Source organism: Brachyistius frenatus, unplaced genomic scaffold, assembly GCF_029030835.1.
Source record: "Brachyistius frenatus isolate BFR_SWC_R1_liver_20210118 unplaced genomic scaffold, ASM2903083v1 Contig_6, whole genome shotgun sequence".
Classification (NCBI taxonomy): Eukaryota; Metazoa; Chordata; class Actinopteri; family Embiotocidae; genus Brachyistius; species Brachyistius frenatus.
The window spans coordinates 697896-767195 of record NW_027210605.1 but is presented as its reverse complement, the minus strand read 5'-3'; the positions used below and the strand labels follow the sequence as shown (position 1 = coordinate 767195).

General features: G+C 39.4%; 7 protein-coding genes across 11 annotated transcripts in view; 4 read left to right on the top strand and 3 right to left on the bottom strand.

Annotated features, from left to right (window-relative positions):
* The window catches only part of LOC138635640 (dysbindin-like), a 12502-nt gene extending 3401 nt beyond the window's left edge, over nucleotides 1–9101 (top strand). The window contains exons 2-4 of the mRNA XM_069723232.1: nucleotides 4467–4616; nucleotides 4870–5019; nucleotides 6311–9101. Of these exons, the coding sequence (XP_069579333.1) occupies nucleotides 4467–4616; nucleotides 4870–5019; nucleotides 6311–6615 (605 nt within the window). The 3' untranslated portion in view covers nucleotides 6616–9101. The remainder of the gene's footprint in view (nucleotides 1–4466; nucleotides 4617–4869; nucleotides 5020–6310) is intronic.
* A 4554-nt stretch (nucleotides 9102–13655) lies between these two features.
* Nucleotides 13656–23271, top strand: cdh26.1 (cadherin 26, tandem duplicate 1). Of its 2 annotated transcripts, none has more exons than XM_069723217.1 (19): nucleotides 13656–13710; nucleotides 15471–15530; nucleotides 15632–15724; nucleotides 15819–15965; nucleotides 16066–16213; nucleotides 16454–16623; nucleotides 16732–16860; nucleotides 16945–17130; nucleotides 17271–17527; nucleotides 17936–18081; nucleotides 18191–18418; nucleotides 18529–18750; nucleotides 19394–19512; nucleotides 20295–20360; nucleotides 21020–21085; nucleotides 21320–21391; nucleotides 21942–21980; nucleotides 22122–22193; nucleotides 22486–23271. In XM_069723217.1, the coding sequence occupies exons 1-19, from the start codon at nucleotides 13684–13686 to the stop codon at nucleotides 22702–22704; spliced, it is 2466 nt and encodes an 821-aa protein (XP_069579318.1). In that variant the 5' UTR covers nucleotides 13656–13683; the 3' UTR covers nucleotides 22705–23271. The 2 variants fall into 2 exon arrangements, with proteins under 2 accessions (XP_069579318.1, XP_069579310.1); XM_069723209.1 differs by having other exon boundaries at nucleotides 22119–22193.
* A 4258-nt stretch (nucleotides 23272–27529) lies between these two features.
* cdh26.2 (cadherin 26, tandem duplicate 2) lies at nucleotides 27530–36217 on the top strand. Of its 2 annotated transcripts, none has more exons than XM_069723188.1 (17): nucleotides 27530–27639; nucleotides 28123–28242; nucleotides 28341–28487; nucleotides 28920–29064; nucleotides 29189–29370; nucleotides 29520–29651; nucleotides 29733–29918; nucleotides 30878–31212; nucleotides 31299–31441; nucleotides 31536–31760; nucleotides 32013–32240; nucleotides 32481–32599; nucleotides 32925–33002; nucleotides 33104–33241; nucleotides 34119–34178; nucleotides 34353–34400; nucleotides 34499–36217. In XM_069723188.1, exons 1-17 carry the CDS (start codon nucleotides 27604–27606, stop codon nucleotides 34703–34705), a joined length of 2529 nt encoding a protein of 842 aa, XP_069579289.1. In that variant the 5' UTR covers nucleotides 27530–27603; the 3' UTR covers nucleotides 34706–36217. The 2 variants fall into 2 exon arrangements, with proteins under 2 accessions (XP_069579289.1, XP_069579298.1); XM_069723197.1 differs by having other exon boundaries at nucleotides 34353–34410; nucleotides 34499–34660.
* Nucleotides 36218–40159: 3942 nt separating this feature from the next.
* On the bottom strand, nucleotides 40160–43191 carry mtg2 (mitochondrial ribosome-associated GTPase 2). The gene is made up of 6 exons (XM_069723291.1): nucleotides 42216–43191; nucleotides 41648–41795; nucleotides 41329–41444; nucleotides 41008–41226; nucleotides 40773–40911; nucleotides 40160–40652 (listed from the first exon to the last, which is right to left on the bottom strand). The coding sequence occupies exons 1-6, from the start codon at nucleotides 42480–42482 to the stop codon at nucleotides 40264–40266; spliced, it is 1278 nt and encodes a 425-aa protein (XP_069579392.1). The 5' UTR covers nucleotides 42483–43191; the 3' UTR covers nucleotides 40160–40263.
* A 752-nt stretch (nucleotides 43192–43943) lies between these two features.
* On the bottom strand, nucleotides 43944–51484 carry LOC138635703 (calcium-responsive transactivator-like). 3 transcript variants are annotated; one of them, XM_069723324.1, is made up of 11 exons: nucleotides 51352–51484; nucleotides 50431–50507; nucleotides 50251–50335; nucleotides 49902–50034; nucleotides 49200–49448; nucleotides 48314–48478; nucleotides 46518–46610; nucleotides 46216–46335; nucleotides 45985–46112; nucleotides 45484–45527; nucleotides 43944–45324 (listed from the first exon to the last, which is right to left on the bottom strand). In XM_069723324.1, exons 1-10 carry the CDS (start codon nucleotides 51418–51420, stop codon nucleotides 45501–45503), a joined length of 1146 nt encoding a protein of 381 aa, XP_069579425.1. In that variant the 5' UTR covers nucleotides 51421–51484; the 3' UTR covers nucleotides 43944–45324; nucleotides 45484–45500. The 3 variants fall into 3 exon arrangements, with proteins under 3 accessions (XP_069579425.1, XP_069579418.1, XP_069579430.1); XM_069723317.1 differs by having other exon boundaries at nucleotides 43944–45527; XM_069723329.1 differs by lacking the exon at nucleotides 45484–45527.
* A 1035-nt stretch (nucleotides 51485–52519) lies between these two features.
* On the bottom strand, nucleotides 52520–56141 carry lsm14b (LSM family member 14B). Its single transcript, XM_069723178.1, has 8 exons — nucleotides 54931–56141; nucleotides 54624–54787; nucleotides 54402–54525; nucleotides 54064–54273; nucleotides 53804–53881; nucleotides 53558–53719; nucleotides 52958–53093; nucleotides 52520–52861 (listed from the first exon to the last, which is right to left on the bottom strand). Exons 1-8 carry the CDS (start codon nucleotides 55049–55051, stop codon nucleotides 52696–52698), a joined length of 1161 nt encoding a protein of 386 aa, XP_069579279.1. The 5' UTR covers nucleotides 55052–56141; the 3' UTR covers nucleotides 52520–52695.
* A 160-nt stretch (nucleotides 56142–56301) lies between these two features.
* Nucleotides 56302–67930, top strand: LOC138635602 (transcription initiation factor TFIID subunit 4-like). The gene is made up of 15 exons (XM_069723164.1): nucleotides 56302–57136; nucleotides 58349–58503; nucleotides 59042–59161; nucleotides 60655–60810; nucleotides 60978–61100; nucleotides 61210–61299; nucleotides 61907–62134; nucleotides 62296–62431; nucleotides 63007–63124; nucleotides 64607–64776; nucleotides 64870–65000; nucleotides 65123–65248; nucleotides 65495–65551; nucleotides 65644–65763; nucleotides 66500–67930. Exons 1-15 carry the CDS (start codon nucleotides 56362–56364, stop codon nucleotides 66665–66667), a joined length of 2673 nt encoding a protein of 890 aa, XP_069579265.1. The 5' UTR covers nucleotides 56302–56361; the 3' UTR covers nucleotides 66668–67930.
* Nucleotides 67931–69300: the final 1370 nt, after the last annotated feature.

The following is a 69300-nucleotide window of genomic DNA, read 5'->3' as shown; positions in this document are numbered from 1 at the left end:
GCAGCTGAAGGATTGTACACGTATTATATAACAATAAGACCTAAGTAATTGTGGTGCAGTGTGGGCTGAGATGGAGCATGGATTTCTGGGTAGGGGGCATAGGTCCTGCCACCGATCACAATTTCAAAAGGGAGCTGTTAAAATATTAAGTTAGTTAGTGGTACAACATTTGTCTTTCTGTCTCCACAAAGAGTGAATTCGTCACTCTTATATTTGTCCAAATCGTGGCATTAGATGAAAAAAGTGAGTATTTATGTTGAGGGAGACACACAATAAACTGCGTTCCAGTACAATGGCCTCCATCATTTTTTAGGTTTCTTTGTCAAAAATGTCCAAACGGGTAAACAAAGCTGTCCTTTCCAAAGGCTCCTCTGATGGCAGCTGAGAAATGAGCTGGAATCTGCCTGGACGTTACCCTAGATTTGTCACTGTTACCAATGAACTCCTTGGAACTTGGAATCGTTCAAACTTTGGAAATATTTAAGTTGTGGTGTCTCTGAGGCTGAAGGTCCCGTAATATTATACATATACATAACACCAAAAGTAAGAGTGCAAAAGTGTAAGGAAAGTGTTAAACTGTGTGTTTATCTGCTTAAATGTAAGATACAAATAACTTCTCTGGCTAACTAGGTAACTACCTACCTACATAAGTGAGAGTCACTTTATGGATCCGAGGAGATGGGAGACACTGTCTGAGCCACTTTTTGCATGCAGGAGTAAAACAAAAAACAAAACAAAACAAAAAAATCTGAATTTGCTCTCAATCAGTGTTGTTTTTACTGCCCTTCAGTGGCTGTAACTGTGCCGTGATGTGGTTAAGTGCTGTGTCAGCAGTCAGACATACAATAAGCCTTTGTGTAACCAGCATATTTGAAGCCCGGTACCTCTCCTTTCATCTGCTGTCCTGGTTTTTATTTTCTTCTTTATCTTTTATAAGACATGTCTCTTAATAGCCTGAGGCCAACACATTCATAACAAAGCAAAAGTCAGCCATTACAGCTGTTCTCTGTTCATTCACCCACCTAAAGTAAATCTTTTCCATATGACCTGTATTTTGTAGCCTTGATAAGGGTAAAGCAGCAGCCTGAGAACTGAATAGTTAGCCTAGTTTAACACCATGATTATTTCAATCAGACTTTGTGACCCTTGCACAAAATCTTCTTGAATGTCAGTGGGCACTGGATTGAAAGTGGGACAAAAGACTTGATGTGCCAACAGCCATGTGAGCAGGATCCTTCGGAGTTAATAACCCCTGTCAAAAAGCAAAAAATTCCCCTGTGGAGGCAATGAACACCATCTGAGTCTCACACAGAGCATGCTAGTAATGTACGCTCAGCCAATTTGCATGGAAACCTCCTACACGTCTTCCACAGCACGGTGGTAGGAAACTCAGAAGTTATCTGGATGAGTCAGCCTTTTTACATACATGATTTTCTCCCACACAGGAGCAGACAGGTGGGGACATGCAGCTGAGTCTGTGCGTGGGTTGGACATGTCCACTGGCCATCTCCACTTGAGAAATGAAATATGATTTTTAGATGAGAAAAGGAAGGCATGAGAGAGTCACAGAGAATGGGAGAGAGAGAGAGACAGAGACCTCTATAAGGCCAACAGGCAGAACTGAGGTTTACATAAGCTGTGTAGTTTCATCATCATCATCAAGCCTCATCATTGCTGTAACAGCCTTTAGTAACTGGTTTATCCGTCTCAAACTTCCCGCTGCTGCCGAATGATGACTGCTGAATGATCATGGACACTAGGAGGTGGCAATGGGGGGAGGGGGGGGAGAGGGGGGCAGAGGGTTTGGGCAGGTTATTATGTTGAGGCCATTTGACTCCTTAAAGAGCACATCCCTTATTAAATTTCTGCCTTTGCAAGACCAAATACCACACCAAGACTCAGCCCTGCTGTTCCTCTCCCAATGTGCTGTCTTTCTGGACAAAAAGGACAAGGCTGGGACAACGAGGGGACTTGCACAGTGGCATGTCAATATTTATTGAGGTGTGGGCTAATGGAGCCAGAGGTAAATCTACTCTATCCACTATTTTGGACTATTTTAGGGATAGGAATGGTATAAAGATATGAACACACATGGCTGACAGGAGTACACCTTCAATTGGGGTTTTAATGATGATGCTGAAAAGTTGCATTCAGCCACATTGTAGCCCCTCCATAAAACAAACTAATTAAAACAAACACACACACACACACATACAAAAAAAACCTGCAGACGTCTCATTCATTTGACTCAGGCCTGTCAAGTAACGCAACGGGGGTGAGAATTCAGAGAGCTCTGGCAATACAATGTAGAGACACCCCACAAAAAAAAGTTAAAGGTGGCTCAGCCTCTGCCACAGTGCCATCTGGGAAAATGCTGTAGTGGCCAGTCATATACATGTAAGCGCATTTGTGTTTGATGCATTAAAAGGCAAAACAACTGCTGATATGCACATTTTCAAGACAAAGTGCTGTACAGTGTTCTGGCATCTGATAAGCCAGCAGCTGCATATCAAGCAGTTGTGTAAAACACTGGAATATGGCAATTGAATACACGCTGAAGTGGGGTCGAAATTATAATTAAATTATAATTAATTATCAGTTATATCTGATGCCATTAATGCTGGTACCCAGAGCAATAGCATAAACAACTCAGCATGTTCAAATATATTTAGTTCCTCCATCTGGATACATTCATGTCTGGGCACTGCGTTATATTTAACAACACTGTAAGCTTTATGTCATCGACTGTGTGTCAACAACTGCTGAAATATGGGCCAGAGAGACAGTGAACAACAGAGTGGTTTCCTGCCTCCACAGACAGCTTGAATGACAGCAGAAAGGATTGTCATTAGTGGATGACAGTGGACACTCACCACTGCAGGGCGGTGGCGGAGTGACTGACAGTTTGACTAGCTGGGCCTTCAGAGATGGAGCCAGCTAAAGAGGGATGCTGACACAAATGTGCAGCAGTGTTTGTTTTTAAACAGGAGAAAAGGGTTGCTCAAAAGGTATGAATGTAGCTGTAGTAAAGTAAATGTCATTGCTGTGCTTGCTGGAGCCATCTGCTGGCATCATGTAAACACATTAGTCACGGAGGGTTGTTGTGCATGTAATACGCACTGGGTGACAAAATGAGCATAAACTAAACAATGATGGCATAAGAACGCATTCTGTCTATGTGAACATGCTCACACTAACCCGATTTATACAAACACACATGTACTACACCACCCAAAACCACTGGTGACATGAGTCAAAGTGTCAGCTCATGGCACCCAGGGGGAAGAGGCTCTATGTGTGCCGAGAAGGATGTACTACAATTACACAACCACAGCCTGTCGGGCTGGCAAAGGTCAATGTGACAAAAAAGAATGCTGGCAATTTCAAACACTGAAATAAAAAAGAAAAGGCCCAGCTTCTCAAAAAGGATCACTTCAAAGTCTAAGTGCCGCAGGTATTCAAGCAAATACTTCGTCGTCCACATAGTTATTTTGATGCACTTTTAAAATTCTTCATTTGTCGTCAGATTGATTTTCAAACTGCATGCGAGTCTCATCATGAACACTGGAGGTCAGACTAACATCATGAGAACAATTTACCTCAGGAAAAGTCATAAAAAGAGCTGACTGGAAGGCATATGGGAGGACTAATTGTGGGATTAAAAGTATTATGGCCGCGGAGTTACTCATATAAACATGATCATTTATTGTATGAAAGGCTCTACATTAGAGCTTATCTGATCTTACAAAGTTGTAGAAATGTTATTTATTGAAGGTTGAGTTTTTATGTTTACATATTGATTTGTATTCACTGAACGACATTTTTCTTTTAACATCATCTTATTGAAATGACAATGTCTAAACAACTGTTTAAGTGCTATATAAATCAGGTTACTTTATTAGCTGTCATTGCACAATCGTCTTGGCACTGTGGAATCGTGTATGTACTGCATCAATCTCCATACCTGCAGCATGCCTCTAGCATCTTACGTTTATGTATAGTGTAGTTAAAGGCACATTTTGATCGTGGTTATTTAATTGTCTGTCGTATTAAGCCAGTGGATGCCTTAATTTCAAGGAAGTAACTATTGATCGTTCTGTCATGTCATTAATTTACAGAGCTGTAGCATAAAGAGAACAGGCTGCGTGAGGCAAAAGCATTTTTGGCTCAATAAACCTAATCTAATTCAAGTATTAAATCTTACACTTTTCCTCAAAGTGACTGTAGACAGGCGCGAGATGAGGGGGAACGAGAGGGAATGACTCGCAACAAAAAACCCTGGTTGTACGCGAACCAGAGATAATATATGTCATGGTCTCTGCCTCCCTCTTTGGGAACATGGCGAACCATGTTTTCCTTGAACAAGAGAGTAGCGCATTACAATTAAGCAACAGTTCCTCCACCTTAGGCAGAAGAACATTCCGTTCTAAGTGAATGTTTCGATGTGTTTTGTGTTTTTGTTTCAGCTGACACAGACAACTCTCAGAGGCTGCTAGACAATGATTCTGCTCAGCACCTGAAGCTCAGAGAGAGACAGCGCTTTTTCGAAGAGGTCTACCAGCATGATGTGGACAACTACTTGCCCTCTGCACACTTGCAGATCGACAGCAGGAAACGTGAGTGACCGTCTACTCTACCTCCCAGGGGCCATTGATTGTGAAACATTTTAAAAGTTAGTAGCTGATGACTCACAGTTTTACAGCTGCTTGTTATGAATGATTTATATGAAGCTACTATCATATTCTACATACATAGTTTCTACGCATTTAAAAGCCACTATATGTTGTATGATATCGCATCAATATTCAAATGGTTTATACAGTTTTTGTTTCAGTGTGTATTTATGTTGTATATGCTGTTGTGCTGCAGCCCCCATAGGTAGCATCTCATCTATGGAGGTGAACGTGGACGTTCTGGAACAGATGGACCTGATGGACATATCTGACCAAGAAGCCCTCGATGTGTTCCTTAACTCAGGCTCAGGAACAGATGAAGGAGCGCTGACATCTCCACCACCAGGTGCTCTGTTTGCCTCCGTGCTACAAACAAACTACTGCCACTGTAGTGTCCGACAGCCGCTCGTATAATCCATTTTCCAATGCAGATTTTCTTAAAAACTACTGTAGGACGAGTACCACTAACCCAGAATTGTCAAGATTCTTGACGCTCTGAAAACATTATAATGATCTGTAAATATATGTTAATTTCAGTTGTTCATTCATAAAAACATTCTATATATACATACATATATATCGAAATATATATATCTAAATAGTGAACACGAGTGCAATCCTGTTGTTTTTGTTTCAGAAGTTGCATCCCTTTATAAAATAATACATATATAATATGATATAATATATTCATAAAAACGATTTATTTAATTTATACATATAATTATTTATTTATATATATATATACAAAATAAAGTGAACAAAATAAACCTTTCAACTGTAATATTAACACAGAAGTGAGGTCGACAAAGTGGCACTCGATGAAGAAAAACAGAGCGTGATAGGTTTAACGGTTTATATATATAAATAAATAAATATATAAATAAATATATATATATAAATTAAATAAATAACATAATATATTCATAAAAATGCTTTATTTAATTTATATATTTATTTATATATATTATATGTATATATATTTATATATATTATATATGTATTTATTTATATATATATATATATATATATTATTATTAGGATATATTATAATATATATATATATAAATAAATAAATATATATATCAATTAAATAAATCATTTTTATGAGTATATAATGTCATATTATATATGTATTATTTTATAAAGGGATGCAACTTCTGAAACAAAAACCACAGGATTGCACTAGTGTTCACAGACAGCATGTGCACAATTTTGTATAAAAACTGCTTCAGAGCCAAATGGCACAATGCTATGCTGTATTGAATTCGTGTCTTTGATTTTTATTTTTTATTTTAAGTATACAGGTATGTTGACATTTTAGGCCACTTTTGTTAACTTTCCATATTTAAAGACACTTTGGGAAAGATTGGATAAAAAGGCATTGTAAGCTCTTTATGACATTTTGGGTAAAATTGATCAACCACACATTCTAAAGCCACTGTTTAGACTGAAACTCATATGGGTGATCTATACATCCTGCTTATGTCGAAACATCTAAAAAAAGGCAAAAATAAAAGATGATATGAGAGTTTTCGGTGATTTGAATTTTCAGTTTTGGCCATTCAGATGTGAAAATTACCCATTGTCAATGACTGCAGAACAGGTTCCAACTGTGTTCTAACAGCTTCTACTTGCAGAGGGTGAGGAGGATGATGATGAAGATGAGGAGGATGAAGATGCAGAAGTTGTTTACAGGGAGCGTGCACCTTTGAAACGGCAGAATGAAGTTTACCGCAGCTCACAGTCTCGCATTTCCTCGACATCGTCCGGTTCCAGTGATACCAGCGCAGGTGGAGCCGACACACCTGTGATCCAGTCGGACGATGAGGAAGTCCATGCAGACACTCTGCTGCTGACCTCTGTCCCCCAAACTAGGGATGAAGAAACAGAAGAGGAAGACGAGGAGGAAAGACGCCTTCAAACTAATCATCATAAAGACTGAATTTTATTCCCTCCAGAGTCTGAAATCTCTATCTCTCTCTGTCATACCTTTGTAATGGGGTAAAAACCCTAGCATGGCTGACCCGGCTGTGATTTGCTGTGTCTTTTGAATGTTTTCTTGGTTACCATTGAACTTTCTTTCCAACTGGAGACAACTCTATCAAATTGTTGGCTGCCATTTTTGGAAGTGGTGCCATAAGACATTTATGCAAATTATACAAGTCATTCCACTCTCCTGCAACAACATGTTCTGGATGGGTTCAAATGACAAAAGTTTTAGTGCTCTCATTGCTGGAGGGAAACTTCCCTCCTCTGGATTTTCTCTCAAAATTACAGGTTCCCAACAGCCACGCCAAGAAAAATGGAAGAATGTCATATTGGATTAACACACACACTTCTACAAAGAAAACAAGTGAAATCTAAAGTAACTGTATAAAACAAATAATACTTTCTAACTTTTATTAAGCTATACCTGAATTCTGAGTACATTTTGCCTCACGTTTTGTATTGGCAATTAGATTACCGTGGATAATATCGCCCTTCATAAGATTGAGGCGTGCCTCACTTAAAACTGTTGCGAGCTATTCAGTCTGTTGTTCTGGAATTTCTTTGTGTGAAAATGCCTTTGCGGTGAGTGTTAAAAACATCAAAACTCCAAACTGACAGCTCTTAGTTTAAAGGAGTAGTGTGGAGGATTTGACCGGATCTACTGGCAGAAATGCAATATAGTATTCTTTACTATGTTTCGTTATAGCATCATGACTTGAAACGAAGAATCATTGGGTTTTTGTTTGGAATGAGACCTTTGTATCAATATAGTGAGCGGGTCCTCGTAGCCAATGTAGAAGTAGTGAGTTGTATTTAGTTGGTTGCGATCTTTAATCTCAGAGCGAGATGCCCTTAACTTCTACACACTGCTCCCCGAAAGGGAGATCTGACTGTAAAGAGTTTTAAAGTGCAAAGATCCAGTTTAAGTTCTGGCCTCATGTATCTTTATTTCACGATTTTAAAAGATCAGTATATGACAAAAATGACACAGAGTTAGCAAAACCCACAAAAAGTTGCAATTTCTTTGAATTAAAAAAAAAAAAAATCTATTGCTGTGTGCATGTGTAAACTATTTTCAGCATCATGAATGGAACTGTACTTGTAAATGCATGCCATTTTGTTAAAGTTAGTGACTACTTCAAATGTTTTAAATGCTGTACAACGTGTTGCATTACTGAACTATGCAGGTGATACCTGAACTTAATACAAACGTACTCCAGTGTTCCATGTGAGGGTTGGATAATTATGATCACATGGAGAATGAATGGCAAACCTGTTTGTGTATAGAGTATAATATATGTGTGTGTGTGCGTGCGTGCGTGCGTGCGTGTGTGTATATGTGTGTGTATATATATGTGAAGTTTTGAGTGAGGGTGTGGATTTTCAACAATATAGGTATTTCCCAGGTCAATTCTACAGCAGCTTTCAAAACAACCTTTTACAGTGTTAATTATTGTGTGTATCTGTTCCCCATTTGAACGTCTTCCAACAAATTTAAAGAAGTAAAAATAAAGCAGAGGGTAAACCTGTTGAATGTACTGTGTGTTTGCTCAAGTTTCCTGTGTTTTACGAGTGGCTTTTGGTTTCTCTTTTCTCATACTTCTGTAGTGGTTGTACTGCCCTTGTAAAGTTTAAATCTGTCCTTTTAATTTGAGCGATGACAAGCTCACTGTGCTCCGAATATCACATAATAAGTGTTGTCTACAAAGCGCAGTGCTGTATTCACATTCATGCAAGGGAGAAAAATGTGAATGTAAAATTACAAGGATACACTGTGCCAACACAATCTGTGTGTTGTTGTGCTGTACACTTTTCCTGTTCTACTCGATTTATATGTTCGCCTTCAGCTTACTCTCAATTGTCATCTACTACATTTTATTTGACGCCATTGTGGTCTGTGGCTGGTTTGTTTGCCCTTCATCACACCAAGGACTGCTATTTGCTTTTTGCTTGCACTGTGCCCGAAGGAGTTTGTTTTGTGACACGCTCTGTCCGTTGGGCAGGCCAAAATGAATGAACCATAGTCCCAGACCACTGTCAGTGATTGTATCCATTAGTCCTATATATGGAGTGCCCGGCAGTGAAATCCTTGCTACCTACTACATCACTAGTCTTTTTGGGTGATGACTTCCAAACTTTCATTCTTGAATCAAGCTCATTCAGAGCCATTTCCACCACTCTTTAGACTTCAGGGAAATTAAATCCAGGCATGTTTTCTCACCCAGGTAAATCTGTTGCTCTTTTAAGTTCCTATGGGTGTACAGAAGGAAATAAAACTACTGGATCAGTTTTCTTTCCCCTTCCCCAAACTGTCAGTTTACCAAATTATTTGGGCTCCACTTTCCTGAATCAAAGCGCAGATAAAACATTAAGGAAGGTTTCCATGCTGTGCCGCAGTGTTTGTTCAGCGTGCAGTGTGGAGAGTTGTAGGTGTTATCCTCTGCCATTCACTTAGTTAGAAATGAAGGAAGAATAAATCCATGAAGGGTGCTTTGTTTATATTTTTCATTTCTCTATTACCTCTTGCCTTTGTGCACACTGGAAGTAACCAGGGCTTGTATATAATTGTGGGCCACGTCTGACAGCTGTAACAGTAACAAATAACTGTGTTGTGTTGAGCTTTGTCCATGCAGGGTTAGGTGGATTTTTAATCACAGGAGCAGAGGTCTGCTATATTGTAAATACATTAATTAATACATGATTGATTAAATAGACAGAAGCCACAAACATGAATATTTCTTTTGCACCTCTTTTTGCAAGGGGTAAAAATGGAAAACTCACTGCAATAATCCTCTCAATAAGGCATATACATATATTGCAAGTTGTTTTTATTAGATTTACAAACAAAATACATTTAATAATTAAGACTAAGACTGCTTCTGATAAAAAAAAAAACCTAGTGAGAGTTGTTTGAGGTCAGGGCTTTTTGTGAAGATAGCTGCTCTACTGTTGAACCTGCAATCTTTGAGAAATAGCTTACTAATTAAAAAAAACCACGTATTTACAGTTTAATCATGATTGATCCTGTCTTTGAGTCATATTTAAATTATTAATCAAGTTTTTTACAAGCTAACCCCATGGAAAATGCACAAGATTCTACAAGTTGTTGTTGGCAGCTCACTCATGAAACACTCCTCATTGGGTAACACCTCTTTTATATGTCGTAAATTATAGCAAGACATCTGGCTCAGTCACATTGAAAAATCCACTTTGCTTCAGATATAAATCTTCAGTTGCAGCAGATGAAGGAGGAAACAGAAAGGTGTTCTGTGATTTTGGAGAAATCGAAAACCCCCCAAAATTGGTGACTGCTTTAAGACTCAGTCAGAGCAGGTTTTAACACGTACACAATTTTGTACCTAACTAAGCACACACATTGGTGCCAGGACACAGCGTACAGTTGCAGACGCAACAAAATTCTGCTTAAAGCTGCATTTCTGTTTAGCAGGCTTTACACCTACAGGAAAATAGAGCCCTTCACACCTGAAAACATGATTGCGTCGACCAACTTTACTCTGCTGTCTCATCTAAATAATGTCAAAAAACACATTCAGCCATCAGTTTAATTCTGTTAGCTTAAAGCATCTATTCTCTCAATACCCCGATTCCTTAGAGCCCAATCATGCTCTGTAATCAAAGCAACTGATCACCAGTATATTAAATTAAGAGTTCGTTCAACCTGTGTCAACAATAGTAAATCACCCCACAGCTTGTTTTACAACCATAGGTATCGCCAGATAGATAATTTGAGGTCATCAAAGATGATATTGAAGATGTTATGCGCTTGATGAAACAGTCCTCTTATGGCTTTGATCATAAACAAATAGCCAAACTAAGAGCACCCCCAACCTTTCAAAAGTTTGAGATCATGGAAAGAAATGGTGGTTCCTACACAGGAAGACCACAGCAGCGTCAAATCTCAAAGAACTTGTCCTCAAGCCCTCCTTCCACACAATCCCTTTTGTTAGATGGTGTAAAGCAGGGGTGGCCAACCAGTCAGAGACTAAGAGCCACATTTTTTACTGTGTTACCGCAAAGAGCCACATCATACACATGGGCACACATGAACATCACCCCATCCCTTCCTCACACACACACACACACACACACACACACACACACACACACACACACACACACACACACACACACACACACACACACACACACACACACACCTGCACCTTGTGTTAACAGTCGTATACTCTACTCTAGCACTCTCACCCACGCTGAGTGTATGCTCTCAAACAGTCACCCAGATGAGTGAGAGGGAAAGACAGAGGAAGACCGAGAGTGGGTGGGGTGGGGAGACTGAAAGACACAGAAAGGGAAATCAGCCAGATTTATTGTAAATGTCACACACCAACATGATAATGACAGAAATTGACTCCTACAGTACTAAGACCACAGGCCAGTCATTTTCAACAATGAACATTGTGTGCACTGTCTCACACACACAAACTCTCAGTTCAACCAAGTCCACAAACAAAAATATAATAATTTACAATAGCGTTTTTCTTTTACTATGCATGTTGCTTAGTGGGACTTCTGGCATTCCTTGCCTTGAACAATCCTCTTCAAATCTGGCTTGTATTCCGTTGTTGCCACTCAAAGCAATTCTTTCACATGGGTGTCAGTCAGAACAGATCGATGCTTTGATTTCACGTGTTTCAGGATAGAAAACACAGACTCGTTCACAGATCCGATCATGGCTGGCGCTCCATCCGTGGCTATTGCAGTTAGTTTCGGTGTGGGCAGATTTGCTTTCGCAAATGCAGCCATCATTGTTTCTTTCACATCTATGCCACGGGTTCTGTCTTTTAATGGCACAATATCAAGGCATTTTTTTTTAACGAACTCCCCTTCATTGTATGGCTTTTTAGCCCGTGCAATGTTCCAAGCCAGTTGATACGATGCAAGCGTTACGGTCTCTGAGCGCTTCGTAAATTTTTGGAAAAACTGTATCTGCTTTTCTGCCTGACTTTTCAAAGTGACCAACTTGTGCTTGCGAAGTTCAGTCCCTTTTGGAAATTCCTGGTCAACGTTAGCGTGGAGTGAGCTGTAGTGGCGCTGAAGATTTGAAGCTTTGAAATGCGCTAATGACGCCTGACATATAAGGCAGAATGGCTCGCCATTACGTTCAACAACAAAAAATATAAACTCTCCCACTCTGTTAAAAACGTCCTGTGTTCATCTTCATATTTTCGTTTTGCTGTGCATTTTTTCCCTGCCATTTTGAGAGCGAACTGGACACAAATTGTTTACTCAAATGATCTTGCCCCTACTGGGAAACTTTGCGGTATTTTCATCTCACGCGTATTGAACTCAAGCGAAGCGAACACGCACATAAAAAAAACAAAAAAACACAAACACTCCAAGAGACTTACAACTGAATGTACTATTCTGTATATCCCAAATTTTTGGAGGGGTAATCCTGTCCTACCTCTCTGTCTAAAGTATTTGCAAAATCAATAAAAAGATTTTAAAAGAAAAAAGAAAACACAAACACAAACTTTGATATGAACGTATGAAACCAGGCAAAGAGCCGCATGCGGCTCGGGAGCCACAGGTTGGCCAGGCCTGGTGTAAAGTAAAGAAAAACATACCAGAGACAGGGAAATTTGTAGTGTATTAGACAGCACAATCATCTTATGATATGTACCAGACATAATGTGAACTCAAAACGTTGTCCAAATTCCCACATACCAGACCTGTGGCTCATTACAAAAAGAAAGCACAACCGATTCACATGAAGAACTACCATCATAGCGTGACAAACAAAATACCCGTAGGTGTCCTGGGGCTATATCAATAGGGAGGAGCTCTCCTGTTTATTGTCATGGCAACACTTTAACTTCAGTTACTAGTAAACAGCTTTTGAGTTAATATATGAACCTTCCCACCCTTTTGAGACACTGACTGGCAGAGCAGGTCTTCTTTTTCTGAGAACTAGAATTGTGAAATATTCATGTATGTTGTCGTTATGAATGCTGGGTTTCCAAAAGCACACCCATGATACTGTCCAACAAACCATAGAGACGACCAGTATGTTTAACATCTGACAGTAGAAGAATAACATAATATCTAATAATAATCCCTTTTACATTGACTCTAACCTTCTTGAATGAATAATGAATCACTAATGACATTTATTTATCATCTGGGTTTTAGCCACTTCAAGGTGTGGTCTTTTATTAACCACTCTTAATTAATGGTAATTTTCTACCTCAAGCTTCGCGGAAGTATCTTTGATGGCATCCATGCAAAGATGAAAAAAACAGATACAGAGCCTCCAACCCCTGTGAATTAGTGTGGCTTTTGGTGAGGTGGAGACAATTATCCTAATATAGGATATATAGTGGTGGATTACAAAATAGTTATGTGGCACTATTTATTTTCAGTGATGTGTCATTGAGCCGGCGCTAGAACAATAGAATAACTCTAGAGCCAAATGGCATCAACAATCAGTGCTTGTGTGGGAGGATGCATGAAAAGGACAGAATATATCAAATGTAAGTGACTGACAGCTTTATGTGAGAGTGAAGAATACAGTAGAAGTCTGGTTAAAGGGTGATTTCAGCTGCTTTGTGTAATATGTACAGGACCTATGAATTTGAGCTCCATTTGCATGTGATGTAAGCCAGATATAAATAACACATGGTAACCTGAGCTACAGAGCTGGAGGGAGGTACACCTGAGCTGAGCCTTGCTTCCAAGCACACCCAGACGAAAAGTTCTTGTTATCGTATCAACTAAACACTCTCACAAAACATATATATAAGCATAGTATGTATAAAAGTATGTATAAAACACAGCTAGTTTTGTCCAACACAAAAAACTGAATGTTCAAAAATGACATTTAACATATCACATTGCACATAACAAACAGCCCTTTGTTGTTGCATAGGCAGCCAATCTGCTGCCTGCAGATATTGTGGGCTTGTCCTCACAGCACTCTTATTCAAGGTACCTTTGAGTTCCTTTGCACTCCGACAGAGGATATCAAGCAGTGTGGACCAAGATGAGGATCATTTCCCTTTTTCTCTTGGTAGGCATTGAATTTTGAATTATCTCAAGTTTTAACAATGCATCATACTGTTTAAACAACGATTTGTATAATATCGCACATGAAAATCACTTTGAATATCTGATTTGTCTTTTAAAAATATATGTTGAGACATTTGCATTGCTTGCGATAACTTGTACATTTTAAGAATAATAGTAGAGAATGTCTACATGGAGAGAGCATTGGTGCCTGTTAACACTGGAGGTTAAAATGGCTGCAGGCATTGAATTAACAATTCAAGCAAAACCAGTTTTATGCATTACATAAGGGGAAAACAGGTCGTGGACTGAGAACTTAACTATAACATGAAATACAATACCAGAAGCATACATTTTTTAACAATTATAGGATTAGGTTGAGTTATAATGCGTATGTCTTCATTTTATGAACTTTGTTGCGCTGGTGTTTTTAAATTGCATAATTTTCAGTGAGTCACCAACTATTTCTGCTGTGGCGATATTTATTGTGATATGGCTGAGTTTTTTTTTTGGGGTCACTTACTGCCAGTGTCTCAGTGAGTAAGCCTTTAGGTGTGTAGAGGTTTCACTTCAGTTTCCAGTCAATATGGGTTCTATTGCGCCAAACAAATGGTACTCCCAAAGGTAATTGTAAATGCACAACTTGACGCGCGCTCTCAGGTAGACATCAAGTAAAGCAGGGGACAGCCATGTTGTTGTTGATTAGCCTGGTTAAAGAGTTTTTAATTGCTGTCGACAACTCCAATATTTTCAGCAATTTAAGTCCATGTGATTTGAAACACCTGTCCTCTCTACCAGTCTAAAAACATAAAAAGACATAAAAATCTCAGTTTTAGGCGCCGTAGTGGCCTCGGAGTTTAGATGGACACCATAAAGTTCGCGATGGGTTGGGATTCTTTGAGCATGTTGTTCCTCATCTTTTTTTTCTCCTCGTTTCTTCCACATCTACGGTCAGTGTTTGTAAAAGCATTAAATTCTTCACAACGAAAAGTTCTAAACTTAAGGTTCACTTGCAACATTATTTGGAACTTTTGACTGCAGGCCATTGCACAAAAAAAGCACTAAAAACAAAAAAACATCTAACATCATCATTGCTGAAATGATCGATTCAGAATGTGGTGACCCTGTGTCCTGGAAATGAAGATGTCAGCTGGGGACTTTTGTTGCATTTCTCTCTCACATAGTTCCTGTCATATCTCCACTATTGCTATCTAATACAAGCATTACGTTACCTGCAAATCATCAAAAACAGAAATTGCGCGCCTGACACTAGATGTATTACTAATTGTCAAAATAGGGGTTCATATCTTTCCACTATTTGTAAGATTAATTTTGGATAATTTTATGTTAATTTCTCAGTGCTGTAAATGACTGTAAAAGGCATTATGTGCTGTCCTCAAAACACTTGTGTTTAAAGGCAAATAAAAAAAATTCAATGAGATTTGTGCGCTCAACCTCTCCCCCAATTTAAACTAGAATTTTCTCAAGTTCCCAAAAACCCTGCGAGGGACAAGAACGGATCCATAGAGGTATCGGCATTTGTTATCTTGCAAGTAAAATAAAATAAAATGGAGAGAAAACGAGACAAACGCACAAACAAAAAGATTAGATCAATAAATTGAATCCTGTAAATGAGCAGTGAATAAAGTGTGATAAGAGGCAGCTATCAAGTATTTTGAAGTTATGTTGGATTAAAAGCACTTTCAAATTTATCTGTGATGACACAAGTTCACTATTACTACCTTGTCTTCCTGATGTGTGTAGGTTGCGCTCGCAGCCCTGGTGGAGTCTCGTGGTCGCGCGTACAACAGACGTGTCAGACGGGTAAATGTTTCATTTTTGGAATCGCAAAGCCTGTTAAAATGTCTTCCTTTTGACATAAATTATAACAATTGTATGATTGCCCTACATTCTGGCTTGATCAGGACCTTTTGGTGCGTTCCAAAAGAAGATGGGTCTTGTCTACGATTGAACTAGAAGAGGAATTTAAAGGCCCATACCCGACGAAGATTTCGCAGGTAAAGACATCATTTTGGAAATGAAATGCGAAATCAATGACAGCTCTGCATTCTGGCCAAAAACTAACAGCCCAGTTGTCTGTGTTTTGTCTAGATGTTCAATGACAAGACTGAAGGAAAAGAATATATGTTCAGGATAAGTGGAGACGGTGTGGCAGAGGGAGTGTTCACTATTAATGAAACTAGTGGAGACGTCTTTGCACACAAACCTATCGACAGAGAGAAACAGCAAAACTTCCACGTGAGCGAATAATAAATTACCAATTCCTCTGATAATAAATAGACCTAATATTGATGTTTGACTAATAAAAAATGTTTTACATGACTGCTTTTATCCACAGATCAAGTTTGATGTCTTGGACAAAGCGAGCAGGAAGCCAATAGACAATGTACTGGCTTTTGATGTAGAAATTAAGGATTTAAATGACAACGCGCCTGTGTTTCACAAAGCTAAACAAACAGAAAGTGTACAGGAAAATCTGGCAGCAGGTGAGCATACACATTTTCTGCCTGCATTCTTGAGTATTAACCATCATTGAAATAAAAGGCTATTATACAATTGTCATGAAGTCTAAATGGGTTAAACCAGGATGTGAAAAAAAAAAAAATCATTTTAAACCCGGGTTTCATCTTTCATCTCGTCTCCTGCTGTCATACGAACAGTACTTCTCCCATTCCTATTCCTAACACATTTGCTCTTCTTGGCCTCATTCCCTCATATTCTTAAAGGGTACTTGCCTGTGCTGCTGCAGGCCTGGGACAATGATCAGAACAACACAGACAACTCCAGAATCGCCTTCAGTGTGTTTTCACAGGAACCAAAAGAGCCCAAGATTGAGCTGCATCAGCTTGATGACAGATCGGCCCGACTCACATTCACCGGATGTTTTGACTACGATGTGAGCCTGAGTGACTTAGTGTATCTAAATCAGTGGATAGCTGCATGTACAAGCACACACATTCTGATTTAGTAATATATCTCCAATAATCTTTTCTATATGTTTCAGAAAGCAAAGAGGTATCAAATTGTTGTTCGAGCAACAGATCATGGAGCAAAGCCGCTTTTCTCTGATGCAGAGGTTTTTCTCAATATTATTGACAGAAACACTCATCGACCAATATTCAAGCAGAGGAAGGCAAGAATTATTATTGTCATAATCATTAAGTTGCTTTTTAGAGTGATGTATGACGGTAATTTGAAACTTTTCTGCTTTTTGTAGTTCGTAGGCGAGGCAATGGAAATGGCCACCAATGACAGTGTTTTGAGAGTGTCGGTAGATGACAAAGACACTCGAGATACTGATGGCTGGCGTGCCAAGTATTACTTCATTGATGAAAAACACAACAAGGACTTCAAAATTGAAACTGACCCAGAATCAAATGATGGTATTTTGAGCATCATCAAGGTAATTTAGCTTTTCTCACTGACAAAAACTTAGTTCATTTCCTGTGGGCCAAGCTAAAAGTCCAACAATCTTTTATCATAAACATCCTAAACAGCATCTGCACTATTACTGACCTAAATTTGTGTTTTTTTTTCTTCCAGGAGATGAATTTTGAACGGACAACTTTACTCGATCTGCAGATAGGAGTAAAAAACGTTGAAGACTTATTTGTTTGTAACAATAAATCATCTAAGCCTCCAGCTCCAGATTCAGTCAGCATCTCATTGACAATGATTGACTCCAATGACCCACCAGAGTTTGAGAAAAAGACAGTCGATGTGTACCAGAAGGAAGAAGAGGAGCCAGGAAAGGAGCTGTTCACACCAAAAGTTCATGATATCGACTCTGATGGCTTCAGGTAGGGCAACTACGTAATGGACGCCTGCTGAGCTTATTATGAAAACATTTTCAAAACACTATTTAAAACTAACTTTTTTAAGCAGCTGTTCAAGTAGTTTATAGTATTGGCTACCAAATAACCACGACCTAATGTTGATACATCTGCAATAACTAAGCTTCCAAAGCAATGGTTGGCTTCTAACTTCACACATTTCTTCCAGAAATCCCCTGATAACCTGGCATACTGTATTGTAACATAGTACTTATAGTGTGACTGCCTTTGTGTGCTAATACCTTTACTGGCACCCACATTAAGTTGGAAATTGCCACTGTCCATTTGATTGTAGCACAAAATAGATCTAAAACTTTGGTTTCCAGAAGGTGCAATTCAAAATGTGTACTGAATGATTTCTCCTTGTATGACCAGGTTTGAGTTGTTAAGTGATCCAGCCGACTGGGTGAAAATTGATGAGAAAACCGGAAAAGTCACATCAACTAAGAAGATGGACAGAGAGTCACCTTTTGTGGATGACGCTAATGTTTATAAAGTCATCATTGGGGCAATAGATAATGGTATAAAGAAACTCCATTATATATTGTAATGATAAACAAACAGGATGTCTGGTTAAGTAAATGCTTTGGTTAATGAAGCAATGTTTTTTCCTTTGCCGTGGTTTCCAAGGTGTACCTCCAGGCACAGGTACATGCACCATAAACATCCACCTTGGGGATATCAATGACAACGTGCCTAAGCTGGTCAACAATAGTGTCATCATGTGCGTAAACAAGGTAAACAAACTCATAGTGCCTGCCAAGGACAAAGATAACCATCCTTTCAGTGGGCCCTTCGCCTTCTCCCTGGGGGGTGATGAAACTCTGAAGCAGCGATGGACACTAGACCCGGCCTTTGGTTAGTATCTGTAAATTGTTATTAGTTAAAAAAAACTAAAATTAGATAAATTTTAAAAAACCTTTCCAGTCAAACGGCTACTACACACCTCTCTTTAAATCCTCCACCAGGTATGGAAACCGGCCTCATTAGCGTCAAGTCGCTGCCTTATGGTAACTACTCGGTGCCCCTGAAAATTCAGGACCAACAGAGCATAATTGGAGATGATACTCTGCAAATTATGGTATGTGACTGTGGAAATGGTGATGTTTGCCGCAGCAAACATCCGCTCTCATCCGGTATTGGAGGTGCTGCCATTGGACTGATAATTGCGGGATTGCTTTTATTTTTGAGTGAGTATGGGAATCAGTGACTGCATATATGATTTGAACACAAAACAATCAAACAGCTTAATGTAACCATTACAAAGTCTGCTAATGCCTAGATATCCATCAGATCAAAATAATTCAGTTTTCAGGACTTTGTCTCGGTGTGAACGGAAGTTAATATTCCGACATAAAAATTACAACTTACTGTCTGCTGGCCTTGCTCCTGTTAGTAATCCTCCATGTTAGTAATCCTGTTACTACACTCCTGTATATGGCCTACGATTCCACTGCAATAACTATTATTTTTCAACTTTATAACACTTTCTGTTCAGGAGGGTTTTACAGAATAAAATGTGTTTTTAAAGGAATACCTTGACCATTGTCGCACAGTTACACTGATTAAAACTGGAAGCTCCCAGTAAGAACCACAGTCTGATCTGTGGACCACTGAGCAACTTAACTGTAGCAGCTCATGGGCACCTCAATGGTGGTAATGATGGAGGGGCAAATGCTGCTCTTTTGCTTTCCAACCCAGCTTGATCTTACAACTAGGGAAACCTTCTCTAATTCAGGGTAATGGTACCCATGGCAATTATACAGTTTTGTCAGTTTGTTGAAAATGGAACATGTACACTGTTCTTAGTGTTATTTTGATGTGTGTCTGCAGTACTGCTTCTCATATTTGTTTGTGATCGGGGAGAGAAGCCGTTTAAGTACTTGGAACCAGATGAAGGCGAACAGACTCTTATCATGTACAACCAAGAAGGAGGGAGCGCCGCATGCAAGGTGCGCTAGTTGTGTTGTGTTGTGTTGTGTGAGCAAATTAGAGAGAGGGGGTAACACAATGACTGCATCCTCAGTAGAAGCTCTGCTGAGGCATTAAGACACAAAGTAAGCCTTTCCAAACAAAACATCAAGAAAAGCAACTCTTCCTTTAGTGAGGCTTTTCAACCTGTCATTACATTAAAAACAATGCATGCCAGTTAATCGGGGGGGAAAAAAGCAAACCAGAAGGGCCGGGGTTTATGGGAAATGTGGTCTTGCAATGAGAATTAGGCTACCAATCGTCGCATTTTTTCTGCATCAGTCCAATACAGGATACAGCACTGTCGGTGTTAAATTACAATTCCTAGTTGTACATAGGAGATTGCACTTTGTATTTTTTTGCCAATAATATGTGTCAAATTAATATTATTTAAAAGCATTTAAAGCACTTATTTTTACAGAAGATGTAGCCAATGCATTTCTCTGTTTTGTAGAGCTACATCACTTATGACTTTGAGTCATGTTTAACTTTGAACCCATGGTTCTTTCAGTTCAGAAAACAAAAATTTGCTAAATACAATATAATATACCAAAATGCTTGATATTACAAGAAGTGCAAGAAACAAAATAGATTTTCCTCAACTAGCGATTCTGGCAATTTTGCAAAAAACAATAACAATCACCCATAAAACTACTAAAACTGCATCGCAATTTTTGAAAGAAAAAAAAAGAAAAAAAGGAAGCATTTAAAAAAAAAAAAAAAAATTTAATGTGATTTTCTTTACATTTTATCTCTTTGTCAGGCTGAGCCCACCCTGCCCCAGAGTCCTACACATGTGACGGATGGTAGCAAGCGGTCCACCATGCAGGTACTACTCCTCTCAACCTTTAAACCTTATTCCTCATTTAGTGTTTGGATTTTTCCCAGACACACATTGTGAGCAGTGGGTCTAAAGGCAAGAGTTTAAAGACATCAGCTGGGAAATATAAAAAGTTACTTAAAGAAAATCAGTGGTTTAGAAAATGTGTCTGTTTAAATAATTACAGCTCTAATCAACATTTGGCTACTTTGATGCCAGATTGGTATGGAATACAATATGGTAGTTAAATTGTATTCTGGATAGTCATTTATGGAAAAAAGGAGGGTTTGCACAGTATTGTGTAACGAGTAGCACAGAGAATGAACTTTAACAGTAGCATGACAGGATACAAAGAAGACACGGAGGAACTGTCCTTTACAGATGTATTGACCACATTTACTGCAGTTAGCCGTGAAGCGCTTCAGTAGCCTTCGAATGTGAGACAATGATGTGCGGCAGATGTACCAGATAGATTACAAATGTAATTAATGTACCAATGAAGCTATAATTGAAATGAATTACTGCGTGCACTTCCAAGAACCTACAAGTATTAGAATCCAGAAGTTAACCTTGTGGCTGCATTTTCCTTTTCAGACTTGTTAAAATGCTTTGTTGTTAGGTACTGTATAGTCTACTGCATGCTTTATTAATTTGTTCTGCTCAACTAGGTGTCTGAGACGGCCCAAGTAATGAGCCACAACGTAGAAAGGTTCAACAGCTCAAAGTCCAGCACGGTGAGTAACAGGTCTTTAAATATTCTCTTTTGTGTGTTTCAGTGCCTAAAGGGATTATGGAATTATGATTTGATATAATGTAATACAGGAGCAGGACTTGAAATGATGATCTCACAAACAAATTCCCTTTTAGTGTTGAACTGCACATGCAGATTGACAAAGAAATGAGGACTGGTTGTCCTCTACTACTTATACTCTTGAACCCTTATTTAGTCTGACTGTGTCCCCATACAGATGCACACTTACATGCAATCGATGGGTATGACTCCAAGAGAGTCTCTCAGAGGCCCTGATGGGCAGAACATGGTGAGTGAATATGACTGTAATGACAATACTTTAGCTCCCTCTGTTGTTTCCTGAGGACATGGAATCTGAGCTCCATTACTGTGTTGAAACTGCACACTGCCTACTTTAATCCACAGGACGGTGCTGGAACCTAAAACACATAATAGCAGCAGGAGGTTTTCCCCCTTTGGTTCATGGGGTTATCTTTCGGTTTGGCAATTATTCGGCACAATATCTCAAAACTATGTCAATTTATTAGTTTAAATAATTAGCTTTTACAAATGAACAAATCTTCTCCTAAAATACTTTACAGACAGAGAGGTACACAGTAATTTAAATGTTATAAACACCTATTAGTATAGTATTTAGTCTACTCTCAGTGACATAAGTGGAATGGATCCTGATAAAGATAAAAATATATATATATTTCCTGTATTAAAACAAATCTACCATACTGTGCTATGACTAAAGTAAGGACAATTCTGCAAATACCTTTACTATCAGATGGTCAAGTGAAGGAAGAGGACCAAATTAACAGGTTTTTGTTGTTGTTTTGGGGGTGGGGATTTAGTTCGCTACATGGAATACATCCAGGATGAACAGCTACCGGGTGAGTAGTGCTTAATATTTATTAATAAATAGGTACAACATTATAAACTTGAAGAAACAGTATGTTAATTAAGCAGTGGAAAGTCCATGCATTTACATTATATCAAGGCAATAAATTCACAATCCTCCTCTCTGTCAGCAGAACAATGCATCAAATTACCGACGATCTGTCAGCCTGCGGTCGCATCAGCGTGTTGAAGAACAAATTGACCGGGTAAGAGAAGTTAATCTCATGTCACACAGAGCTAATCACCAGGGACTCTTCTTGAATGTCTTGCAAGGCACTTAACTTTATTGATGATCAAATTCCATAAAGTACACTATTTACACTGCAATGATGGGCAGACAGTAAACAATCATGGCGAATGGGATTAAATATCACATTAAACCTATATAAAGGCCATATACAAAAATAACGACTAAACCACTCAATTTACTAAGGTTGCCTACCTGTTGTACCTAAATCATTTGTTTTCTTTCTTTCTTTATACTCCTAAATCCCACAGAAACTGTACATGGTCGATGGAAACCATGAAGACCACCCAGTTTACAAACCCTTCCTGTACGCCTACGAGGGACAGGACAGCATATGCCAGTCACTGGATGAGCTGTCACTCAGCAACCTGGGAGATGATTTGCAGTTTCTTGATGATTTGGGGCCAAAGTTCAAGACCTTGGGAAAGATCTGTGAACACACATGTCAAGAAAAAAACATACAGCTTTAAAAGGCACTGCTGAAATGGAACTTTAAAACCAAGCAAGTCACTCTTCCCTCCTTGTTTGTGATCTGCATCAATGAAATGATGTGACTGGATCCTTGGGGAGACAATGTACCACAATGCTTGGATTTTGTTCTGTACATTATGGACTTAAACATCTTGCATATTTTACAGCAGGTATTGCATTCTGGCAGCTACCCACAGAACAAGGATTACTTAGAAGCTGCTCTATTTCGCTTGCAGAAAGATAGAATGAATGCACTGCACACCGTGCCATTCTCTCGTGATTTTGAAATGTTATAACGTGACAAAAACTGGGTGTGTTTGCTTGTTTTGTTTTTTTAAATTTGTTACAATAAGAGTGATTGCTCTCACTGCATATTTTTTTTCCCAAGTCTAGAGGTTTCTTAATTTTTTTTCTACGAATCACTTTTGCAAGAGCACTTGGTTGTAAAAGAATTGTGACAAGCACTAGCAGAAATCAAACTGGTTTCAGTAACTTTCCAACAGGAACTACTATGTGAAGGAACAAGTGGTATTGTTCTTACAAACTGTAAATGTCAGTGGCCTGTTGTTAATGATCTGGTACAACATTAAATAATACAGTCGATGTTTAGCTTTCTTGTGTGCATTTTTGTATCTTTTGTCTTTCACATATGTTTTTAGAAAACAAATATAGCATTTGCTAAGAAATTTGCTGTTGCTGAAGGGTATGCTGTCAGCAATCTTTTGGGTGGACTATTTTAACTGGACAGGGGCAAAGAAGTATTGATTTATTGAAATTATTTTCATAAAACTATACCAAAATATAATTTGATATACTGTAAGAAACTATTAACTGTGTGGTGTGAAGACAACCTTATCTGCAGTTTTTAATTTTAACCACTACTATTTGCATTAATTCATTTTACACTTGCATTATACGAGCCTAACCTAATGACAATCAATAACATTTCTTACAAGGAACCTCTGGTTCTTCTTTTATGGGTTTTAGGGGTAGAAAGTTGAGTTGGATTGTCAGTTTTCTAATCCTGCCTATAATTTCTGTGAAAACCCCACCTACCACACCTGTTGTGTACATTAGCACATTTTTCAACACTGCTTTTAAAACTTAAAAGACAGCAGCTGTTTGCATTGCTACCAAAACAATCTTCAGTGTGTTTCTAGATTTTGGCTTTGCGTGCCCTCTGCAAGCTGACACCCATCTGTCTCTCAACAGAAGTCTCAGAACTTGTTTTTTTTTTTTATCTAAACACACACTTGGCAGAGAGGTCAGGTGTAGCTAAGGTGTGGCACAAAGATGAATGTGAAACTCTGAACTTGTTTGACAAATAAGCATCATGACCCTTATTTCGCAAGTGGAAATTCTCTCCAGCGAGGCAACTTAAAAACCAAAAAAATTTAACATTATCAATTAAAACACAGCAAGACAATTAAAAAAAAAACCCACTGAAGGTGCAGGTACTACAAACAAAGCTTGAGTTGAATCTTTATAGATGCAGCTAACAAAGGAGAAGAGCCCTATAATTAAATTAATGGATTGTGGTTACAATGATACTTGTGTTTTTTTCAAAATGTCTGATCAAAATGTATGAATTCAGTATTTATTCAGCATCCACAAAGCTCACTTTGTCTCCAAAATCAAGTTTGCCATTCTGCAAACTTTATATTTTGCCAGTTTTCAATCTCCCACACAGGGATGACTGATGCACTTCACTACAAAATATCCCACACTGTTAAATATGGTGCAGGCTTGAACATGTACGGTAATGCAAAAACAAAATTCTTAACATCCTGGAACAATGCAAATATTTGATCCTCTTTGAGATACAGTATCTGAGCACAAGGTGAATTAGCTTTTTCAATCATGTATTTTACAAAAACATCAATAGATGTAATATTATTCTATGGAAAAATTAAGTATAGTCTTGGTTTTAGAAGCTATAATCACCCTCCTTAGCAGAAATAACTTTTTGCAAGTGTTTTGTATAATTGTCGACCAATATCTAACATCAGCCTGGAAATCTTTGCTAACTTTTCAATGTGAAATTCCCTTAGCTGCAAGGTCAGCTGCAAGGTTTCTAATCCATCCAAAACAATTCAACGCGATTTCGTTGTTTTTTTCCCCCTTGACTAGACCCTTCCACAACCCTGCAGCTCTTCTTTTCGAACTATTCTTTGGTGGATTTGCTCGCGTGATCAGGATCTGGTTCAGCTTTAACTTTTGGACAGGTGGCCTCACATTATCGCCAAGCACTTTTTGATATGATGCAGAATTATTAGCTGAATCAATGACTGCAAGCTGCCCAGTCCCTAAGAAAGCAAAGCACCCCGAAACCTAAACCATTATATTTCCACTACCATGTATCACAGCTGGTATGATTTTCTTCTTCTGAAAAACTGTTTTTAATCTGCTCCAAACATGTCTAAAATTACTTTGGCCAAAAAAAGTTGATCTTCGATTTGTCTGTCGAAAGCTTAAAATTCCAAAGGTCTGTTCTTTGCTGATATGTGAATTGGCAAACTATAGTTTTGCTTTAATGTTCTTTTTGGACAGCAAAGGTTTTTTCCCGGCACGCCTCCCATTTAGTTGAACTTTTTGTCTCTTTCTGATTGTGGGCACATGTACTTTGACAGAAACAATTGTTTGAGATGGATATTATGATATATGGATAAAATTTTGGGGTTGTTGGAGACTTCTTTTTGCATCAAACAATCTGCTTTTGACCTATATTTGTTGGGCTGACCAGTTCCTGACAAATTAGCAGTTGTTTTACAGCTATGCTGCATGTATGCTCCTTCCACACTGAGAAAAGTATTAAAATAATTGTAAAAAATAATCCATCGTCAGACTCACAGACATCCACAACCTATTTTCTGAAGGCCTGAAGGAGCTCTTTAGAGTTTGGCCTGATGACACCACACCCTAACACAACAACACAATGTGTCACCCTACAAATCAAAGGCACCTATTATGGAATCTCTGATTCTATTTTTATAGATTTTCAAGTTTGTCAAATGTAGAAGTGTACTTACTTTTTCCATGATCTATTTTTTATTATCAATTGTATTTATGAAAAAGATGACACAATTCTCTGTTTCAAAGAGGATCAAGTATTTGCTTTTCTAAATATGTCAAAAAAGCCAACAATTCCCATAAGAATGCGAGGCGAGTTGCAGTCGTTACAGCTAGGGTCTGGCAAGCTTTACTTTCACATCTTCCTAAAGCTATATCAACTATGACCTTGGCTGCTTGGTCAGGTAGATGAGGCAAGCATTTTCAATGTAACTAAATCCAAAGCTGAAAAATGTGCTTGTTTGGGCAATGCTTCTGAAATAAGCTCTGTACTTAACTTATAAAACATAACCAATGTTGTTGAATTGCTCTTGCTTTCAGTACCACTAAAGACATTTCAAAGCTGTCCGGTTGTAAATATCTTGTATTTTATGTTTGCCAATGCAACCCTAATCCTCCATGACAGCACTATGTTTTGGTATTACAGTATACCATATTTAACATGACCTGAACAATGAGCTATTGAAGTAAAATATAAATGTACTGCACTGAAAAAGCAACTTTTAACCTTGCGGTTAAGAGTATGCTGGTAGGTTATCAGAGTGCAGTCAGGTTTCTGGTCCCTACATTTTCCCAACTATTACTCTCCTCTCGTTCACTCTCCCTGCATTTTTATGCCCTGCATTTCTCATTACCCCAACCGTTCAAGGAAGAAAGCCGCCCAAACTGAGTCTGGTTCTGTTGCCAAGTGCTTGCTCGAGGGGAAATTGTTGGTTTCTCTATGTTATGCTAGTAGGTTTTTACCTTACAATGTAAAGTGCCCTAAAATTATGTTATGATTTGGGGCTGTAGAAATAAAACTGAATTGGTGTCATACAATGCTTTCTTTCTGGGTTTCTTTTCACAGGTAAAAAAAACTCAGTATGATTAAAACATTACTCATCCATCCCTAGAAAAGTACAGTCATCAAAAAACAGTTGTGACAGATACAAAAAAAAAAAAGTGGTGTTGGGATAATGGCTCAAAAACAATTTTGATGTAACTTGACAAAATTAAAATATTTTCAAAATTTACAAAGTGGAAATCAGTCCTTACAATTTTGTCAGATCAGCTTATGCCATTAAATGTAGTATGAGCTGGGTTTACAGGAACATTACAGCAAAGGAAATAAAAAAAAATAAAAAATAAGCGAACCTATAAAGTGTTACATGTCAGGCATGTCTGCCTGGCTGAACTGACACTTACAGTGCAATCAAACACATTAATATAAAACTATACTTTAAATAGTATACTTTGTATTCATGTAAATATTGATTTCATAATGTTATATTTTTACAGTCTTAAACAACATTGTGACAAGGTAGGTGTTTGTAAAGTACTTTTGGTAACCTAAAAAAAAAGTATTTGTTCTCATGAGATTTCATGTGTTTTTAATATAATAATTTTGACCGGAGACACATTGTTGTTTCACTCATGCCTCTTTCGACATGAACCATTGTTTTAATTTGTTTTTTAGCACTACTGTAAACCATTTTGTAACAATGTTTAAAAATAAACAAATGGTGTATTAAAATAATAACCATTATTATAATTTATAAAGAATTATTTTATCAGAAACAGGACAGAATTTTAATCATATTGCTCAGAACAAACAGGCACATACTCAGTGCTTTGTATGTACACACCCACATTGCGATAGTTTTTCTTAGAAATTTCTGCCTGGCTGAACCGATAAGGTCATTTATTGTCCCACAGCCCCTCCCACGTATAGGTATCTCAAGATCAAAACCTCCATTGGCACGAAGCTGAACTGTCTCTCCTGCACATTGAAAGAAGAGTCTGTTATGTGAAGAACTTCCTTCAAAAACAACACATCGATTGGCTGGAATATGGAGAGAATGCACCTCAGTCTTCTTGTTGTACTGGTAAGAATATATCTAAGGTGGCACACTTTTCTGGTTAATATTTTAAAACATTACTTGCTCGTTGTTTAATTCTGATTTATATATCATCATACCTTAAGTGTTTTTAAAAATTGTTTTTCATTCTAAAGATACAAACAACATAAACAAAACTAGAATAATTGTTTTACCCTTAATAAAGGTTTTTCTGTCAATGTGCAAGAACTGAAAGAACCATGAGACACTTAAGAATTGCAGAGATATGTGGAATTATTTCATAGTTCTGGTTTTCAACATTCAAAGTCGGCCACAAAATCAGGGCAATGTTGAGATTACAAATTAAACATTTAAGCATCATATAAACCGATGCTAATTATGTCTGTCAACATTACATTGAGTGACTTGTTTCACTTACTGAGTGACATCACATTCAGTGTTTAAAGATCTTTTTTTAAAACTGTAAATTATCATAAACATATAGTACATCTGTAATGCCATGTTTTGCAGTGTTTGGGAGTCCATGTGACAGCTTCAGAAATTTTGCTGCGACAAAAAAGAAGCTGGATCATAGATTCCTTTTCAATTAACGAAGGCTACGAAGGACCTTTCCCATATACATTGGGCACGGTGAGTACCTCCCAAGCATTAACATAAATTGTACATACAAACGGATTCAGGAAGATCACTACAAAATTTGATGCTGTTGTGTCTTGCATTCAATACAGATAAAAATTGAGAAGAACTTCATCCTTTTCAAGATACGTGGTCAAGGTGTTGATGAGGAACCCAAGGGTGTATTACAAATCAACAGTAACACAGGAGCGATTACTGTCCATCAACCTGTGGACTATGAGAAGTTCAAAGTTTTTAAGGTGAGAGGAAATTAGAAAACAACCAAAACATTGTTCCATTGACAATCTGAATAAGTAAGTATAAAGGGTGGGTGTTTGCGTGTGCGGGTCTGTGCGCGCGCGTTTATGTGTGTGTGTGTGTGTGTGTGTGTGTGTGTGTGTGTGCGTGCGTGAGGGGAAAAAAAAGTGGGCGGTAATAACATCAGTTGGCTGGTGACTGGAATTTTGAGAGTCAAGACTTGGTTTTTGGGGTTAAGGTTAGAATTAGGTTAAGATTAGGGTAAGGGTTAATCTTAGGTATCTAGTTATGATGGTTAAGGTTCAGGTGAGAAGCCAGGGAAAGCATTAAATGAGTGTCCCTAAATACCTGGATGAAATGTGTTTTTGTGTGTGAGCTTGGGGTGTGGAAGATGGTAGTTTTATTATTTCACAATTGTTAACTTTGCACTACAGGTGATCTTTCAGGCAATCGATCACGAAAACCATGTAGTTGACACACAGCTGGGAATTGAGATACAGATTGAGGACTCAAACGACAACTCTCCAAGGTTTGACCATACAAATTATGTGACCAGTATAAAAGAGTCTACATCACAAGGTAACTTTCTCATTTTGAACAATTTCCTGATGTAATCCTTACTGCTACTACTATGAAATGACACAATTTGTCACAATGACCAAAAATGACATAAAACAAAACTCTTTTCTTCTCATACTAACAGGCACTATAGTGATGACCATGAGAGCAACAGATGATGACAGAAATGAGAACAATAACAGCTTTGACTTAAGAATAGTCTCAGTCACTCCTGAACCCCATGGGCTGGAGTTCTACATAACCCAGCTGCCTGGTATTGGTACTGGATTTGGAACTATTTCATTTTACGGATGCCTGGACCATGAGGTGAGAGGTCTCCTCGCTTTATGGCATAATTCATAAATAATAATTAAAAAAATGTAATCTGTCCATCTTTAAATTTACATTTCCTTAAATGTGACCAAATCAAAAATGTTTGATATCAATGTATTTGAGCTGTCTTTTTAACCCATTAGATAGCTGAGAAATACACCATTTTAGTGGAAGCCAAAGACCATGGAAAACCAATGGTGCTCTCCAGTACCGGCACCATCACAGTCAACATTGAAGATGGAAATAACCACCTTCCTGTTATCACACAACAAACAGTAAGCAATTATGTCAAGTAAGGAAATGACACCTGTTATCTTTAATACAACAGTTTCTATACAAAATATTTTTTACCTTAGGGTCCAGGAAGAGTGAAAGAAGGACAAGAAAATATTCTTGTTTCACGTCTACAAGTTACAGACGAAGACACCAAGCATACAGCAGCCTGGAGAGCAAAATATATAATCCAAGGAGAAACAAACAACAACCGCTTCAACATCACTACAGATCCAGAGACAAATGAAGGACTACTGTATGTGAAAAAGGTATACAGAGAGTACACTGAATGAATGTTTTTAAGAGACAGTCGAACACTCAGAGGTGAACTCTGAATAGTTCCTGTAAAACTCTGATGTCACTTTTTAATTTTTATTAACTACCACAAGCTCAGTTTTAAAAGCCATTGGCCAAAAAAAGAGCCACATACTTTTTTTTATCACGCTTTACAGTCGTGTTGAATTTCTGACTTGACTTTTGTACCCACAGACGCGCTTAGCTGTATCAATGTTGGTTGCCCAACCTTTAAAAAGAAGCCACAACCTAACTGTGTGCACATGCACACTCTTGTCTCAGGTGTGTTGTAGTCCCTAAACAAATAGTAGCACACCCCTTCCCTTGAGTTATTGAGAGGAATGACAAAAGCACTGTTACAGTGCTTATGTCACAGGCAGCAATGTTTCCTATTCTGATGCTATTGTTGCAGCTGTAAAACGGTGGATAAGTTGTTTTGAGCATCACAACCCTTATAACATTATTCGTTCCACTAACACAATTCGGTCCATTCGATTTGATAACAATTTGAATGTCTTGAAGAGCTGCACAATATAATTATTTTATCCCCATCCAAGTTAGCATGGGGCCCAAACGAAGGTTAGCCGGCTCTGCCGACAGAAGTCTCTGATGTGCATGCTCTGCTCATAGAGCATGCCTAGTACACATTTATCCACAAACACAGGAGGTGTCATCAGACACCATATATAATAACTCTGTATAATATGAAATGCAGATATTTACCTTGCTGTGATTGGCTTTATGAGCATTGTCTAAACTTGTTTGGAAAAGCCCTGAATGTAACAGATGTTCAATTTTTCAGAGCTCTGCACTAGTTTTCAAATTAGAGATAGCTCCTACAAAGCCCTGCAATATGTGATGTGAAGTTACATGATGACATGAATTTTAACATCTCTCCTCGAGACAACATTCTGATCTTTTTTTCCTTTTACAGCCTCTGAATTACGAAGACAGTCCTACCTTGAACATTAGCATTATTGTGGACAATGAGATCCCCTATTATTCATGCGAAGTGGTGGATCGCAGCACCACTGGTCTTTGGAAAGTAATCACTGTTAGTGGTGTCACTCAAAGTGGCACCCTAATTGGTAAACCGGGACAACGCCCATCCAGCCATCAAGTGACAGTGACTGTGGAGGATGTCAATGAGCCTCCCGTCTTCGATATATTGAACAAAAAGGCTGTGGTGCATGAGAATGTTGAGCCAGGACATAACCTGGAGACATTCATAGCTCGAGACCCTGATGTCACCAGTGGAAACACAGTTGTGTAAGTCTCGAAGACACTTACACATATCAGTCTTACAATAACATTCTACATTAGAATTTCATTGAGACATTTCTGACCCAAAACAGATATAAAAAAGGAGAGGATCCAGCTGATTGGATCACAGTGGACTCCAAGACTGGAAAAGTAACCACGTCAAAGATCATAGACCGAGAGTCCTCCTTTGTTAAAGACAGCATCTATGTAGTCACAATACATGCTGTTGACAATGGTATGACTCTGCAAATTATTTACATTATACAATATTCATCACGCTTTCTTCAACACATTGCTAAAAATGCACAATGCATATTTTTGGTCAACAGGTAAACCTTCGCTGACGGGCACCGCAACTCTCAGCATTCACATAACTGATGAGAATGATAATGCTCCCTTCCTGGCTATAAACACAATTGACATGTGCCAATCTGGTGGACCTTCTCTGGCCAACATCACAGCTTTGGATCTGGATGAAAAGCCGTACAGCGGGCCTTTCAGCTTCAAACTTCATGGAAATGTGAAGGACAAGTGGAGGGTTGACCCTGCGCAAGGTGAGCTCTTGTTCAGGACAATTCGGTTAGAGTCTAAACGAAGCCAAGATCAAATAGCTCACAAAATAATGCCAATGGTATCAAATAAACCTCTAGTTTTGACAGTGTATCAATGATGAATCTTTGGCGGGACCACAACAGTGGGGCCAGTACTTGTGCGAGGCTGAGAAAGCCCTGATGTCCTCTATTCACTTCAAATTAAAAGCCATATTTTACAATATGATGGATAATGCTTTCATTTTGGATTTACAGGGTATTCAGTCAACCTGGTGAAAGAGAAGACAGTTCACTCTGGACACCATGAGTTGCAGCTAGAAGTGTCTGACCTTCAGGGGAAGATGGCTGTCCACAACCTGTCAGTTACTGTGTGTAAATGCTTACACACAGCAAGGCCAAACTGTCACTTAAAAAGAGCTCAAAGCTCTGTAATAGCAGGAGGGGCACTGGGCATTATTTTTTTCAGCATGTTACTGGTTGCAGGTAAGACATAAGTTTAAAATAATTGATTATTATCATCAATGATAATTTTGCCACTAGTTTATCAACAAAAGTAAAACATTTAACATATTTTCACACTTAACCTAAACCTTTTTAATGAAACTGACATAAAAAATTTTTTTTTTTTTTTTTTAAATTCTAATTTGGTCATGAACCTCTCCTCTGGTAAAAGATGAAGTAAGGAAGAAAAAAAAAAACACTATTTGTGTCTTTATGCTATAGGTTTGCTACTTGTGGCTCTTGTGATGTCATGTAAGAAGGAGAGCATACCATTCCCCAACGACAATTCTGGACAACATCTAATGACTGCTAACACTGAGACACCAGGAACTGACTGCAAAGTAAATACCTTTACTACCAACTGACCTATACCTGCTTATTACTGTAGCCTAATACTAACATGCATGCACACACACACACACAAATAATACATATGTGAACACATGCAGACACATACATTTGTTTCAGTTGGTTGTTTTTATTTTAAAGTCTGCAATTAAATGTTCAAGTGCCTATTAAATCGTAAAAAATAACTGGAAAGTAGGCTCATTTTCCTTTCATCTGGCTCTAAGGAGGTAATTTATCTTACAGCAAAAGTATTTTGAATTAAAATAGCATAAATATAACTGTCAGGTACTGCTGTAAAACTGTATTACTGTGTTCAAGGTGTTGTTTGAGCCGTTACAGAGCAATCAGAGCAGGCAAAATAGCCGAATACATCAAGTTACTACGCCGTTGAGAATGGTAAGCGCTGTAAAATACACATTCATGTAATAATTACAAACTCATGAAGAAGATTCTTAAACTCACTTATGTATCATGACAAATGTGGAATTTTTTTCCAGCCATCTATGGTTGATTATAACTCGCAGTCAATCACTAAGCCCTCAAGTGGGACTGTGCCATGTGGCTTTTCAGCAGAGTACGCCATGTGCCAAAGTGACACCCTACTTGAGCAACATCAAAGGAAAAATTTGCATCGGGTAAGTTTGATATCATAATTTTTGCACGACTGGCATCATACTTTAGATTATAAAATCAGTTTTGTCAACAAATCTCATGAAAAGGCTGAAAACAAAAAAATGAATTTATCCCATTATAAAAACCTCATGTATTTGATTTTTTTTGTGCCATGGAACTCCATTGTTACTTCTAAAATTATAACGTTGCACTAGGTTACAGGTTCCTTCACTACAACAGACAATTGCCACTCTAATTTACTTTGAGCTGTTTCCACTTAAACCATTCTACTGTTAAATCCTTGCTAGCTCGCTATAACCACAACTGAAAACAGCGCTTAAATATACACCATAATATTTACTCCTCCTCTCAAGTAATGTTTGCCTGAAAGTACAGTTCTTCGGTGTTAAAGGAAATTGTTTTCCCTTTACAAATGTAATTATATACTTCTGAAAGGGATTAAGCTTTGTTCTTATTTACTTTTTAAGCAAGAACAAATTAACTTTTAGATTTACTGACAACAACAACAAACAAATACAGAAAACATTGCTGTATTTATGAAATTTTGTATGTCACACTTTGATGACCTGACATGCTTTTCTTTCCCTACAGGTGATGACTGACTCAGTAAGTGAAGAATCCTCAATCCACTTCGAAGGTTTTTAGGCCCAAGGACAAAGCTCAATGGAAAAAAAACTTTTACTTGCAGGAACTCTATATGCACAATACTAAAATTTGTATTATTGTTGTTGTAATTATTGTTGCTGTTGTTATCATTGAGTAATTCTATCAGGTTAAAAGAAGCAAATTTCAAGAATTTTACTGAGCCATTACATTTTTCTGTCTCTGAATTCTAACATATTTCAAAAGTATTAACTACATATGTGCTTTATTTTGCAGTCCATGGGTGCATCATCATCCACGACAATGAGACATCAGCAGAGACAATCTCAGCATAGGGTACTGCAATCTACTCTATTTGCCCTTTTCATGTGACATGTCAAAATTTTTTATTTTTTATATCCTCAGAGATAAAACCACAAGTGTTTTTGTCTGACATCTATTGTTATTAGACTTCTGTTTCTGTCATATAAAACAAGCAAATTAATGTAACTATTTACTTCTATTTTCAAGATATGGATGGGACAGCACCAACAATGTGAACAAATTCTACTAAAGAATGTAATGTCAAGTATGTACACAATCCTACAAAGCTGAGGAAATATTGAAGTGTTTTTAATATCTCCTTTTTCTTTGTTTTCCCCCTGTGTATGTTGTAGATTTACACTCTCCAGTCACCGGGCGAGGAACTGGAGGACTATTTACCTCATGTCTATGTTGAGGAGGGAGACTTGGAGCACAACTTTGAGCTTGATGCCATTTCCATGCCAGATTTCCCCTTTGACCCAGACTTGAACCTGGATTTCAAGTTTAGCACTCTGGCTTCAATCTGTATGCCAAGTGACAGCACTTCCTACAGTTCATAAACTTCAGGCACTAAGTTTGATCGAAGCAGAAAGCCATACAACTACATCAACACTTCATCAAAGTTTGTAAACAATGCATTCTTCTTTTTTTTTTTTTTAATCCAAGTTGCCAATCCTGAAGTATAAGTATTACCTGAGACAATATCAGATTCCTTTGGCATCTTTCTGGTGACTTGTAATTTTTTACTACCTTTGGAGAATTTATTTACGCTTTTATCGCTCATATGAGCAATGTTGATGATGAACAGAGAGTGAGCCTAAACAAAGACTCTTTAAAACTGGAAATCATGAAACAATTTCTGACATATACTCAGACAAAAGGATGTTGCAACTATTAAACTAAACTGGGAAAGAAAAAAAAAAAAAAAACACTGCACTTGTTGATGATCAGTGTTTGTTCAAAGTCAGGTGCTGGTCTTATGATCGTGTCCTATGGCATTACGCTTTTCTCTAGAGGTAAGAAGAGTCGAGAAAGCTCACGCAGAAATAGCTTTACCTGCAACACATAACAAGCGCATAGAGTGAGATAAAGGAGAAAACATGTCTCATATTTCACAAATAGTGAACCGTCATCATTCATCACATTTACCAAAGATTATCTGAATATCTGTCTGTTGGTTTAACATTTGAATGAATACGAAAGTCTTGTGTCAAATAATCCTCCCCTAATCCCGGCTAAGTCAGATCTATCCCTTTAATTGCTTGTTAACTCTTTGTTGATCAGATGATGAAGTTTACTACTGTACAGAAATCCAATTGAGTGTCATGAAAATCAAGAGCACACTTTATTATTTTGTGACATGAAGCCTATAGCTACACACCGTTTTAATGAAAACGTTAGCACACAAAAAAATAGTCACAAAGGGCTGTAGTTATGTAGTCGGATGTGTGGGAACATGTCATGGTGAGCTGGGATCTTAAATTATGGTAGCATTTTGAAGCATTAATGGTAAAGAACGGGTATTGTGGGAACTGTTAGGAAAATCAAAACTTACCAAAGTATAGCCTAAAAAGTATTATTTTTTAAGTCTATATGATGTGTATCATACATTTGTCTTTCGCTGTAAATCAATGTTAATGCAATAATTATCTAAAGTGACAATAGGGAAATGCTTTTTACTTTTTTTGGGGGATATCTCAAGATTGATTTTAGGAGAGTTTTCATGCACTGTTTTTGCTAGTTATATAATACTGTTCAAATGTGTCATTCATTTACTCTGCCTATTAGAAGCTGTCAGGCTTTCAACAGTGTTTGAAAAAAAAACAACCAGTTCCCGCAGATCTGTTTTTCTAAGTAACTGTTAATGACATGCAGGTGTGTCTTGTGCAAACAAAACACACCCACGAAAGTATGACGATTAATGATACAGAAGAATGAATTTGTTGTTTTCAGACGGAATGTTAACAATAGGTTTTATTTTTTACATTTGTCTTTGTGTGTTACATGTGTGGATTTGTGTGTTAATATTTGTACAAGCCTGAGTCTGCAGGTGGGTACATGTCCAGTCTATATTCTATAAAAAAAAGAAAAGATCACTTTAAGGTGTGAATTTTTTTTCCCCTTATATCAGATGTCCACACACACACACACACACACAATTTTGTGGTTACACAAAAAACGACTACTTGTCTTCTGTCTTAATTAGCCATGAGGCCCATGCAGTGAAAATATGTACCAATGACTGAATATATACCATTTCAGACAACATGTAACTCAGTCCTAGATATTTCCTTTGCACTAATATTCAAAATTCGGTCACGGTTGCCTACATAAACCTATCAGCCATACTGGCTATGATATCAATCAATAACTTCTCTATTTCAAAAGGCATTCTTGTCATTTGTCACTGGACATTGTTCTTGCTCTGAAAATCATTCAAATAATGAGAAAGATCCGTTTGCTAACGAGTGAACAACAGTTTTCTAATCTATGCTTCAGTTGTGTCAGAGAGTGAAGGATGAAAATCTTAAACCTACGTGAGGTGTTTATTTTGGCAAAAGGCTGGAAGCAAAGACAAATATTTTTGGAGGTGACATTTTGTGACAAATAATCTCTGTACCCACAAAATATTGGTTTGAGGGAACTGTCCCAAATGAGAGAGTATGAACTTATGTGTTGCGCCTGAAATAGCCGAAAAGTTTGAAAGTTTATCTGATGGTTTGGGCCTCAGTATAAAAACATAATGGTAAACTGAATGTTATGTAAACATCAGTTACAATCTATTTTACCTCAAACTATAAGAATTTACTTGCAGCTACAGTATGCAGGCAGCAGTGTGAAAAAACAACAACCTGCAAATGTGTGGGGTCTTTGGAGAAATCGGCTAAACGCTGATCTCAAAAGTAAGTGCACTCTCTGCACTTGTAAATACAGTGCGTGTTGTTTACTTGGGTCAGTAGGCAGCCTGGAGGTAGCAGCGGGACGCCAGCAGGACACCGGGTGGAAGTTGCAGTTCCATCTGTGGGTCTTTTTCAAGATCGTCCCAAATTCTCTCCACCATGCCTGAAAACAAGACCATGCAAAACAATTCAATAAATAAGGACAACTGCAGGAAAGCTAGCAACTGTCATTTTTAATCACATATAATAATGACAGTGTAGAAGGCTGAGCTGTAGAGAGAGAGAGAGGGGGGGAGGATAATTATATATTGATTCACAAAACAGGATGCCAGTACTAGTCAAATTGGCTTCAATTTGCACCAGGTGGGCTGTTGTGTGTCAAGAAAGCACTTGTCTTTACATGAGTCATATCTGATTCATTGAGAAAATATGGCACAACAGCCTCCAAAAACCACATCAACTCCTTGGCAGGAGGCTGATGTAGGCTAGGCAACAGTAGCTGGTGTCGAAAGAGGCCTTTACCTCTTTGGTACAACGGCATTGGACGCTGTTTCTGTCCCTTAACAGATGTCTGAAGGGCAACGGCTACCGCAACCCGTGTCAGCCACTCCACCCACTGCAACATATAAACTATAATTTCTTTTAATTGTTTAATGCAAATTTGGAAAATAATATATCACACAGTTACTATTCCTTTGCTGGCTGGGGCACCCATTTGTTTTATTAATCTCCTTTAACTGAATGCAGGATAAGGTGCACCATCAAAATAAAAAGTATTTTTGCATTAACTGATCCTTTTTTGAAACAAGAACTAAATGAATAAATAACACATACATGCATTTTAACTATCAATGTTATGTACAGTGCATCCGGAAAGTATTAACAGCACTTCACTTTTTACACATTTTGTTATGTTACAGCCTTATTTCAAAATGGATTAAATTCATTTTTTTTCCTCAAAATTCTACACGAAATATCCCATAATGACAAAGTGAAAATAGTTTGTTTAAAATTTTTGCAAATCTATCAAAAATAAAGAACGAAAATATAACGCGTACATAAGTATTCACAGCCTTTGCTCAATACTTTGTTGAAGCACCTCTGGCAGAAACTACAGCCTCAAGTCTTTTTGAGTATGATGCTATAAGCTTGGCACACCTATTTTTGGGCAGTTTCTCCCATTCTTCTTTGCAGGACCTCTCAAGCTCCATCAGGTTGGATGGGGAGCGTCGGTGCACAGCCATTTTCAGATCTCTCCAGAGATGTTCAATCGGGTTCAAGTCTGGGCTCTGCCTGGGCCTCTCAAAGACATTCACAGAGTTGTCCCGAAGCCATTCCTTTGTTATCTTGGCTGTGTGCTTCAGGTCGTTGTCCTGTTGGAAGATGAACCTTCGCCCCAGTCTGAGGTCCAGAGCGCTCTGGAGAAGGTTTTCATCAAGGATGTCTCTGTACATTGCTGCATTCATCTTTCCCTCCATCCTGACTAGTCTCCCAGTTCCTGCCGCTGAAAAACATTCCCACAGCATGATGCTGCCACCACCATACTTCACCGTAGAGATGGTATTGGCCAGGTGATGAGCGGTGCCTGGTTTCCTCCAAACATGACGCTTGGCATTCAGGCCAAAGAGTTCAATCTTTGTTTCATCAGACCAGAGAATTTAGTTTCTCATGGTCTGACAGTCCTTCAGGTGCCTTTTGGTGAACTCCAGGCAGGCTGTCATGTGCCTTTTACTGAGGAGTGGCTTCCGTCTGGCCACTCTACTATACAGGCCTGCTTGGTGGGAGTGCTGCAGAGATGGTTGTCCTTCTGGAAGGTTCTCCTCTCTTCACAGAGCAACGTTGGAGCTCTGTCAGAGTGATCATCGGGTTCTTGGTCACCTCCCTGACTAAGGCCCTTCTCCCCCGATCGCTCAGTTTGGCCGGGCGGCCAACTCTAGGAAGAGTCCTGGTGGTTCCAAACTTCTTCCATTTACGGATGATGGAGGCCACTGTGCTCATTGGGACCTTCAATGCTGCATACATTTTTCTGTACCCTTCCCCAGATCTGTGCCTCGATACGATCCTGTCTCGGAGGTCTACAGACAATTCTTTGGACTTCATGGCTTGGTTTGTTCTCTGACATGCACTGTCAACTGTGGGACCTTATATATATGGTGTGTGTCTTTCCAAATCATGTCCAATCAACTGAATTTACCACAGGTGGACTCCAATTAAGTTGTAGAAACATCTCAAGGATGATCAGTGGAAACAGGATGCACCTGAGCTCAATTTTGAGTGTAATGGCAAAGGCTGTGAATACTTATGTACATGTGATTTTTTTTTTTCATTTTTTATTTTTAATAGATTTGCAAAAATTTCAAAAAACATTATTTCACGTTGTCATTATGGGATATTGTGTGTAGAATTTTGAGGGGAAAAAAATATTTAATCCATCTTGGAATAAGGCTGTAATATAACAAAATGTGGAAAAAGTGAAGCGCTGTGAATACTTTCCGGATGCACTGTATGTAAGGCTGATAACAACCCATGAACATCTGAGTTATGGTTTAGTTAAGAGCTGCAGCACTACCCAGTAAATATTCAAAACCTGCTTCATACAGAATATGGTGATGAGTTCAGAGCTCAGTTAAAACCAGCTACCCCTCTGGAATGACAGCCAATGAACAAGTACAAGTTTGCTTCTGTTCTGCTTTTCTATCAGCCTATGTCTTAAGCTCTGTGTTTTACTCCCCACAATTTCTCCAGTAAGCAAGATTTTCTGCCCGAGCTGTATTTACAGTGATTGAATATGGGACATCCCAACAAGCCCTCAAATGTCAATGTCACTACCCCTGAGGTTTCATTTTAAAATGTAAATCATTTAAAATGATGTAACACTCATGACCTCTGCTGGTTCTTTTAGGAATTGTTTTTGCTCTTGGTTTCAATCTACATCTGTGTTCCGAACAAATCCTTGTTCAATATCTGTTATAACGTCAAGCAAAACTTAGAAGTAGCATTGGAAACTTGTTTGCTTACATACATTTTTTCAAATAATCTGCTCTTTGTCAAAAACTGTATGGAAAAAAAACCAAAAACGATTTCAGTGTATTGAGCACTATTACACCAATGAAACACAATTTTCTTTTTTTATTAAACAATTTAAATACATTTCATATTGTCCAGTGTAACTATATATTACAGGGAAATATTTATAGAGCACAAACACATTGTTTTTCCTACCACCTCGTGGGTTTGCCTTCCTCACTACCTTGGAGGTAGCCATCATACAACTCTCTCAAGTGGAGGATGAGCTCCTCTGTGTTTTGTCCTGTGAGAGCCGACACGGGGATGACTCTCTGGGTGGAGTGGCTTTCAAGAGTATCCAACTTCTCCCGGACATTGGGTAGGTCCATTTTGTTGGCTATGATAGCCTGAGGCCGTTGGGACAGACCAGGCTCATACTGGTCCAGTTCATAACGCAAGTGTTGGAGCTGGGTCCAGGGCTCTGGAGATGACAGGTCCAGGACAAAGAGGAGGAACCGACAGCGCTCTATGTGACGCAAAAAGGAGATGCCCAAGCCTCGATTTAGATGGGCTCCTCGAATGATGCCTGGGATGTCAGCAACTGCCCAGAGAAAAAGTTAAAAGTACAACATATACAGTGAAATACTGTTAAAAACATTGTTGAATAATATGAATATTTGTAATCTGATAATATATTAATGGTTGGCTTAAAGCCACCTACCTGCCACTTGCTCATGATCCCTGTACTGGACGATCCCTACATGTGGGTTGAGTGTTGTAAAAGGGTAAGCAGCCACAGCAGGCCTGGCATTTGAGATGGCTCTCAAAAGTGAGGATTTTCCAGCATTTGGAAACCCAACCTGATTGGATAAAGACAATAAAAATAGTTTAACTCATTTGCAATGTTGAAAAGCCACATAACAGTCTTCTCTTGACAAATCGATATTCTTTCTGACCAGTCCAGCATGGGCTATGGTGCGCAGCTCCAGCTGAAGGACCCGCTCCTGGCCTGCTACTCCTGGGGTTGCGGTCATTGGGGCTCGGACCTCATTAGAAAGAAAGAATCTATTCCCCTTTCCTCCAGCCCCCCCGAATACAGCCAGATATTCCTGGCCATGCTCAGCGAGGTCCACTATGGTTTGGCCCTTCTCTTTCACTACAGTTCCTAATGGTACCTTAATAAATGGAAAAAACATCACAGGAGGGGTTAAGTCAGGCCAGAAACATGCGAGTGCCTGTAAATTGTATAACATTCATGGTCAAATGCATGAACTCACACAAATGTAAGTTGGGCTGCCGTTCCGACCATAACAGTTCTTTCTGCTACCTGATTGGCCATGCTCTCCCTTGTAAACCGGAACTACTTGTGCCAAAGATTTCACAAAACGGTCAGCTGAAAGCACACAAATAAAGATATACGGATGAAACCATGTTATGGCACAATGCAGAAACATTCTTCCAAAGTTCAAATCTTAATTTCATTCCAGACAATATGGCGGGCAGTCTGGAATTTTGACATCATGTTAAAAGAGAGGATGGGGAAATGGTAGAATACCCATGGTAAACACACCAAACCACTTAAGACACTCAACTTACCCTTGAAAATGATGCTTCCTCCATCACCTCCATTCCCTCCATCCGGTCCGCCCCACTCTTTTCGGGGCTCACTGTGAAAGCTGCAGGCGCCTTTACCACCTGAACCAGCCGCCAGCTTCACACGCCGATAGTCTATGAAGTGACGGGTCTGTGGGCCACATCAAGAAATAATCACAGTCAACTAACCTATGATTAGTGATCACGACATAACATCAGGAGAGTGGAAATCTGCCATTGCAAAAAGGACTCCTGCAAACTTGGAAGGCATATTCAGTGGAAGAGTGGCAGACACTGCCAGCAGACAGGATCAAGAGGCTTTCCAGATAAGAACCATTTAGTGGCTTTCAGGCTTATCAGAATTTTTTTTTTTTTTTTTTTTTTTTTTACCAAAACAATAGGAGACTTTTGTTAAGGTGAACACGTGTTTTCCACAGTTACTTTTAATATTGTAAAAAAAAAAAAAATCCACATACATAAATAACAGACTGACTTCAAACGTATTTTGGACCATTTTGTCAAGCAACTGCAACTGGGTTGCGGAAATGAACAATAAAGCTCAAATACATACCAGCTCCTTTTCAGACATCTCTTTCTTCTTCGGGTTTCCTCGGACTTTGGCGGACAGCCTGCTGGATGTGCTGACATCTCGGACACCACCGGCTGTCCGTCTCCACAGCGCTGATGCTGGAGAACAACCAAGACTGAACGAGCTCCACTCGTCCCTTCCAGCTTCTCGTCCCAACACGCATCTTAAAAGTGTGTCCGAAGAAGGCCAACGAGAGCGTTTAACTCTCGACAACGCTGCCAACATTTGTGCCGTCCGTTTAATCGACATGCATTTAAAAGTCGCTAACTACGGTTTGTCAATGTCAACTCAACCGTTTTGCCTCTAACCATATCGCCAAAAAAAAAAAAAAAAAAGGGTTAATTCACGGATATAAAACTGGTAAAATCATCAAGTCAATTCAAGAAGGACATAACAGCAACCATGCAACTACCGAAGCCGTGAAGCGACATATGTGATTAGTCGATTGTCAAAGAAAGGCATCCGTTTGCTTTTGCTCTGAGGCCCTCTACCGCCACCTTCTGTGCTGGAATGTGTGACGACGGGGAGAACAGAGAAAACAGGACAGGACAGGAAAGGGTGAGAGATCTTCAAATATATTAACTCGTTCACAAAAGTCTCCAAAAAAAACTATATCTGTGAAGTTTTAACACATTAGCTCTGATCTAATAACGGTACTTTTAAGTGTGATAATAACTACCATTAAATGTGACTTCTCAATCCTTGACAAATACACAAATTACAGACACACAAAAGGTGAATGTCAGTTTATTTTTATATAACAAATAGTAACAAAAGACAGCAGAAAAGATCAGGCAATGCAGTCTTACAATAGATAAATTGATAACATTCATATTTGGATTATGCACATCAAACTTGACCTTCTCAAACATATGTGCAAACACACACACACGCACACGCACGCGCATGCACGCGCACAGACACACACACACACACACACACACACACACACACACACACACACACACACACACACACACACAAAGGCATACCACCCACAAGTGATGACACACTACATTGAACTGGAAAAGACTTGCCATACATGTTCAGTTCACAGTAAAATGAGATACTGATAACAATTCATTACAGTATAGAGATGCCTGTGATTGTCAGTGTTGAGTGGTACATAGTTATTTAGCTGTTTGACAGCCAGGTATCTCCCATTCTTAATTACCCCTGCAAAATGACTATTGTGTTATTTTACCCCTCTGAGGTAAATTAAATTACAACAGAATACTGCAAATTTCCCCTCGGGGATTAATAAAGTAACTACCTAACCCTAACCTAACCAAAGCTGGACCCTCACAAGCACAGTGATAATCCTCATTACTGATCAAGCTGTAAGAAACAGTGACTTGCAAAATGAACAGAGGTGTTGTCTGACTTTTAAATAAATAAATAACATAATACATGCTGATTTTGTGATAGATAGATAGATAGATAGATAGATAGATAGATAGATAGATAGATAGATAGATAGATAGATAGATAGATAGATAGATAGATAGATAGATAGATAGATAGATAGATAGATAGATAGATAGATAGATAGATAGATAGATCTGAGAATATTATGCAATGTCTTAAAGGGAACTGAGAACAAAAAATTATAAAAATATTTTGTGTTAACATTCTCAAAATGTTTTTTATACCATTGTGACAACATTATGTCCTAATTCTTAATGTTTTTAATAGCAATTTTTTTGTGTGTGTGGTCCCAGAATGTTATTCTTTTAGAGCAGGATAACGTGCTTTAGAAACATTATATAAATGTGTTGTGATAACATTATTAAAATGTTTCAGAATGTTTTAGATAATGTTATCCTATCTTTAAGAGTTTGTGAGAATAACAAAAACAAGAAAAAAAAAAAACGCTCACTGAAAACATTCCAACAATACTGCATCTATTCTAGCTAGGTCAAAGTTTTCACTGAAAAAAAATAGTAGGTAGTAAGCTTTATGTTTGTGACGAAAGACTTCATATAAACTATCCATATGTCACATAAATACAGAAATAATTGTCTTAAATCTCACATTGAAAACGGTAACATAACACTGACTAACTAGAGACAAACCGACACTTGTCTTTGTCATTGTTGTATGTCAAGAAATTACAAATAATGATAGAAAGTGTGAGTTCACCATAAGAACCAATCTCAACATGAATGACTGAGTCTATTGCACTTAAACTGAAGTAGAGGTGCAGGACATGTTACTGTCCTGTTCCTGTGTTACTTTGGCTTTTTGAGTATCGCTTGTTAAAAACAGCCTGAATCGCACTACAATACAAAATATCAGACAATACATAAACTATCACTGCAAAATAAAGTGCAGACAAAGTGTCAATGCATTTTTATGTCAAAATCCTTACTGAATGGCATCACAGCATAATACCTCTTAACTCTGCACAATAACGGTCTGTGCAATGCAATGCCGTTGAAAGTATACTGTCAAAAATGCTACCACGATGTAGAATTCTCATGGACAATGATACACATTTTTAAATTTTGATCAGTAAGCTATGTCATAAGACATCAGTAGAGTGAAAACACATAATGTTAGACCACACAGCAACACATCACAGTTTGACTAACACAGACAACCCCCCTGATCAAATCAGGTTCCAGTACCAACATTTTTCACCTTCTTAAAATTAATATTCCTTATCATAAGATATAACATCGCCTCGATAGGATTTAAAGCAAGAGCTGGACCTAGTTTATTAAACAAATATCAAGGAACGTTTCCTTCAAGGCTAATTTGATTTTTATAGCTGCACAGCCTCACAAACCAAGGTCTTGCTCTGTGCATCAAAGCAAAAATAAAATAAAATCATAAAAGTAGGTTTGGAAAAAAAAAAAAGCAAAAAGAATGAAGGTAGGGGATACGATAAAAACAAGTGGCAAGTCAAGCCAAAAAAGAAAGAGAGGAATATTTGCATGTTGCTGAGGCATATTAACTCTACCGCTCCTTTTTATTCATCTATTTAATCCATAGAACATTTTTACATTGACCGTGTTGACTCTACAGGCCACCTGACTTTTCACAAGGGACCAGTAGCACTTCACACCTTCAACTACTTGCTGCAACCCTGTATCAAGCAAAACAGAAGAGGGGAGCATTACATTTAATTTGATTATTTATTCTTAGCTAGAATGATGATTAATGAGAGGATAATAAATCGGATGCAGCCAGATCATCTAATCCACAGCTGAGCCCAATGCTTTACTGTTGAGGTGTTCCATCTTACATTTTCTTCCAACAGCCTTACTGCTGATAATTTCCGTACTGACCCTGAAATGTAAAAAGATTTCAGCTAAATTTAGTTTTCTTGAGACAGACACACAATAAGTATCTTTTTTTACGTTGTCCATTGCATTACAATATCCCTACATAAATCAGCTTTCATCTTTTATCCTTAATTAAATAAGGAAACGGGAAACAATGTTTTAGATCATGGTCAAATACAATTATGGCTCTTTGAGGCAAAGGGAGTCTCCATAGATAGCTGTGTTTTTATCCATCAGCCCAAAATTTCTGCCAGGATACCTAACTAAGCACACATTAGAAGCTGAAGTACCTGTTGTGATAAGAAGGGGAAAAAAAAAATATATATATATATACATAGTCTTCTTCAAACTTTAAATTAAATAGTTAAAAACTAATTGATTGATTTCTATCTAACATTAGCCTTAATAACAGCTTATGCATATATCTTAAAGTAAATAAGTAACGGGGATTTTTCATGTACCTGTTCATAGGCATAGGGCCTCTGTGTCTGCGGTCCAGGGCCTCCCTGGGAGGAGCGGTACGATCCATACTGTTGGCTTTGACCCTGTTGATACTGAGGATACTGGGAAGATGCTCCTTGGCCGGGACCTGCGGTACAGGATTTACATGACCCTTGTGTGTTCGGTTGTTTTGTGTGTGTGTGTTTATGTTTGCCTGAATGCACACACTAGATTATATGAGTTGTTCTCACCGTATCCCTGTGGCTGCCCACTGTAGCCCTGTTGAGAGGAGTACTGCTGCTGGCTGAAGGGTTGCTGCTGGCCAGAGCTCTGCTGGTACTGGGCCTGTTGCTGACTGTACTGAGAGTTACCTGGAGGTATACATGCCAGGTACACTTGTCAGCCATTAATTCTGTGAGTTAACACTTAACTATGGTTTTGTTTCTACGGTTTTGTTTGGAAGCACTTGGACAAACTGAAATGTGAAGTTGGGAAAAAAAATATATTAAAAAAAACAGTTAATGATAATAATAAAAAAAAAAATCCTTGTTACCTCCTTCATAGTAATGCTGTGAAGACTCATCAAACGACCTTTCGTAGCCTTGCTCACCATATGAAGACTGCTGATATGAGTACTCCCCATGACCTGCAGAGAACACGATTCAACTCATGCAAAGACTTCTCCGCTTAAGGCAAAACCCAATGACATACAGAAGAGACATTATTATTCAGATGTTGCAGGCGAAACATTCATAATACATGTGCAACGACAAACTCACAAGCAGAACCTGCATTTTTCAAGGCTACTCACTTCACCATTATTCACGTAGCGCTAAGAAACACCCTGGAGGAAGTTTGCGCTCTCTCCTCAACACACTGCTTTAGCACTATCTGAAATCTGAAATTTCGGCACACCAAATGGAGACAGTACGGACAGACACACACGGGCAGGAAACAGAATTGAGACTAATATCAGACTTAATTTTGTTGAGTACTTTTTGTCTCCAGCAATAACATAAAAACATGCCGGCGTCTTGTCCCATGTATTGGTGCAGATCCTGCAAGACAGGCGACACCACGATTGGTTAACAGTCAATTGGACCAACTGCCCGCTGAGGTGGCCACTAAAGGGGCTGTGGCTGTCATTTATTTATGAGACTATTACAAATGACTATGGATAAATTAAATTGATGTGGCACGTATAATTATGTTTTTAGGGTGTGTTTACAAGTCCTTGGCTATGATTTTTTTTATGGGTTGATATAATAATATAAAGGAACATTTTCTGGGCCAACCACAATTTTAAGGAATACCAATCAAAGTGATGTAATTGCAATTAATAATTCCATTATAAATTAAATGGAGTGTGATTATTTTTAGGAGAAAATGAGGACTACAGAAAGCCAGTTATCAGGGGGCATCTGATCTCTGCTCAAGGGTGGTGTGCAGAAACTCCAGATTCCAAGTCTCACTTTGTTCTTTGAGTTTTATCCAACAAACATAGAATACCGACAGAACAGAAATTCTCTGGAAGATGCAACACACGAGCCATCCACAGTGTAATATCCTTTTCAAGCCACAATGGAGCCAAGTGTCCGTACAGAAATGAACAGTACAATAGAAAACATTTTCATCTTAACTTCTGCAACAATAGCAAAACAATGTCATAGAAACATATATTATACTTCCAGAGGTGACCGACGAGCCATAGTTGATAGAAGAGCCTCAGCAACAGCCTCATAACCACTCAGGGAGAGGCTGGTGAGCGAGTCACACAGCTAAAAAATGAACACAACAATTTCATAACATGGTTCAAACTGGAAATACTTCACCCAGTAATGCAAAGACAAGAGTGTATCAGGTTGAATGAGGACTTACAGCCATGGTACGTGCCTAGCCTACACCCTTCAAAAGACATAACAGGACAGAGGGGAGCTATTATTAGGCACATGCTGACTTAGCAAGTTAAGCAATTTACAAAGACAGGAACCTAATGTGACACAAATGAAACATCTGCAGTCTCCTTCTTGGAAATAGACACATGCTGATGTTTAATATCCCTCTCAGATTATGATCTTTGATTAATATCATAATACCATGACAGAACCAATTAGGAGCTTCAGCAGCAATAGGAGCATTTCTAACAATCTTAAAACTTTGAGGTGAGTCATCCAAAGACACACTTAGATCACCTGGAAACCTGATGACCCATTTCAGTCAGTCAGTTACACACACACATACAAACACACAAACACATCCATCCATCAATGTAGCACTCAAACACAACCCAAACAAACTCACTGAGCCGAGTGTCGATTCAAAGTAGCATGAAGAAGTCTGACCACCTACCTTGCTGCGAAGGGCGGTAGGATCCCATGGGCCTCTGAGACATCATGCTGTTTCCTTGACTGCTCTGACCCATCATGCCCATGGCCTGCTGTCCCTGATAGTGTTGGCCCCCAGCCTGGGCTGAGGAGTAGTGTGGAGTGGCAGATTGTTGGTGCATCATGGAGACTAAGGAGGAGGTGGGATCATCGGTGGGAGAGATCTCATACATTATAATACAGAAATAAATTCAAACTGCATATTAGCATATGTAGGATTCTCAAAACAGAGACTGGCAGAAATGTACATAATTAAACAAATAAACATAGGAGGACGTCCATGGCAATCAGGACAAAGGGGGAAGCCAAAAGGGAGTCCATAGCAGTCAGGGGGTCTCTTAAAGAAAAGTGTCTTTGAAGAGATGCTTTCAAGATGCTGCTCTGGAGTAGAAATGCAAACAAAGCAAGTGAAGTCGGTGCATAAACAGAGGAACAATAAATGCACATGGACATCCAGGGAAAGAAGGGCTGCATCTCAGGGTCAGAGGTCAGAGATAAGAAGAAGTTAAAACTGGAGCAAAAGGGAGAAGGGAAGAGGCAGGAAACCTCTCTGATGAACTGAATGTGTTATTTTGATTGTGACGCTGGCGGGAATTTAAGGACAGATATGCACAGATCCATCTTTTTACAGTATATTTTATCCTAAACACTTGAAAGGTATTACTTTCATCACTCCCTTCTTTTAATTTTGCATTATACCCAAATAACAAAATAGAAAGAAATGAGGCATCTCGCATCGAGTATAGTTTATCATAATTAAGCCCTAAGGGTTTTGTTCAATTCACAAGCCTGGAAGTGTTGCTGAAATGAGACCAAATCCTGATGTTGGGGCTCCTCTAAACCTGGCTCACCTTGGCTGGACTGCATGTTGAGGTTGCTGCGGGAGGAGGAGGAAGAGGATGAAGATGTGGAGGAAGAAGAGGAAGAAGAACCATAACCAGGCCCAGGGCCCTGGATCATGCTACCCTGGGACGAGGGCGCACCGTGGCTGTAGCCGGAGACCGAGCTACCATAGCTGCTGGCTGGCAGGCTGAGGGATGTGGTGGGAATGGCCGACTGCACCTGACCACACTGCTGCTGCATGGGGGCATGGCTGGGGCCTGACGACACACACGCACAGTCAGAGCAGCCAGCACACGTCCCCATGTGAGGCCATATCATGTTAATCATGGTCCCACATTCAGTTCATCTTAACAGGAAGCTTGCATGGTTGTACAAGGAGTAATGAATGTTAAAGATGTATGTAAAAATTAATCAGCAATAGGAAGAAAGCGAAAGTCACTTTAGCTACGATATGACTGTCCATTAGCTGAACTTAAAACCGCAGATACTTGCAGGCAATAAGGCAGTAAAGTAGAGAATCCCTGTGGCAGAAAAGACATGTATCCGCAGACAAACATGCAGCAAAGTCAGGATCAGACGAGCAAACAAGACAGGGGACAGACAACAAAATGGAGCTGCAAGTTTGCACACGGGCTGTGACTTTTTGTGGAAATAATGTTCATCTGGGCCAGAGTCTTTTTGTAAAATGCACATTTATGATTAACTCTCACCATTGGTCATTTGGCTCTGCATTAGTGATGCGGGGGGGAGTCCTGGTGCCATGTTGTCATTGAGGTTGCTTGGAGCATGTCCCCCACTCTGGCCCATCCCACCAGGACCCATTGAAATATTGGGAGTGGGAGGCTAAAAGTGAGGAGATATGTTAATTGCAATGGCAGTCATAACTGAATGACACTGATGAGATTTGTTCATAATATATGCATCTATTTTCTGTTTTCCATCCATTTTGTTCTTTATTTGACTCATTCACTCTCCTATGTACTGATGTTAAGAATACTGTATTTGATGTAAGACTGGACAAATCTCCAGTATGTTTCTAAAATGAAACAACAGACTTACTGCAGGAAGTAGTGACTGCATGTTCTGATTTGAATCAGCTATTGTGGCCAAGTAAACAAGATTTCTGTGCAGAATCTGCTGATACCTGTCAAAAAGAGAACATTTTGCACAGTACTTTTTTTTTTTACCATACCATACTTTCACAAAGCACTGATCAGTAAGGGGGGAAAAAAGACTTACTGTGTGCATTCAGCTGTCTTGCCTTTGCTTTGGTAATCCATTATACATTGTATTAAATGATGGTTTTCATCCAGCATCTTTGGGAGACAGCAAAACAACTTCAGTCCAGAGTATCTCAAGTCGCAGTGCAATGCAATGTATCCACTAAAATACAGATTACTCTTATGAGATTGCTGTCCTGGAGTCTCAGAACTTCAACCAGCCCTGGAATATTTTTTTCTAGGTCACTTTTTTCTTTTTTCTAATAACGGAGGCAAATGAAGACGCAGCTTCTCAGACTCTCTATTTAGGACAACGTTTGAAGGTCTCTATTTTAATGATGGGTTGTGCGTTTTTGCAAGAAACAGCCATTCCGTCAAGGAAAAGAAGCAGCATGGTAATATAGGACTCGGGGTTGTCCTGTGTTGCACATTTCCCTCCATCCTACATTATTGTAGCCTATCTATCCATCTATCCTAAATTATAACCACCTACCTATCCTAAGTTATAACCACCTAAACACAAGAAAACGGTGTCTGCCAGGGGAATAGCACCTATAATCAAACCCAGCAAAGGTATTGGGCTTTAAAATTCTTGGAAAGAACTCCCAAAAATCTAGCCTACAGCTGAAATCTATTTCCCATTCAAAAATATGAACTGTCGGAAGAATCAGCGAGAATGACAGCATCACCAGGAAGCAGGTATCCCGCCAGTGTTGAGCTTTTTTAACGATCGCCTACATCACCGTCATCATGGCTTTGTTTGGCTCGCACCTTCAATTGACTGTAACGTTACAATACCAGTTGCCATTTCTTTGATATTCACCACAGGCTACTTTGTCTGCACTGGAGGAGGATCACACTCTCCCATTCGTATACCAGAATATTGAAACAGAAATGCCGCGACGCTTTAAGATTTTTTTTTTATTATTTTTTTTTTTACCTTTTGTATCGTTTGCTGTGTCACCTCTCCTTTACTCCTGGGGCGCGCCGATGAAAACGCCACCGACATTTTGTCATATGGGAAATAAAGGCGCTTCTTTTATTCTAATATTTATTATCTTGAGCGCAGCCTCTATTTGGTTACATAGTTTCTCCATTACCAGGAAAAAGGGGGTATTGACCAAACCAGCTCTCTGTCCTCAATGGAAAGAAACAAAAGCAACTTGATTTATCTGAATGAAATTAAACGTGTAATTTTCAAGAAAATATTCACGTTGATTTACAGGCAGATAGTGACACAAATAATAAACAGTTACATGATTGGGGAACATCCCTGTCCCTCCGCTTTTGGTATAGCCCAGACAGTGAAGCAGCCTACCACTCTCCCTCTGTAAACGGGGTATCCTTTGATTCACGAAAGCCAATCAGTCTACATTGTATACACGCTGCTCAGTGCACTAACAGCAATTGTTGCAAAAGTTGTTTTTTTTCCTACCAATAAATGGTTTTAATGCTCCGCAGGCTTCTACCACAGTTTGGTGTTCATATTTGTTCGCACCATGCACCTGACATCTGCCGAGCATTTAGGTATTTACCTCCCATGAGTCACTGGAAATCAGGGATTTCTGCAATTTTCATGACAAGTGATCCATTTACAGTTTTTGTGGCTTGTCATTTAGATGGTCGGACAACATTTCCAATATATTTATGATAAAAAGGACCCGTTATTGTTAGTAACAAAAGAGGTTAAGAACTGCTACTGTCCCAGATTAAAGATATATAGCTTGCATTAGAATCCAAGGTTTACATAGATGTGATGTAATCTCAGAGAAAATGAGACAAGTGGATCAGCAGTATGTAGTTTATTTACAGTAGTCTCACTTAGGTGTATTTCATTTTGTATTAATATTTATAGTATGTAACATTGTTAATTTAGTACATGGAGCTACAAATAATAAGACTGATACTCCCACAAGGTGAAGCCAGACTTTTTACATTACATATTTTTTTTAGGAGCGGAGACTCTTGACAAAAAACAAAAGGTACAAACTTAAACTATAATTCCCCTTTAAGAAAAAAAAGAAAAGAAAAAAAAAGTTTTCAAGAAACAATTGCCCACATTAAAAATGGGGTCAAATCACAAGAAAACAAATACAGTCATGGCAATATTGGGGGAAGATTACTGCCACAAGAAGGACAAAAAAAAAAAAAAAAAAAAAAAATCCAAACAAACCATTTCATACAGGGCCCAGAGGCACTTCTGCTGATCACGGTCATGGAGTCCCATAAAGAAATAAGGGAAAAGATTGGGTTGGCTTTGGTGCCTCGTATCACACTTCAAACTTTACATCAGCCCACTCCTGGTTCTGTAAGAAGGTAGCATCTGATCAGCGCTTCGTCCTCTACTTCCAGTATATCCACCTCTGAAGCCTTGGCCCCTCACAAACCGTCCAGGGACCCCAAATGTCTCCAGGTTACGTTTGCGCTCCTCTGCCCATGTTAATCTGAAACTTTTGGTTGACACAAAGATATAAGCCTTTTGCTCCATTATGTAGGAAAAAAAAAATAACATTTGAATAATGAAGATGAAAAAGACACTAGATTACCTGAACCTGTCATCAGATGAGATTTTGTCAAAGAAAGACTTTGCTTTATCATAGTAGCATTTTGGTCCAAAAGGATTTTTCTCTTCAGTCATGTGCAATCCCACTTTTTCTTTCTTCTCTTTCTCACAATTTCCATCTGAAAACAGAAAAAGGAAGCCAATTGGAAGAGAGTATGTCTTAAATTGGCTTATTTACTAGTCTTTCAGCTCATGCGCTGGTATAATCATCATCAGCCGAAAACCTTGTCAGTACGTCAAACTGAGTAGTAAAAAATACAACTTGTAAAGTCTCATTTGACTCTTAAGTCACGTTTGATTCAGTTTCATTTCAAGTACCGGTTACAAAATGGAAATAAACTAACATTTCTGAGAGAACGTGAAAGCAAGATTTGAACATGAACAGTGCCATCACAGCTGCCACTGACCAAATCATGGTATCAGAATGTGCCTTTTTGCAACTACTAAAATAGGTTGTTATTAATAATGTTGAGGTTTAAACTGATCATGTTCCCTAGACAAGAATTTTTTTTTTTTTTTTTAAAAGCAGATGAAAAACAAAATTACAATAGCGGTTTTGTGCCCACTTAAGCTGATGACCAACCATTCATATTCATCCGGTCCTGCAACTCCCTCTTGACCTGCTCCTTAATAAACTGTGCATTTGAGAAATCAAAATCAAAGTCGGTTTCAAACTTCAGGGTGGGAGATGGAACATTAGTCACCATCAGCTGGCCTCTGCTACGGTTCCTGCGCCTTCGAGCTCCTAAAAAGAAAACAAACATAAACAATGCACTTGATGGTTGGACTTTTTTTGAATTGCATACAAGAAGTCAGATTTAATAATTACCTTGTCTTCTTCTGCGTGGCAGCCTGTTTTCACTATTTTGCTGTCGAGTTTCCTGCAGAGAAGCGGTTACACCTGGGCCTAAAAATTCAAAAACAGAATCTACACTCTTGCTTAACTGCTCATCACCACACAGATGGACATGTATCCATGTACCCCCCTTTCCCTCCTACTGTATACAGTTGTAAAATGCATCAAAGACTTTAAAAAAATTCAAGCTAGTCATTTTTTAACCCCATTAGTGGAATATAGTATTTTATTGCCTCTCATCACTGCAACTCTGCTGGTAGCCCCAGTAGCCCCTCTGGCCTGGAAACTCTCCCCACTGGTGCTCTGGGGCCTCCTCCTGTCCCAACGCTGCTCCTGGGATGGAGTCAAACCTCTCCTCTGCCAAACCCGTTCCACATGGAGCGTCTGAACAGCCTTTTCCACCATGGGGCCCTTCCTAACATGTAAGCCCGGATGTATAGGCCCTGCATGAAGAACACAACATAACACCGTCCGTAAACCAAACTCTGCATGTAAACAACCCATTTAAGAAGGAGAGTGGTGTGGGTTTAATGGTTTGTTTCTTGGAATAAATTTGCACACACTGACTTACCAAGGCCAAGAGCTGCAGCATACTGCTGATTAAGTAAAGCGCTGGCAGCAAGCTGGTTGTAGGCAGGGAGGGGGCTAAATGGTCCAAGAGCTGAGTAGGTGCCTGAAGAGCCAGCACCGGATGACTAAACACAAGAAGTTAAAGCCACTTAAGACACATTAACTAGGTATTGAAACACTTTGTCCTCTGCTTCGGAGTATGAGCAACGCAGTTCTTGTCTACCTGTACAATTGCAGGATCTGTAGGAAGGCCATGGTGAGATCTTGGAGGTTCACAAAGTGTGATATCTTTAATATCACTTCCCCTGAAAGTGATGTACTCATAGATATCTTCTTTAGGTGGTGTTGGCCTGTCGGTAGGTCGTCCTTCTGTTCCAAAACACTTGACTGGTTCAAAAAAAAAAAAAAAAAAAAAAAAAAGTTTGATAACGCTAACAAACTTCCATTTCAGTTGTGTTGACAAAAACACACAAAAAGCAACTTATTGCTCGACATGCTGACCGAACATGAAACACAGCTACACCACTCACCTTTTGCCAGCACTACTGTGGAGTTTGTTTTATCAATTGTATACAAAATCCCTTCATAACGATTTTGGGCTTTTGAAATTAACCCTATTCTACAGCCAATATAAGGCTTTGTAGATGCCATGAATTTCAAATACTCAGGACAGTTGTAATGAATTCCAACAAACACTCACATCTCATGGCACCACTGCCTCTTTGAAGGAACCGGAAACAATTTATAAGCCTCCACAGGTGACTTAAACCACGCCCACTGATTGGGACTTTCTCACCTGGGAAGGACAACTACTAATCACTGAGCCCCTGACAACTGAGACATATGCTCTTGAGTCATCCTGCCTAATATGTGCATTACTTCGTAGTTATGATTTGTAGCATTTACATGGAGAATGTGTGTTATATTTTGACCAGATGTAATCAGTTACATGCAATTTTAACAAGAAGTTGCCACAAATAATTCCCTCTGGGCATAATGCTGCAAAAACAACTGTGTAAACTGGTTGCCTATTGCTGATCTGCACTCTCAAAGAGTTTCACCTGCAGGCAGCATCATCTCACTAGTCTGTCTTATGAGCGCTGAGGCGGCTGCTGCGGCTCTTATGGGGGGAAAAAAAAACAACATAGCATCCACGCAGCCATTTTGAGTAGCTCAGAGTCTACGATAAGATCAAATGCATACAGAATGCTTCGGTAATGCGCACAGGTGTGGAGGGTTATGTAGTATTGCACAGGAACTCTAAGAGAGTCCCCACGGTGTGATAAGGTCCACCTAGGTACAGCCAGCGGTGTCGTCGCTTTCCCCGTCAGGCAGTCAGACGGCGCTGGCACTGAACACCGCAACCATTTGTTCCAAGCTTTATTTTCTTGGACGAACCAATCACAGCGCCCGGTGAGGCGGCGTCACGGACGGGTGCATCCAATCGGCGCATGCGTCTCACGAACGAGCGTCGCTGGGCAAAGATGGCGGCGGGCTCCGATTTGCTGGATGATGTTTTCCTCAACACAGAGCTGGACGAAAAAGTAGTTAGTGACCTAGCCGGATCTCTGGAGTCTGAACTAACAGGAGCGGGTCACGTTAACATAACGGCAAGGGTCCAATCTGCAGCAAAACACGTCGGCAACTCAGCTGCAGGTAGTAAGTTCAATGTTCAGGGCAGCAAAATGGGACTTTCACAACAAGAGCTTGCTAAAGCAGGTGAGATAGCTGCGCACTCCGGTTAGCTAACAGCAGCTATTTTTGGTCACGTTGTTCAACTAACTTGGCTTCACTTGCGTGTGTCCCGAAACTAATGCGAATCGGAGAGTTGCTCGACACCCCCCTCCCCTCGCCCCCCCGCCCCTCCTTGTTTTGATGTGTTTCCGCTGCTGTAGGGGTAGGACCGCAAGGAGGTGTCAGTAACAGGGACGGGGGGACGGGGGGGTCCCCACGGTTCAAGCATGGACGGGGCGACCGGGATCACATCAGCGGCGGGAGCGAGTTTGACAGCCGCTCAGAGTCAGTCCAAGCCGGGGACAGCCAGCGGAGTTGTTACGGCGGCGCCAGATGTCGGGAAACCTGGGACGAGCGGCGTTCAAACTTTGAATGGAAGTACCGTGGCGGTGAACTGTCATATTCCCGGAGGCGTATCCGCCGACAGCGGCAGCTCGCAGCCGGCTGTCACGCTTGTAAACAACGGACCTGTTCCCGTGAGCAAAGGAGGAGGAGGAGGAGGAGCAGCAGTTTTGTCTGCAACACCGAGTACTATATTTCGGACTACCTCGAGTGCGCAAAACGCCGCGACTTCGTCTGTGATTTCCTCTCAGCCGTCTGCGAAACCCGTACCGACTGTCACTCTTGTGAGGCCACCTATGCAAACTCCCGCTAACGCTTCGCAAAGCGCAGCCAACCCGACCGCCGGGTTGACCCCACCGGCTGTCAGCGGCGCCGCCGCCGCCGCCACCGCCACGGCCGGCTCTCTCGTCCACAAACTTGACTCCGCAAAATCCGTAATGCAGACCGGTGTCCACGTCGTGGCTTCAGCTGTCGCAACGGGGACGACGGCGACCACGAGGAGTCCGACTGTTCTGCAAAACTTGAGGACTTCAGTTCCGTCAACAATCGCCGCCACTCCTCCCGGCGGAGTACGAGCTATTGCTCCACAAGTGTTGGCACCTCGACTCGCTCAGCCGCAACAAAACGCCCCAAATATCCAAAACATCCAGCTCCCTCCAGGTAATTGCGTCGCGTAGTTAACAAGTTTAAGAACATCGGGAACGTTTTCCGTGAAACACTGTCCCTTTAGGCTGATTCGGGGCTGCAAAAAAAAATGTTCAGAAACTTGTTGCTATCCACCACAAATGTTATTTTACTCATGCACTTTTCTTAGCTGCTCTTGTAGGAAAGGGATGATTTGAGACACATTGTAGGGGAGCAAAGAGGACACGGAAGTGGTTGTCTTTTGAGGCCACAAATGACAGGTTAGAGGTGGACAAGGTCCTGACTGCAGAACAGATTTAAAGCCTTGAGGGGCAACCAGCAAACCTCCGTAGGGTATCAAAGTAGCATTCTGTTGCAATCTGTTGATTATTATTTGTTTGTCTTAGCTTGTCTGAGACAATTGCATACTGTTGTCCTATCAATGGCGTGTTGCTGCATATAAGTGTTTTAAGAGAGTGTAAAGGTTAAGGGTTAAACTGCTTATCTCGGTCCTTAAATGTCACTTGAAGGTTTTGCAGTGGCAGGATTTAAAAATTAAAAAAAAAAAAATTACCCTCAGGATTAATAAAGGGGTAACCCAGTGACATAAATAAATACGAATTGCTCATATCTAGTTCCATCAATAATAAACAAATTTAAAAAAGTGTTCAGAGTGTCTGTTCAGAGCTACCCTATTCAAACTTTTTGCTAACTGGTCTGCCCAAAATACGCCACAACAAATCCTAAAAACAACAATGTTTTAATCACAGCATTTAATGTGTCCATTTCCAGAACAAAACGTGTTTTTGTTTTCACTCCTTAATTCTCCAGTTTGGACTTTCTGTAACTTTCACTACATTGTTGTAGGCCAGTGTATTACTATGCACGAGAGTCCAGTCACTTATCACACAAGCAGTCATCTGTATGATGGAGAATTGACCTGGCTATAACACCAGGCTCCAGTGCATAGTAATACACTAATATAATATACAGTATTGCTGGCAAGAAAAACTTTAGTTTCAACAGAACTCGCAACATCCAACATGATGTGTTGTGGCTCAAAATGCTTTTGATTTTTAGTACCATGTTTGTGGCTCATTTTGCCCTGATCGGTACCTGGCTGGACATGTGCAGGCCTCCTAGTCCATAACCCTCATCTCAGAAACTTCTTACATACAAGTGAGACTGATCAGGACAATAAAGCAATGACCTTTGACATCTTAACCTCTGGATGTTTGCCACATGCAGGCATGGTCTTGGTTCGCAGTGAGAGTGGGCAGCTGCTGATGATTCACCAGCAGACTTTGGCTCAGATGCAGGCACAGTCGCAGTCACAAAGCGCCATGACGCCACGGCCTGCAGCCCCCACCAGCACACCACCTGTCCAGATCACTTCTCTACAGGTACAGGACTGCTGGACACATGAACACAGTCACATACCGAAAATTTGACTCATTCATGTTAAGAAGTGATTCACAAATTTGATATATGGCACTGGGTCAGAATTTCCATGGTATACTGACTGAATCTAGCAGCTACTGTAGTAGTCAGGTTTTTTTTTTTTTAATTTTTTTTTACCCTTTTTACTGTGTCAATGTCCTTTAGCTGGTATGGAGTCAGTTTTGAATCCAACTTTAAGGAAAGTGAAGGAAATTAAAGAAACAGACCAAATGGAGAACTGATAATGGAAAAAAGAAAGTCTTTTTTTTAAAAATTTATTTTCTCCTCTATGGGAGTTAAAAGCAGCTGATACAGTATATATTGTAAAGTTACATAACTTTTGAATAATATTTTTAAAAAAATGTTTGCCCTTTTTTTTTTTATAAAGGATAACTTTTTATAAGGGAGGATAAAACAATAAGTAGTGTATTATCATCTGTTCCATCACTTTCCCATTCATGGAGTCTAATATCTCCTGTCACATCCCCTGCTGGTCTCCAGGCTCCAGGTACATCACTGCTGGCTCGGCCGGTCACCCCGACCACCATTATTAAACAAGGTTCCACAGTCCAGACCACTGTGACAGCCACCACAACCCTGCAGAGGCCTCCTGTACTGCAGGTAACTCCACCATACACCCCTTTGGGATATGTAATTCCCAGACAAAAAAAAAAAAAAAAATCATGAAGCTCCAAATGCCATTAAAGAACCTATAAGGGTCATTTTCCACCATAAAGCATGGTAACTGATATGAGTTTAATAATTTTGTTCCATGACTTAAAGACAGGTTTGTGACAACAATAACTAATCTGTAACTACTGAACTACCAGGTTAAAGCTAACCTTTTCCTCTATATGGAACTTGCTTTGGATTGGTCACGTTACACTTTAATAGAACAAGATTTGTGTTTAAATGCAGCTGCAAACATCAAATGTGTTTTCTCTGGTCCGGATTTGCTCTTCAAGTTACATAACATTTCTACCTGTCACGGCTGCGTCCAGTGCACATTCACTTCCAACGACTCAGAGAGGCCAGTGACATCAATGGCATCGTGATCATAACTGCCCATCGACTCCCTCCTTCCCACATCAATCTAGACATAAAGTGCGCTCCTCTCTATGACCTCAATAAAACCAGTGAAGCTCTTCACTTTTTCCTAAATGCCTTAAAGGGCCCTTTTTCTTACTTTTTTTTTTTTTTTTTTTTAATGTTCCCTGTGTCTACTGACCTCACACAGTCAGCCCCCAAATTTTGCTTCGCTCATTGTGGTCTGGGGTTCCACAAAATACATTTGCTTCCGTTAGGATTGCCAACAGTATGCACTGAAAAAAAATAATATCCAGGAGGACACAAACAAACTGAATCACAAAAGATTTGAATGCAGTCTGTATGCTTAAAAGAGCTTGTTGTTATTTCAAATGAATTACCCTTCATCATGGAATGTGCTTGTTTGTCCTGTTATCATCCACCTTCAGGGAACAACTCCTAGAATAAAAAAAAAAAATACGTTTTTAATTCTGTTGCTAAAGAAGGGCTAAATGCGTGTCTCTTTGGACTAGTTAAGATTTATTTCCTGCTCTGAAATGTTTGATAAAAACAGGGCCCATATTTATTGGTTAATGGTCATCTTGTTTTGCCCAATAACTACTAGGAAAAGTTGGGATTTTGTATCAAGTTCAGGATATTTATTTTCATTTCTTCTCCAGCTGGCATGTTTTCTCACATTGAAAACCTTGCTGGTTGCATTAATCTTTCTTGAGAATCATTTCGGTGGCCATGGAAATTCCCTTAAAGTTGAATACATTTTTACTAAACCCCATTGGTTTCCTTGTCTGATTTGCAGATTGTATTTTTTATAGCAAGCTCCAATCATGTCATTTAGGATACACTCCTGTGACTGTATGTTGTATTCACAGAGTACAGCTATCTGTGACAGCAAACATTCAATATCTTATCTCATTCCTGGAAAAACAAAACTTGGAAAACAATTGCATTATGTCTTAGTAAAAGCTGACTGTACTGTGCCCTGGAACCAGACGTGTCAAAACTGTCATTCTGACCATATCACTTTCCTGTGTCCCACCTCATGACCGCATATTCACTGACTCACACAGAACACCATCATGCTGGGAGGAACTGCCACCGCCACGGGACAGATGCTGGGCACGCCCAACACAGTGCAGCCCGGATCTGCAGCCGCAGCGGTAACACAGAGGGTGGGGCCCCTCGGAGCCACTGGGGCCACTGTCACTCCGACAGCTGTCACAGCTGTAAGAGAGGACCATGAATGCTTTTGTCTCTTTAATCTGTCAAAAATGAAATGATGAACTACGCAGATACTTCATTTGAGGGAATCTTTGTGTCCTGTCCTGCGTTCCTACCACAAGTCTGGTGTAAATATTTTAGAGAAATGCTGTTTGTATGTTTGTGTTTGCAGGAAACACTTGAGAATGTGAAGAAGTGCAGAAACTTTCTGTCCACGCTGATCAAGCTGGCATCGAGTGGAAAACAGTCCTCTGAGACTACGGCCAACGTCAAGGAGCTGGTCAAGAGCCTGCTGGTACTCCTCTTTCACCATCTGCGTTAAAACTCATCCTCATATCTTACTTGACATTCTTTCAGTCTGCTTACCTCGCTTATTTGATTTTTTTTATTTTTTTTTGTAACAGGAAGCAAAGATCGAACCTGAAGATTTCACCAGTAGGTTATACCGGGAGCTCAACTCTTCCCCACAGCCGTACCTCGTACCGTTCCTCAAGGTGAGATCAATGACACACCAGCAGATACAGTTGTATGCAAACGTTTAGACAAATTACAGATTTTAGAATTAACTATTGGACCACTCTGAAGTGGCCTTTTATGAGCCATGATCTGATCAATGGAAAAAAAAAAACATGCAGGCTGGAGAAGGAACCCTTCTGGAAAAGTTTGCTTAAGAACAGTGGACCAAACTACCTGTTGACAGGTGCACAAGTCTCAGAGCAACAGAAATCACTTGTTTGCATGGATTGCTTCAATATTTTGTGCAGCAAAATATGAGGTTCTGGGTCCCATCCTTTTTGCCAATGCCATTTTCATGTTTTATTCAACATATTCTGTTGCATAAAAAAAAAAAAAAAATCAAAAGCGAAGAAAGAAGAAAAGTGCAGACAACTTGTTCCCCGTCTCTAAAAATGTTAAAAGAAAAAACAGCTTTTATAAACTTCTCATTACAATAATCGAATGACCTGAATTCTCTGCACTTCAGTTTGTTTCCAGTACAGTATATAATAGGAATAACACCATTTATCCCAAAGTGCTGCTACTTACTTCACAATAATCACTTATTTAATGCAAATTTGGTCCGTGCTCTCTTTCTGCCTGTAGAGAAGTCTCCCTGCACTCCGCCAGATGACCCCAGACTCCGAGGCCTTTATCCAGCAAAGCCTGCTGCCTCAGCCGAGCACTCAGCCTGCTGCGGCAGCCTCCACGGCTCTCACCGCTGTGGTGCTACGACCTCCTCTTTCCAACGCCACCACCACACCCACCAGCACTGCCACGACCAAAACCACAGTCATAAGCCTCACGCAGACACCTCACAGTAAACCTGGACTGGTAATTCTGCTGCTACTGGGGGGGGGGGGGAATACCTATGTTTGAATGTGGTGATTGGCCATGTACATAGAAGGGGAAATGTTGCATGTAAGATTTTGTACTTCCATTTCCATGTGTTGCTTAAATTGTGTTTCTCATTCTTTGTCTGTGAATGTGTGCAGATAGTGCCCCAGCAGCAGGGGACCATGGTGAGGCCACAGGTGACTCTGGCTCAGACTCCCATGGTAACGCTCAGAGGACAAACCCCAAGCCGCATCATCGTGGGCCAACCACAGGTGGTCAAACAGCTGCAAACAGGTGTGTGTTTGAGAAATACTCACACTTCTTTAATCAGTGCCTACAGGAATGAAATAATGCAAATTAAACCAACCTATGCAATATTTACAGGAGCTTGCAATTGTACAACATAAAACATATAAAACTCCGCAAATTGTAAAACAAGTTAAAAAAAAAAAAAAAAAAAAAGCTGCTGCAAAATCTAGTATTTTTGATTTCAAAAGTAGGAGCATAAGTCAGAAATTTTCAAGGGGCTGTTTAATTTCGTTCATGCACTGAACTGAATATATAGTTTGTTTGTCAGTGGTCAGTGTAAAACTACTATTGCTCCATGGCAAGACTCACATGATTCCCTCTGAGTCTGTGTGGTGGTTTCCACCCATTTACTATGTTCACTGTGGAGGTGCTGCCATCTTCTGGCTATTGTGTGTAATTGTGGGATACAAAGTTGTCAGATTTGATTCTAGAGTAGAATTTATATTCAGATATTTATAGTGCGTGTACACTGACAATGTTAACTGCAACTACAACTTATTCTTCTCAGTAAGCTGCAGAAATCTAAACTTGCTTTCTGTCCTTTTTTTCTGGACTTTTAGTTCCTGCAGTAAAGCAGACGTTGGCTCCAGGGGCCAGAGGAGTACAAGTACTCAATCAGGCTTCTCTCATTGCTGCTCAGAAGAACAAGCTGAAGGAAGCAGGAGGGGGGACTTTCAGGTTTGTGACGTATAAAGACTAATTTCATATATGTCCGTTAAATACTGGTCTCGGTATCATCCACATTCCAGGACAATTAAAGGTCCATAGGTCCACTGACATTTAAACTACAGACAGCCCTTACACTACCTTTTGATAGTGCACACATTTTCTGCACATCTGTAAATTATTCTTTTTCCACTTTTTTTTTAATTTTTTTTTTTAAATGAAAGAATGAGATGCTCTTAATTTAGTGAAGTTTTTTTTTTTTTTTTTTTTTTTTTTTTTTAGCTTTCTTGACATTAATCTTAATTTCCCTGGGTGCAATTCCTTTGTTCAGTGTGTTTTTCATACTACCATTAGGGAGCACTAAAGTTGAACATTTTTTAATCTCACATACAGTGTGCTGCTCTGGGAATGTCTTTCTAGTGTTTTAGTTCCATGTACGAACTGCACTGAACTGAGCACTACACATTTTGAAACGTTTATCAGTGTCATTGGACTGACAGCCTTGTAGTTTCTTCCTTTTATTGACGCGTGCTCATCTCAGTCTTTGGTATTTTCTTTTGCCAAAGAGAAACTTCATTAATTCCTTCCTTGAATCTTGTCGATAACACTACAGTTAAATGAAACTATTGAGTTTAGAGGTTTTTTTCTTCTACCTCCAACTAAAGATTATATTAGTCAACTAATGATCATTAGTTTCAGCAAATGGTCAACTTTTCATTTCAGTCAAGGGTTTAGAGCTGACAAAGAATGAAATAAGTAACATTAACACCACCTGTTAAAGACACCGCCTACTAAGGACAGTGCTAACGGCAAAAGCAGTAACCAGCAAGGACACTGAACATTTTGTTAATTTATGTCAACACAGTATTTTGTGTTATAGCCTTCAAAATTCTGTTTATACTACTAACAGGTTATTGACTGTGTGTGTGTGTGTTCTGTAACACGTTTTTACTGTCTGCGTCAACTCTGCAAAGATGAAATGAGGCACAAACATCGTCGCATCGTTGCATGAACCAGGCCTTTATTTCCTTTTGTGGGGGCAGTGCATCACATTCAGATAACTGTTAAACTGAAACTTGGACTTCTCCAGACCTTCTACAGCCGCTGACAGTAACTTAATCACCGCTGTCAGCATGCACTTCTCAGTGGCTGCGACTACGTGCTGCTAATGTCACCCCTTACACATAATAGTCGCTCACTTATCCCAGGTTACCCACAAGGCCACTTTCCTAGGGGGGGGGGGGTAAACTCGGTCGGTAAAAAAATACATTTTTTTTTATGTTATAATATTTATAACGTAACTGACAAGCCACAGTTTTTTTTTTTTTTTTCCCTTCCTGCGACTAAACGATTAATGAAACGTTTTTTTTGGCAGATACTTTTCTCAACGAACCCTTAGTCGACCCAAATTGTTCTGTCTACATGTGCACAAAACAAAAAGTGTAAACTGAGTTGCTGTTAATGTCGTGTCTCTTTACTTCTTATTTCATCCAGGGATGATGATGATATCAACGATGTGGCCTCAATGGCAGGAGTCAACTTGTCGGAAGAGAGTGCCCGTATCTTAGCAACCAACTCCGAGATTGTTGGCATGGTGACTCGTTCCTGTAAGGACGAGACTTTCCTTACCACCCCTTCGCTTACCCGGATAGCACTAGAGATCGGTGAGAGATGTAGATGTAGACAAAAACAGATACAGCATGGCTTCGGGCTGACGCTGTTTAAATCTTTATCCACGCTGACTCCTGTTTTAACAGGAAAGAAGTTCGGTGTCAGCGAGTTGGGCACAGATGTTATCAACTACATTTCACATGCTACGCAGCAGCGGCTACAAAACTTGCTGGAAAAGGTGTCACAGGTGGCGCAGCAGAAGAACATGACTTTCAAGGTGATAATTGGTAACGGTAATCTGACAGCGGAGGGGAGGCAATTGCTCCTCACCCTGTTTTTATATCTTTTGTTATTTCTTACCGTCTTTCCGTGCAACGTCCTACTTCATGCCACCTTCAGGAGGACGAGCGGTATGAGCGGGCCAGCGATGTGCGAACCCAGCTCAAATTCTTTGAGCAGCTGGATCAGATGGAGAAACAAAGGAAGGAAGAGCAGGAGAGAGAAATCCTCTTGAAGGCTGCCAAGGTAACAGCTTTTAAACAAGGACACACAGTATAATTGGCATGAAGAATCCTACACACACTCATAATTGCATAGAGAAGGTGAGCGAGTGATCTGGGGTCAGTGTCATTAATATACATTTCCTCTGCCGCTAACCGTCACTGGATAACAGATCTGCTAAGTATGAGAGAGTGAATGAATAAAACAATTGATTTAATAAATTGAACATATCCATCTTGAAATATTAAAATGTCCTCTACCTTGCTGCAGTCCCGGTCACGGCAAGAAGACCCCGAGCAACTCCGACTTAAACAGAAGGCCAAAGAGGTAAGTACATGCTAAAATTAGTGACTATACAATTGCTGTCTTTGTGAAGAATTATGCTCCATTTGTCTGTGAGATTGATCTGGATATTTCAGATGCAGCAGCAGGAGCTGGCTCAGATCAGGCAGAGAGAAGCCAACCTAACGGCGCTGGCAGCAATCGGCCCGAGGAAAAAACGGAAAATGGACTCTCCTGTTCGGGGTTCCAGTGCAGAGGTGAGGAATATGGAACCATTTAAATAGATGAATGTGCTTATTTTGAATGATTTCAAATGAACAAACTAATAGGGCTGGGTAGATGCCTAAATGATCAAAGTGTTATCCAAAGGCAACTGCACTTGTTTGTTTCGTGTCTTTTCACCTGTCATCCCCAAGGCTTCTTCTGCTCTTTCAAATCAAAAGTCTTCAAGAAACTCAAACAAGTCCAGTTGCGTTTGGATAAAATGTACCTTGACAATGATGACTGAGAATCTTTACAGATATTCCTGAAAGATACTTTTTTCAATATTTGTAGAATCCATTTTAACCGAAAGAAAATAGTTTGCATGTCCTCCCTGTGCCTGCGTGGGTTCTCTCCGGGTACTCCGGCTTCCTCCCACCGTCCAAAGACATGCATGGCAGGTTAATTGGTGATTCTATAAATTTGCCCTTAGGTGTGAAGGGTGTTGTGGCTGTCCAAGCGGAGGCTACATATAGTAAACACTTGTTGCTCACTGACGCTGATGAGATTTACTCGTGTAAATGTAGCAAACCTTATGCGTCTTAAAACAAAAAGCTGTTGGTGTTAATGAAACCCAGATATGGAAATTTGGCACGGAATGACAAGGCATTTTTTTTTTTTTTTTTAATATATATTAGTGCAGATGTAATTTGATCGGCCCCATAAAAGTTTGGAAGCCAGTCCTACATAATAAATCAATCAAAATAATAAACGTCTTGTGCCACCCTGCAGGGCTCAGGGTCAGGCCCCTCCCAGCCTGGAGGCTCCAGTGGAACAGGCTCCAGGCAGTTCATGCGGCAGCGCATCACGAGAGTCAACCTCAGGGACCTGCTCTTCTGTCTGGAGAACGAAAGAGGGACCAATCACTCCCACCTGCTCTATAAAGGCTTCCTCAAATAGCGCCCACGTTGAAATGACTAGTCTGACTCAGCGGCATTCAGGAAGCAGAGTTGACCGTTAGCTCAGACCCTTCCTGCCCCGTACTTTCTTTGATCACCCACTGCTGAATTATGAGACATCTGTCTGTGGGAGGAGAATTATCTGGAACACAGAAGAGACATCAACTTTTAAAGACTTTTTTCCAAGCACAGGCCTTTTGTATTTTCCACGCAGAGAGGGAGCAAATATTGGAACTTGGCCCTGATTTTAGTGTGCCTCTTAGCTCGATTTGCTCTTCAAAGACAAGTTGCACTCAGCCACACTTCACTCATGCACTGCCTCATTCTGCACACAAGAAAAATGTCTTTAACTGAACTGAGCACTTCAGATTTGAGAACCTTCTCAGTGTCATTTCAGTGACACTGTGTTGTAGCAGTAAAAACTCTGAGATTTTAATTTATCACACATTTATACTATATTTTAGCAATGCCTGTGGATTGTTTTACAGAGACTAATACTGACTGGTCTTGTCATCTGCTGAGTTGCCTTCTTAACAATTTAAGCCATATGGATTAGAAATAATTTCATCTATCCAACTGTTCTCTCCAAATTTGTAGGATGAGTGCTATATTATTTTGCTGTTTGCTTTATTTGTCTGTCTTTGCTTGCTTGGAAAGAAATATTTTTTTTTATATACATGTCATGTATTGTGCATGATGTACAGCTAGTCTTAGAACTCTTACCATCAACGTCTTTTATGGTGAGAGTTCCCGACAGAGGTAGAAGGAGAAATTCCTCTTTTTAACTCTGATTCTAGCACATTCACTACTCAGACCCGTTTGATCATTTTGGAAACTATATGCTATGGCTATAAGCTGTAGTATAGACTAAGACTAAATTTGTTTGTTAGAATTTATTCTCACCTCCTCAGCAGCCAGTTTTCATGAATTTCTTCAGTAATGATTAAAATCCAAGAACTGAACCCAATTTGAATCACGGTAAACATCCTCTCCAAAGTGATTGTTAATTGCCACTGTATCGTTGCAGAAATTGATTTAAAAAAGTCTGCAGATTTCTGGTGTGGTAAATGTAGTGGCAGCAAGCTCATTGTCTGCCAAGAAGCAGAGCTTTCTATTCATTTCACTGCCTTTAATCAGTGTCACCCACAGAACTGAAGACTTTTTAAATGAGAGGGTTCAATGGTGTATGTAAATACATTTTGGTTTAAATACCTTTGAGCAGGATGTTTACTATGATAGATTGCCCTCTCAAGCATGTACTTTTTGTACTATTAAAAAAAAATTATCAAAATTTATGGAAAATCTAAAACTAGGATGTTCTAGTTTGGGAAGGTTTGTTGGGGATGTTAAATATCCAGGCTGCGTGATTAATTTGCTATAAATTTTAAAAAGGGCGTTTAAAGAAATGAATCTAAATATCATAAGTGAATCACTTTTTTCAATAAGTTGTATGTCCACATTTTTATATTTATGAATAATAGAGGTCATGTTGATTCAACATGAAATGGAGAACGAAGACTGCACTTTGACAGATCAGTTTTCTAAAAGCCGTCAATCAGATAAACATACCCACTTTATAACTTTTTATATTTTTAGTGCACATGCAAATTTTGGTGTTTATACCTGTCATTTTATGAAAGAATGTTTATCTGCAAATTTTATTACTGTATATACTTAAGTTTGCTATTTGTAGATTTGTCATTTGATAACTTTGAATTGAGATTTTGTCTTATTTTTCATGCATATAAATATGTGAAAAATAAGACAAAGATATGATGATATGCCTATATGATGCCAATGTCCTGTAAATTTTGCACAGCAACTTGTTTATATGTAAATATCTGAATAAAAAAAAAGTTTTTAATTGCTATTTTATAATGGATTGAGAGAGAATGTTCTCTATTAAAACAAAAAACACCAAGTATCTCTGCTTTGATTATCTTAATTTCTGTGCTAGGTAGATGATACAATGAGAGAGGTCGAGTGTTGCAGGGGCACAAATAGAGGCAGAACTGGTTTATAATCTTTTTTTCTGGGAGCAATGAGCTAGCAAACAGTTGTAATGGGATAAGAGCTTAAAACAGTTTTACTAACTCAGTCTTGAAGCGCAGTAAGACTGGACATAGTTTAATCTTCAGTCCTATTTTAGATTAAATGCAGATCCTGCAGTATTTAGAGGACACATTCATATACAACAATCAGTCTCAACATTAAACCCACCTGCCAAATAATTGTACAGGCTCCCTCATGCCACCACCTGCTCTGACCTTTTGAGGCATGGACTTCATAACATAAAGGTGTCCTGTTGCATCAGGCACTGAGACGTTAGCAGCAGATCCTTAAGTCATTGAGAAAACCAAGATGCTCAATCGAATTCAAATGTGGGGAATTTACAGACCAAGTCAACACCTTGAACTCTTTGTCATGTTCCCAAAACCATTCCTGAACAATGTCGAGGGTCTCAGGGCACGTTATACTGCTAAAACAGGCTACCGCCTTCGGGGAATAAAGCTGAAAATAAGGGGTGTACGAGGTCTGAAACAATGTATTGGGACGTGGCATATGTCAAAAAGTAACATCAACATGAAAGCCAGGACCCAATGTTTCCCAATAAAACCTTGGCCAGAGCTTCAC

Excerpts from the sequence above, each read along its gene's own strand:
- cdh26.1 (XM_069723209.1), top strand. The coding sequence starts at position 13,684 with ATGAGGATCATTTCCCTTTTTCTCTTG. Across the intron at positions 21,392-21,941 it reads GCCCTGATGGGCAGAACATG|TTCGCTACATGGAATACATC; the intron begins GTGAGTGAATAT and ends GTGGGGATTTAG. Across the intron at positions 21,981-22,118 it reads CCAGGATGAACAGCTACCGG|CAGAACAATGCATCAAATTA; the intron begins GTGAGTAGTGCT and ends CCTCTCTGTCAG.
- cdh26.2 (XM_069723188.1), top strand. The coding sequence starts at position 27,604 with ATGGAGAGAATGCACCTCAGTCTTCTTGTTGTACTG. Across the intron at positions 29,065-29,188 it reads AAAAGAGTCTACATCACAAG|GCACTATAGTGATGACCATG; the intron begins GTAACTTTCTCA and ends TCATACTAACAG. Across the intron at positions 34,179-34,352 it reads AGAGACAATCTCAGCATAGG|ATATGGATGGGACAGCACCA; the intron begins GTACTGCAATCT and ends TCTATTTTCAAG.
- mtg2 (XM_069723291.1), bottom strand. The coding sequence starts at position 42,482 with ATGTCGATTAAACGGACGGCACAAATGTTGGCAGCGTTGTCGAGAGTT. Across the intron at positions 40,912-41,007 it reads CCATAGCCCATGCTGGACTG|GTTGGGTTTCCAAATGCTGG; the intron begins GTCAGAAAGAAT and ends TTATCCAATCAG. Across the intron at positions 40,653-40,772 it reads GGATCATGAGCAAGTGGCAG|TTGCTGACATCCCAGGCATC; the intron begins GTAGGTGGCTTT and ends TTCTCTGGGCAG.
- LOC138635703 (XM_069723317.1), bottom strand. The coding sequence starts at position 51,420 with ATGTCGGTGGCGTTTTCATCGGCGCGCCCCAGGAGTAAAGGAGAGGTG. Across the intron at positions 48,479-49,199 it reads CAACATGCAGTCCAGCCAAG|TCTCCATGATGCACCAACAA; the intron begins GTGAGCCAGGTT and ends CCTCCTCCTTAG. Across the intron at positions 46,336-46,517 it reads ACAGCATTACTATGAAGGAG|GTAACTCTCAGTACAGTCAG; the intron begins GTAACAAGGATT and ends GTATACCTCCAG.
- lsm14b (XM_069723178.1), bottom strand. The coding sequence starts at position 55,051 with ATGGCATCTACAAAGCCTTATATTGGCTGTAGAATAGGGTTAATTTCA. Across the intron at positions 54,274-54,401 it reads TGCTGCAGCTCTTGGCCTTG|GGCCTATACATCCGGGCTTA; the intron begins GTAAGTCAGTGT and ends TTCTTCATGCAG. Across the intron at positions 53,094-53,557 it reads GGACCGGATGAATATGAATG|ATGGAAATTGTGAGAAAGAG; the intron begins GTTGGTCATCAG and ends TTCTGTTTTCAG.
- LOC138635602 (XM_069723164.1), top strand. The coding sequence starts at position 56,362 with ATGGACGGGGCGACCGGGATCACATCAGCGGCGGGAGCGAGTTTGACA. Across the intron at positions 62,135-62,295 it reads CTCACAGTAAACCTGGACTG|ATAGTGCCCCAGCAGCAGGG; the intron begins GTAATTCTGCTG and ends GAATGTGTGCAG. Across the intron at positions 63,125-64,606 it reads GCAGGAGGGGGGACTTTCAG|GGATGATGATGATATCAACG; the intron begins GTTTGTGACGTA and ends TATTTCATCCAG.